The following is a 71,130-nucleotide window of genomic DNA, read 5'->3' as shown; positions in this document are numbered from 1 at the left end:
AGAGAGAGAAGAGAGAGAATTTATTATATGGCATGATTTCAACTCAGTAGAAAAAAAAAAGAAAGAAATAGGAAAAAAAAAAAAACACTGAAAAGAAACCTAGTAAAATCTGGGTTTTATGTTATCTCTTGCTCATTTTCATTGGTAAGTTTTTATTGCTGTCAGAATTAAAAATAGTATTCAAATACAAATATACAGAAGCCTGGATAAAACATCGGTAGTGAAGCCTTCTAGTAAGGGGGGTTGGATGATGTTTATTTCCCTATAGACACAGATAGTGGGATATACATCCTCCCAATTGTATATTATTTATAGAACCAAAGAAAAAATGTACCACCCAGAGGAAGGTCATTGTCACCCTCAGCTGCTCAAGCTTCCCCTCTCCAGGTGGCCCTGAAGAGGGAACGAAGGCTTGCTCCTTAGCCCCAAGATGGCCTGCCAAAGTGGTTGGGGAAGATGTGTCTGTCACTAAGTTTAGACTACAGGTGGCAGGAAGGACACTGGGGGAGGGATTAAAGCTCCAAGGGGGCGGCCTCTCAGGAAGTCTCAAGAACCTAAATCCGGGCCATGCTGTTGAGTGGAAACATCACTTCCAAACACCACTGCCAGCTGTTGCTGCACTGTTGGTTCCTGGGGGTGGGAGGCGAGGCCACTCATCATAACTGCCGGGCCTGTGAAGCCTCAGCAGGACTCAGCTGAGAGGAGAAGCCAAGTATGCAGGTACCCACTTAGGACACTGGGGTGTCCTCTGTTTACTCCCAAGGCTGGCAGACACCAGCTGCTGGGATGTCAGGCCCCAGGGACAACATTGCAGACAACTGGAACAAAACCCAGGAAACACCTGGGCAATCATCTGTCTTCCCAAACATCTGGCATCCAGTTGAGCACAAGCCCTGAAGTGTGAGTCACACAGGCTTTCCAGCTTCTTCCACTTCCTCGTAGGAGATGCTGGACAAACTGATCTGTGTCTTTTCCCCCACTTAACACTTTGGATCTACTGCATCTCTGATGCATGGCAAATAAGGTTGCATGATGGACAAGGAGCGGGCAAGGCGGACCTCATCAAACAGGGCCCTGGGGAAGGCTCACAGGACCACTTTCTAGAAAGAGACAGGGCGGCATTCCCCGCCCCTCACCTGTCACAACCACATCTCTCTGATGTTAAGGAAACCCACTTTTGCACTTCGCTGACTTTCTCCTGGTAGGCAAGTCCTAATCCATGATCCAGTCCGAAGCTTAGCCTTACTCAGTGTGGATGGGGGTCTGGGGCTAGTGGGGGAAGGCAGAGTCCCCACCAGCCCCCAGCTGGTGGGATGGTGGGATCTGTTTTTTCCCTCTGTCTCACAGCCAGGCTTCCTCTGAAGCACTTCTCTCTCAACCTCAACCATGTTATTATATCATCTTTTAAAACATGGAAAAGCCCCCTCTCCCCAATTCCCACTAGCCTTACCCTCCTATACTGCCTCTGGTCACAGGCAGAGAAGTCCGTACTTGGACTCTAACCAACCACAAGAGTCAAGGGAACCCCAGGAGACCTCAACATGAAAAGAAAAATAACAGCACAGTCAAGGCATTCCCAGGGGCCAGCCAGCAGACCGTGGAAGCCCACACAAACTGCCGACTATGGAGAAGAGTGGGAGAACTTCCTGTGTCGGGTGTCCGGAGAGGAAAGATAAACACAAGAGAAAACCAGCTCTCAGAGAAGAATGGAGCCTACCTCCCAGTCTCAGGGTAGGTAGTGACCCACATACACTATTAATTCACAGCCTTTGGTCGAAGTGCATCTCCATGAGCTCCAAATACACACGAGTATTTGGTGCTTTTACTTGTCCAGAGACGAAGCACACCGGGAGCTAAGCCTGGCGATCAGTCCCCGCTGGGAATTCAGGAAAGGGACAGGACACGTAATCAACTGCTGCCTGGGGCTGGTCAGGGGAGATGGAGTTCTCCCAGCGGATTAGTCGTCAGCAACCACCGTTTTGCTGGGCGACCAGCGTGTTTCTTTCCAGGCCAATTTAAGTCATCTGTCTGTCGGGACTAAGTGAAAATGGGGTTTTTGCAGGATTCCTATGTGGGTGCTGTGGTTAAAGAGAGATTCCTTTGAAATGATGCCTGAGCAATAAGTCAAAATAAGGCCAGGAAGTCGAAGGGAGGAGGAGCGGGCGGGTGAGGGCATTTTTGGAGTGCCCCCTCCCCAAAGCTGAAGTCTCCTGCTCCAGCTGTGCCTGCAGGGCCTTCTGCTCACCTTCAGCCCACTGGTGCCCTGCAGAGGATTGTCTCTGCGGAATCCTTGAGCTTGACCAAGTTCTAATGAGCCCAGTCAGTCTCCTTTTTCAAAGCGTATGTTTTGTGAAATTGCTTCTTCTCCGTGACAGTATCAACTGATGGCTTAGAATGGAGAAAATTTAAAAATATAAACATAAAAAAGCGCTTCTTTATATTAAAAAGCGCTGCTGCTCATTCTAGAAAATATATATGAGTGAGAGGAGAAATGTTTAAATACCCACAACCTCACTTACTTTAAACAGTCATGGCCAGTACCATGTTAGGTTATCAGAGTACTCTCTTCAAGTTTTAAATTATATATCTACATGTGCATATACACATGTATGTTTGTGTATGTATAATACAAAATATACACAAATGTACCCTTTTCAAGCAAAAACAGGTTCATCCTGTAATGATGCTTTTGCAGCTTTTCCCTCTTTGGTTGGCCAGCTCCTGTTGCTATGGATGTGATTCTCAGGATCATTCTGACAGCTTTCCAGTGGCCCATCACTTGAAATCCTATGTGTTGGTATAATGAATCTCATCTTTGATAGGTAGGGTGTGGCAACCTCTTCTCTAAATGTTGTAACGGTGGCCGGAGAGATGGTTCCGTCAGCAGAGTGTCTTGTAAGCATGAGGACCTGTGTTCTGTCCGCAGCGCCACATAAAAAGCGAGACACGGCGGCATGTGTTTGTTGCCCCAGCACTGCTGACCTGGTGTTCACTGGGCAGCTGGCCTCTACCGATCATTCTGTCTCAGAACTGCTGAAGCCCTTTCATCTCACATCAGGACATCTCAAACCAAAGATCAGCTTAAAGAAGGACATGAACGTTAGACAGTGGAGGTGGGGGAGGCGGTAGATGGCCCAGACCAATGGAGGACCCTTAAGTAGAGTGCTGCTTGCCCCATCGGGGCAAGGAAAGGAGCCAGAGACCCCGTCAGTGGGACTGGGAGCCGCAGGGATAATCCAGCTCCTTGGGAGTGTGGGCCTCTGGTTAAAAGCCTTGATGGGTATCGTCCATGTGCTGGAGCCCCAGGTCAGAGGCACTTTTGGGATGCGCGCTGTGTCTTCTACCCTCCAGCCCGTACTCACCATCAGATGCACCCAGACCTTCCATCTCATCCAGGGCTTCAGGAGGAGCGGGGTACAAATGGTTCTAAAGGTTTAAGGGACTTTCCAGACCCATTGTTACACAGGACTACTTTTCACCTAAACACCTCTGCTCTGAGGGTATTTGGAGGGAATGATCCAATGGCCTTAGGAGGAAACACAAATTATCGTATTTATTAGGAAGTATGTGGGGATTCCCCCAATGCCACCTTAGCAGCTCAATTTAAACAGGCATCTGGGGGCTGGAAAGATGGCTCATCAGTCTAGAGCACTCGGTGCTCTTGCAGAGGATTGAGTTTGATTCTCTATGTCTTACGGCTCACAAAAGTTTGTAACACCAGCCCCAGGGGATCTGACACCATCCTCTGGCCTCTGTGGGCCCCTGCACACACATGTGCACACACAGAGACTAATGCAATACATGTAATTAAAAATAAAATAAATCATAAAAAAACTAATTTGAGACACTTGGTCACTAAATCTACAAGCTAATAGCCCTTCCTAAGGAGTTCCCAGAGTGGCCAAGAATTGCAGGGGCAGGAAGCAGGTTTACAGGGGAATGTACTGTGGTATGAAAGAAACAAGAAGGAACACAATGAAGCTGAAAAAGATCTGGCCTGGGGGTGTGGGCAGGCTTGCAGTTCTGCCAGCAGAGGCTTGGGGCTTTGAGGAAGTTGCTTTCCCTCTCAGGTCCCAGCTTTTAACACTTGGAGAAGAGCCACCATCATCTTTCCCTGGCTTCTCTCTTGCTTCCTCACTCATTCTGTAAGGTTCTCCTAGTGTGCTTCTGAGAATTCTTTTGTGACTTTTCACTGTGTTTAGAGATTGCAGGATTTTATAGACAGGTTCTGAGCCACTGACCCCACGTTGATGCTCTGGGGAGGTGGCCAGTCAAGCTTTGATCTTCATAGTTGTTAAAACTGGAAACGTAAAGCACAAACTAACAGTAAGAGGGCCAGACAGAAGGGTCAATGGGCTTGCTGGCCTGGAAGCCTAGCCCAGCACTAGCTGGGGTGAGGTACCCTCTTTCAAAAAGGAATGCAGAAAGAGATTCAGGAAGATACCTGATGCTGCCTTCTGCCCTCTGTGGGTAAACACACACACACTCATGCACACACACACACACTTACATACTCATACACACTCATGAACACAAATGCAAAAATAAATAAACACACTAAAGGCCCTGGTCTCCTACTAGCAGCACAAAGCCAAGATGGCCACATCCTGGACCTCTATAGACCACATTCTTTCTTGCTTTGATGGCTCACCCGAGCCATACCAGCCGTTGATGGTGCTTTGAACTTCTCTACACTGTTTCATTTTCTTTGAGTAATGCTGAGCCTCTCTCTTCCAGCACAGAGAACCAGGCTGGATCATTCACAGGGTGGAAGTTGACCTGAGGAGAGAATGCACACTCATCTGGAGAGATGGGCTGAGAAGCCAGTTCCTGAGATATTTGATGTCTCCTCATTCATGTGAACATGAAGGGAAGCAAGCTTAACGGTGGTTGTCAGTGGAACCACAAGGTGGGAGCAGAAAACTCTGGAAGAGCTCCAAGGCAGCCTTTACTAGACTTGTGAGAGCATGCGTGCCTGTGCATGGTGAGTCAAGACCTGAATCGGAAAGCCAGAGCTCCACTTCCAACCTCGGCACCCTGAGGAAGCAAATCCTCATTCTGGGCCTCGGCTTTCCGCTGGAACATCCTGCCCAACCACAGGGCTAGCAGGGCCGTGCGATAAGCACATGAGCACACTCTACCAGAAGGCCCAAGACCAGCATTTGCAGGAGCCATGGCTGTTTATTCTCTCAGTGAGCTGTCTCTTTGTCATCACGCTAGAGAGGCTTTGGGGTCATAAGTATTTGACCTCTGAACGTTTGCTCTGGACTGGAGCAGCTGTGGGTGGCAGGAATGTGGGAAGAAAAGAAATGTAAGAATCAGCAAGCATGGGCCTCCATCTCAGGGTTGGCCAGGCTTCCAGAAAGGGGAGAAAAAAAGCTCAAGTAGCTCTTTGTGGTCATTGAGCATACACTTTTGTGCTTGTTTTAGGGTTTTAGAGTCTGAAAAAAAGCCTGGAAGGACTCTTATCACCAGAGAAGCAATGGGTAAGTTTGCCAAGTTTCAACTGCATGCAGCAGCATGAGTAAGAACCAGGAGAAAGTGTCTAAATAATTCCATAGCCTTTGTAGAGCAGACACATAGACAAAGAGACACAGGCACACCGGGACCATTTCATGTGTTGTCTCCTAGACAGGGGTTTCAATGTGTTTGGGGAGTCCCCCTTCTGCTTTTGCAGGACATGAGAGCCTTTTCAGTTTCCAGGGTTCTCCCCAATTACTTGATTTTCTTGTGCTCACCACCAAGCCAGGGCTGGCTCCCACTAAACCCTCATGTGGGTTTGATCCACCAACTAGCACCCTGAGTGGGGTATATTGTTTCATCATAGCTTCTAATGAGCCACGCCTTTCTGAACCCCTGTTCTTGTGTAATCCTTTAGATGTCCATGCTGGATACTGTCACATGATTCACTTTGGCTAATGGGACCTTTGTAAACATGAAAAAAAAAGAAAAGCAGAGGCTAGAAAAGTACTTATCCACTGGAATAGTCCTATTGAAGAAGCGTAAGGAACCTGGCCTAGTCAACAGATAGCTTTAAAGACCAGTCATGTGAGAGACCATTTGACAGCTTCAGTCTCGATAAAGATGCCAGATGCTGGGGGTCAGGCAGTGTCAGCAGAAGAATCACTCAGCCTGCCAATCCGCTGCCTTCGAATCATGAGCGAACTGGCCAGCCCGGAACTCGGGCTAAGGCAGGAAGACTGTGAGTAGGAGGCTGGCGAACATGACAACCCAACATGACAACTGTGGCTTATAGTCTTAAGCCACAGAAATTCTGTATGTTATACAATAATAAATCATTGAGATGCCATTTCTGTAAAAAAAATTGCTGGTAATTTTTAAGTCAAGAATAAGAAAATATGTCATCTTCCACTTTTGATTGGTAGTGCTTTCTTTTTCTTGAGATCTCTCTCTCTCTCTCTCTCTCTCTCTCTCTCTGTGTGTTTGTGTGTACACACTCAGTACCATAGAAGACAGAAGATGTCATCAGTTCCCAGGAGCTGGAGTTAAAGGCGCTTGTGAGCACGGGTGGTAGTTATCTAAACTTGGGTCTTTTTAAAAAGAACAGCAAATGTTCTTAACCACTGAGCCATCTCTCCAGCCCCTTGGAGTGCTTTCTTAAGAAGAGCTTATGGGCCAAATAATAGAAAAGAAAGCCACACTTCGTTAGCAATGTGCTCAAACAGGACGGCCTGAGGTAGCAGTGTGTAAGCTACATCTTTCTCATCTTTGTTCCATGTTACCAATTAGACAGAAACCAATTAATAAGGAAAGCAAAATCATTAAATGGAAGAGGGCTAATTAGTGAGAGCTGTTCTCAGGAGGGAGGCTAACCTTCCCAGGAGCAGTGATAGTGAGGGCAGATCTCCATCAGAGGACCCTGCCAGACATTACTTATGTCACTGGGGAAGCTGTCAACAGTTTCCTGTTGAAGAGACTCCTCCCCCAGTCTATTATTCTGCTTGGCTTCTCAGGATGCCTAGATACTGCATGAGTTGGTTTCTACGTTGAAAGACGTGGTCCTCAACCTTATAGATCCAGAGAGTCATTATGTTGCTCCATTTTGAATTGCACTTAAGAATAAACTCCCTAAAAAGGAAGCACACTCCTAAAAAGCGAACAGCAAAATCAAAGCGAAGGCTATCCCGGGATATGACAGTTCTTGTCTGCTCATCAGACTAAATGACTCATCAAAGATGCTAGGTCTCAGGGAGCTGGAGAGATGGCTCAGCAAGCAAGAGCACTGGCTGCCCTTCCAAGGGACCCAAGTTCAATTCCCAGCACCCACATGGCAGCTCACAATTGTCTGTAACTCCTGTTTCAGACATACAGGTCAAAACACCAATGTACACAAAATAAAAATAAATATATTATTTAAAAAAAATGCTAGGTGTCTCAAGAGTGTGAAGTGAGAAGGAAATAAAAAGCGTCCATGGGAATGTTCCATCTCTTCAGAAATCCGAATGCAGCATCCCTGCCCTGCCGCAGTGTCCTCTTCAGCAGCGGGGATCTCTGACTCCACCCAGAGCCCCTTCTGAGCATAACTGGGCCACCCTGACCACATGAGGACCTTGACTCTCCTGTGTCTCTACAGCTCCATGCCTTCTGGGAGATATTCTATCTTAGTTAAGGTTACTGTTGCTATGATGAAACACCATGACCAAAGCAACTTGGGAGGAAAGAGTTTATATGGCTTACTCTTCCACATCACAGTTCATCAGCAAAGGAAGTCAGAACAGGAACTCAAGCATGGCAGGAACCTGGAGGCAGCAGCTCATTCAGAGGCCAGAGAAGAATGCTACTTACTGGTTGCATCTCATGGCTTGCTCAGCCTGACCACCAGCTCAAGGATGGTATCACCCACAGAGGGATAGGCCCTCCCTTATCAATCAGTAATTAAGAAATGCTCTACAGCTGAATCTTATAGAGGAATTCCCTCAGTTGGGAGTTCCTTCCTTTCAGATAATTCAAGCTTCTGTCAAGTTGACATAAAACTAGCCAGTACCCATGCTTTCCTGAACACAGTGCCATTTTTCTGTTCAGCAACACTTTGTGGAGAATGTACCATAACCAAAAGTTTCATTTTCCCAAGTCCCAGGTTATCCACTTCCTCCTTGACTCATAAGGTGTTTCACCCTTTTGGGGATTGACACAGTAAGTTTGGTTTGATCTGTCGGAGGGAGGTAGTTTACGAGGTTAATTTACGAACCCAGGGCTCTCACCTGCTTTGAGCTATGTGCAAATACCCCTCGACAAATGAAGCAACAGATCACCTCACCCTAGCAACCCTAGTAACTCCCTAGCACCCCTGTTTCTGTGGCAAACACACCCTGGAACCAGGGAAGTATACCTATGCAACCTCAGGCTAGTTTGGGGCACATGCATAGTAAACTGTGTCCTCTCAGTTAAAGTAGAAGGAAACCCCTACCTACCATCTTACGTATGCCTCTGAATGACTAGAATCATTATGTGCATTAGTATATTGGTACATTATGAGAAAGGACATACAAACAAAGACTTACATAGCCCAAGTCTATCAATCAAAACAGAAAACCACCCAGATCTTACCCCTAGGAACCAACACTGTATGTCTCCTCCTGGACCCATAAAATGGAGTAGTTTAAGCAGAGGCCCTTAAACTACATTTCTGGGAGCACGCTGTTCCCTTGGGTTGTATCTGGTATTGCCTTCACCTTGCCTTTGAACAAAATCACTTGCTACTTTGATATTTGTGTGAGTCTTAGTTGTCTCACACTACTGTGATGAAATACAGAGACAAAAGCAACTTAAAGAAGATAAGATTGTTTGGCTCACAATTCTAGGCTGTAGTTCATCACTGGTGATGTGACAGAAACTTAAAAACAGCTCGTCATAGTGTATCCACAGCCAAGAGCAGAAAGAGAGGAATTAATGCATGGACACTAGTGCTCAGTTAAATGCCACTCTCACACAGTTCAGAAAGCTGTGCTTAGGGAATGGTGCCACTCACAGTAGGCAGATCTTCCCACTTCAATCAGCATGATCAAGATAACGCTCCACAGATGTGCCCACAGGTTAACTGTATCTACACCAGTGGTTTTCATCCTGTGGATTATGACCCCTTTGGAGGTCACAGGGGTCACATATCAGATATCCTGCATACTAGATATTTACCTTGCAATTTTGCAGTCACAAAATTACAGTCATGAAATAGCAATAAAAATAATTATGGTTGGGGGTAACCACAACACGAGGGACTGTATTAAAGGGTGGAAGCATCAGGAAGGTTAAGAACAATGGATATAAACAGTCCCTCACTGAGATTCTTTTTCAGCATGATTCTAGATTCTATGAAGTTGAGAATTAACAGTTCTCCGAATAAGATGGCAAGAACCTGGAAACACCCAGTTCAGTGACTATTGGTATTTTTTTTCCACCCAGTCCTCCATCCATCCATTCATCCATCCAAAAATTACTCATCTAGTGTCATCTGTTTAGTCAGTCTTGACTTGCACTCAGTTGATGCTTTCAAGGAGTCTCAAAGGTGATAAAGGATTCAGGAATCCAGGTGAGATTAGATCCTGGTAGAGTAGAGGTAAAGGAGGAAGAGAGATAGTTTTGATGCGTGCAAGGAGTCTCAAGGATGATAAAGGATTCAGGAATCCAGGTGAGAGACCAGACCTGGACCAGTTGAGGGGAAAAAATGAGGATTGGTAGAGCAGAGGTGAATGGGAAGAAGAGGTTGGTCACAGAGAAGAAGAGATGTTGAAGATAGAAAATAGAATTAGTGGCTACCTTGTTGGTGGACAGTGGAGGAGGAAGAAATCATGATAACATGATTATCAATAACTAAGTATTTATTAGTGTCAGGCTCATTATTACTATCTGCTGGCATTTATTATCCACTTTCATCATACTAGGCATCATTCTAGGTACTTTATGGATAGAACCTCATCACTCCCTCACAACTCAGTGAGGTGGGTTCTGTCAGTGTGTCCACATTACAGATGAGAAACGGAGACACAGAGAGATGAGCAGCTTGTTCTGGGTGGTGCCACCAGTAAGTGGAAGGGGTGGGGTGACTCTTGGGTGTCCAGTTCAATGCCAAGTGGGTGCCTCCCTCAGACACAGGAAGTGAAGGAAGAAGATACAGAAAACAGATGTGCAATTTGAGATGCCTGAACTCACCCTGGGGAGAGCTTGGGAAGGCAGTGTGTGCCTAGGCAGGAGGCCAAGGAGAGCAACTGCACTGGAAATATCAGTTTTGACACCATCAGGTTGACCATGTTGGGGGGGCGGAAACCATGGGCTGAGGACAGAATGTCAAGGACAAAGTCAAGGACAGAATCTGGGAGGAAGCCCAAGAGCAAAAGGGCCTGTGGAGGAAGTGGAGCCAGATCCAGCTTGTGGGAAGATGTGGCTGAAAGACTGGACAGGCAGCAGGAGGAAGCACGCGGTGGCGCAGTCCAGAGAGGAAAGGGGCTCTTACAAGGGTGCAGTGTGGCTGGATGTCTTGCCACGAGCTGGAGAGAAGCCACTTGGGTATCCGTGGGGTCGAATGCTTGGCACACCTCCAAGCCGGCGAAGCCCCTGGGTCAGGGTGTCACACTGGGGCAACCGAATCACGTGGCTCGTGAACGTGCACATTCCTGGGGGCCTATTCCTAAGACTTGCATTCACAGGTTGTGGGGCTCAGGCCCCGGAATCTGAATGTTTAACAAGGCAAGGCCCTTAAGATGGTATTTCTTTCCCCCACCTGCCCTAGATTCTGGCTTCTTGTTAAATGAGCCGTGTTCTCTGCTTTGGGAGATCAGCATGTGAGCGGCCAACCTTTTCAGTTCATGCCTTCCCCCAGGGCATGCCTCACAGGCTGGAGAGGACAACCATATTCAAAGATTACAATGAGCAAAATCTCTGTCCCTCTGTCTCTGCCTGTCTGACTCTCTCTCTCTCTCTCTCTCTCTCTCACACACACACACACAGAATCAAACAGAAAACCACTAGCTTCCAAAATAAGCAAACACATATCTACAGCCATAGCACCCTGAATGTACCCATTTTCTTCTGACCCCAGAAGCTAAGCCAGACTCGTCCTGGTTGCGCTTGGATGGGAGAAATAAACATAGCGAGTGCCCATAAGCACAACTAACCCAACAAAAGAGAGGGAGAAACAGAACTATGAAGTGGTTCTGAGCCACTAGAGTAAATGTATTTATTCTTAGTGTGTAGGCAACATAGAGGGAAACGATGAGGATTGTGGGGGAAGAGGTGGGAAAGCTGGGCAGATGGGCTAGCCACGAGACCACTGGCAGAGTTACACTGGGGCAGCCTTTGAAGCATCCTTCACACACACTAAGGAACTTTGACTTGATCTTGGAGAAATGCAGAGCCTTCTTGGTTTTGAAGGAAGGACCCTGCATTGTGTTTTGGAGAGCTCAGGTGATCAGCTGCGGGAAGCTGGGAGAGCTTGGTCTCCTAAGGCCATCAGAGAGAATGCTGGTGTGTACTGGGGACTGGCAAACTCAGGGCTTGGAGTTTGTCTCTTCTAAGCTGTGTAAGCTAAAGACTATGGTGTGGGAAATAAAACATGGGGAATGAGGAGTGGGGGGAGAGGGAGGGAAAGACACCACTCGATGCAATTTCTCAAATGGAAAAAAGGGAGGGGAAGAACATTCCTTTCCTTATCTAAATATGCATTTAAAATAATCACAGAAAATAATGTTGAGTTTCTGCAGGCTGGGTTAAGGGAGGAGAACAAGAACTGTACAAAGCCTTAGCAGAGTAGGAAAAATAAGCAGAGGAGAAAAGAATATAAAAACAGGAAGTCTGCAGGCAGCAGTTCCCCATGAGGTCATCAGCAGAGGCCCCAGAGGTTGATTCTCTGCAAGCCTCGGGGTGTGGAAAGGAAAGCAGGAGTAGGAGCCTCCTCTCAGAGCCTTGGGCACTTGAACAGGGCCGAACAATGCCGGAGGCAGTTGAGAAATGTGAAATATAGGGATGGGTGTGGGGTGGTCTGCAGGCGACCCAGCCTGGAGTGGGAGGAGTGGAATAGGAAATGGTCAACTGAGGGCCTAAGTTCCAGGCCTGGATCTACCTCCACGGTGTGGGGCCCACGTATCTACCTAGGGCTGGGCATGGTTGGGAAGGCCTCTTCCCATGAGTGTCCTAGCGACATGACACCCAGGTGTGACATCAGTAGGACCTGAGACCAGGAAGACAGAGTAGTGTATTTTAAATTTAGAGCAAACCATTGTCCTGACAGCCAAGTTTAGAGCCTGCAAGGCTGTGTCCACTCTGAGAGGTACTTTTGCTCCCTCATACACGGGGCTTCAGTGGTGGCTTTGAAAGGAGTGGCCATAGAGGCACAGGGGGCGAGAAGGGAAGAAAAGCTGAGAGTCTTCATGGGGATAAGGAGCTAGGACTTCCTGTGTGAGAGTGTGCCAACAGCCAAGCTGGTGTCCTTCCTCCCCTCATCTGCTTTTGAGATGGGGCCTCTCACTGGCCAGGTGCTCAGCAAGCAGAACAGCCAGCAGGACTCTGCTTCTGTTTATCCTTCCCCAGCTATAGGATTACAAGCATGAGCCACCAAGCCTGGCTCTTTTCACTTCAGTGCTGGGTGAGGTAGCTCCCTCTCCTTGTAGCATGTGTGTGTGTGTGTGTGTGTGTGTGTGTGTGTGTGTGTGTGTGTTGCATGCCTGAGTGTGAGCACAGGTGTGTGCTCTTGTGCAGATCCTAGAAGCCAGGTGTGTCTTACCTAGCACTTTCTGCATCATGGAGCCAGAGACTCAGTTTCCATTAGGCTCCGCTTCTCATGATGCCAGGGCTATGGCTGTGTGCAGCCAGGCCCAGCTTTTCGCCTGAGTGCTATGAATTCAGAGTCAGGTCCTTGAGCTTACTTGGCACCCTCTGTTTCTTATCCACCACTAGGTAAACTGCCTCCTGCACACACTTCTGCTGCCATGATGCGCAGGGCATGGGGCCAAGCTCCACCACAGAGGAGCCTTCTGAAGCCAAGAGCAAAAGAAAGGGCTCATGAATTGATAAACCCCCAAACCTGTGTTTCCACAAGTCAGTCTCCCAGAGTGCCCACTTGGAGGGGAGGTCTGCGAGAACTAGATGGAGATGTAAATATTCTGGGCAGGGATTCGTTTGCATAGCAACCAAATGGAACCTCCTACTCTCTTTATGGAAGTCCTAGCTCTTCTCAGAGCAGGCCTAACTTTCCAAGAGTCAGTGAGCACACAGATGTCAATCAAGAGGCTTTGCCGCTCTAATCTTTTCTTTTTCAACAACTTTGCATGTTGACGATCCATCTATGTGATAAGATGAAGGGCAAAAATAAAACAACAAAATTCAGCTGTGCTTCCTCTCCAGGTTGAGCTACTGATTCTTCTTTCTGTTTGGAAAGAAGCCTGAGCATTGCTCTACAGTGACCTTTGATGTTTCTCCATCAGGTGGTCTGGGTGGGAGCTGCATGTTTACCACTCTGCGGAGTGTCCCCTGTGTCTCAGGGCCAGCGGTGACCTCTGCAGTTAAAAGCTCACCCTGGAAGATGGTGGTTGCACTGCAGACGCGGCATCGCTGCTGTACCACAGAAACCACAAGCGTCATGGCCAAAGGTCGCCTGGGGAAGAAAGGGTTTAGTGAACTTACATTTTCCCATCACAGTCTGTCACTGGGGAAAGTCAGGGAGTGAGGAGCGGAAACGGAAACACGGAGGAGCGCTGCTCACTGACTTGCTCCCGCTGGCTTGTGCACAGCCTGCTTTCCTGTACAACTCAGGACCACCTGCCCGGGACAGCTCACAGAGGGTGGGCGCCACTGAATCAGTCATCAATCACAGGACAATCTGATGGAGGCAGTTCTTCAGAGAGGCCCTCTTTCCAGGTGTGTCAAGTTGACAACCAAGATGAGCTGTCACAGCAAGCCTGAGTCAGACATCATCCTGTTTGCTACCATCACAACTGGAAGGATTCTTATCTTTCCCTGCACAGATGCAAGCAAACACAGATCTCCGCACATTTGCCACATGGAGACAGAAACTTAGAAACAGCTGGCCCCATCTTTTGAGAATTTTAATAGTTCTCACATTTCCAGAGAGTTTCTGAGGGGTGCTAGAAGCTACCTACCATTGAAGGAAGGTTGGGCTGGGGAAGATGGCTCAGTGAGTAAGGACCCACGTTCAAGCCCCAGCACCCACATAAAAGGCCAGGAGTGGTGGTATATGCCTATAACCTCAGCACTAGGAGTAGGGGATACTGACAGCAGGTCCCGGATGTTAGATGGTTGGCCAGTTTAGCTGGACCAGTGAGCTCCAGTGTCTCCAAGACACCCTGTCTCAGAAAATAAAGTGGAAAAGCAGTTGAGGAGAACACCTGAAATTAACCATTGATCACTTGCTGTGAGTGTGTGTTCATGTATGCAGGTATGTGTATACAACATGCATGTGTATACATGTACAGGTGTGAGGGCAATATCAGATGTCATTTCTCAGTAGTCATATACTTTATTTATTTATATATATATTTAGAGACAGGATCTCTCCATAGCCTGAGGTTTGCTAATTAGGCTAGACTATCTGGCCAGCAAGCCCAAGAGATTTTTCTGTCTACCGCTCCAGTGACAGCATGCCATGCCTATGTGTGTGTGTGTGAGAGAGAGAGAGAGAGAGACAGAGAGAGGGAGGGAGAGAGAGGGGAGGGAGAGGGAAAGAGAGGAAGAGAAAGGGAGAAGGTGAGAGGGAGGGAGAGAGACAAAGAGAAAGGGAAAGAGAGGGAGGGAGGGAGAGAAAGGGAGGAATAAAGGGATAGAGAAGGGAGAGAGGGAAAGAGAGAGAGAGAGGGGAAAGAGAGGAAGAAAGAGGAAAAAAGGAGGGATGGAGGAAGGGAGAGAGGGGGAATAGGAGAGAGAAAGGGAGAATGATAGGGAGTAGGAGACAGGGAGAGAGGGAAAGGGGAGAGAGTGAGATGGAAAGAGAGAAAAAGAGGGAGGAAGAGGGAAGGAGAGAGAGAGGGAGAAAGAGCATGTTCGAGAGAAAGCATGGAGGCAGGAGGAGGACATTAGATGTCATGCTTCCTCACTCTCCACCTTACTCCCTGAAGACAAGGAGCTCATTATTTCAGGCTAAGTTGCTTGGCCAGAAAGCTCCTGGTTTAGACATGCCCCTGGCGGATAGCACCTGAGTGACAGGCACCTGTGGCCATGCCCAGGTTTCCACATGGCTCCTGGGGATTTGAACTCTGGTCCAGCAAATCCTCTCACTCACTGCACCATTTCCTCAGTACCTTGACCCAGCTCTTGATGTGGGCTCTGTGGAACTGACCCAGGTCCTCATGCTTGCCAAGCAAGGCCACCTTCAGGACAGAGCCACCTCCCCCAACACACAGTTTGTGAGCAAAGCAGTCCAATCACAGCGCTCTGAAGAGAATGTTTATTAAATACTCTCCGCCTCTCTGGGCAGAAGGCAGACAAGAGGTCAAGGGCAGATCAGGTGTGCCCTGTAACAAACCACTGTCTGCAGTTTTCCTTGTGAGCACCAGAAGCTTGGCCTTGGCTGTTCATGAAAGCCCTCTGCTCAGTTTGGTTTGGGTAGCAGTGCCACATTCAAGCAGAGCCTTCTATAGACATAAGGTCATACCTAGTAAAGATACAAACAGAGCCATAGAGATGGCTCGGTATTTAAGAGTGCCTCTTCCAGAGGACGCAAGTTAATTCCCAACACTTAAATATCAGCCAGCTGTAACTCCAGCTCCAAGGGATCTGATGCCCTCTTCTGGCCTCTGGAGGCACTACACCCATGTACCGGCACAAACACGTAATTAAAAACAAAAACTTAACTCTTACAATGAATAAAGGAGAAGATGGGGAAATAACTTTTTTTCTAAGGTTAGAGATGGGTCCCAAGGCCTTGTGCATGCCAGGTAGGTGCTGTGCCGCTGAGCTACACCCCAGGCCAGAAGGCAGAGAGCGAACAAGGTGCCTACACACTGGAGAAGAAGGCAGTCTGATAACAATATCCTGGTTTTGACTATGCTGAGGAAACTAAGACCCAGAGATGGATGAGGGCCACTGACCAGCCAACGAGGTGGCCATGGCTGGAACCTGCTTCCCCTCATTTCCCTCTCAGGGCTTGTTTGTGCTTTCAGTTTTCCCAGGTGTCTCCCTGAGCCTGGGAATTTGAACATTGGCTGTGGTAAATACACGGAAGCCAACTCGTGGGAAACCCCGAGGAACTCACAGCCTTTTATGGAGTTTTCTGGGGCCAGTTAAAGATAAGTTTTATTATCTCTCTGTCTCTCCCTCCCTCTCTTTTTGTAGAAGGGCAATTACCAATGTTAGTGTAGACAGGGGGTGGGGTCTCTGAGTTAGAATTCCCCGCTTTGTTTGTGCCGATCCAGCCTGCAGGGCTGTGTGGGCTGAGTGTATCAAATGATTCCCCTTGAAAGGAGAACTTGAAATGGGAGCCCCTGGCTTGGCTCTGGTGCTCCTACTGCCGCTGCCAGTGGGCCACACCCCAGGCCTGTCACTCACAAGACGTTGCCCGAAGTCCAGGTGGCACCTTTAAAGAGAGAGAGAGCAGGAAAGAGACGTGGGAACTTCCCAGAAATTAGACCCAAGGACCCTCTGGAGCAGAAACTAGCAACCCAACCTGGACCTTCAAAGAGGGGCCAGTACAGACTGCTATGCCCTCAAGCTGGAAGATCTCCTTTTACCAACAAGAGGGATGGCTGTGTGGCCATTTTATCCAGCTCCAGCTGGGGATTTTGGGTGGCTGTGAGTGTGTGGACACATGTCTACAAGCATGTGTTCTTGTGTGCAGCACACAAGTATGTGTGTGAAGGCCGTAGGTCAGCCTCAAGTGTCTGTCCTCAGGTGATGTCCCTCTCTTTTGACAGTGTCTCTCTGTAGCCTGAAGCTCTCCAGGTAAGATAAGCAGGCTGGCCAGCAGTCCCAGCGATCCAGCTATCGCCACGCTTGGCTTTTAGAAAGGTTCTCTTTCTTTTTTAATTTTTATGTTTATGTATATGAGTGTTTTTCCTTCGTGTGTATCGGTGCACCATCACATGTGTGCTGTGCCTGTGGAGGTTAGGAGAGCAAGCTGGGCCACAAATGGCTGTGCGCCTTCTTGTGGGTGCTGGGAATCCAACCCAGGGCCTGTGAAAGACTATCTGGTGCTCTTAACCATAGAGCCATCTTTCCAGGCACTTGTATTATTATTATTATTATTATTATTATTATTATTATTATTATTATTATTATTAATTGATCTCAGAAACTTGTGCATCTTATTTTTGCCTCTGGAGCTGAGCCACAGCTCCAGCCCCTTGGCTTTTTCTTCTCTATTTACCTCTGACCTGTAGGTGCAGCAGAACCTTGCTGGCTGCCCTGCCTTTCCCACAGTAGCGGCCACCACATAGCGCCCCCCTGCTGGAAGCTGACACAGGGCTGCTCACAGTCTTGACCTGGCTCACTGGGCAGTGTTCCTAAGGTCAGAGTTACTACCCTGCCGAGGAAGTGCCATTATTCCCGTTGCCCCGCGACTTTGAAATTAGCCAAGCAAGGAAATTCTAATCACCGGGCAAAACCAGACTGGCAAAGCAAGGCAGCTTTCTTCTCCCTCCCGGGCCTCGGTCCTGCTTCAATTTTCCTATTAACTGGACCTCTTTTTTGGAGGCATGACTGTGTTAGCTTTTCTGCTTAACCATGCTTTTTAAATGCAGAAGTATTTTTCTTTTCCTCACATAGTAGCCAGAATGACCTTTGAGAAGCAGGTCTTTGCCCAGCGCCTGCAGGTGCTCCATGGGCTGGACCTACCTGCCTCTCCCTGCCTACCTGCCCTTGCTGGATGACCACCTGCCCCAAGCTCACCCACACTGCCATTTGCTTTGGTCACCAAGTTTTTAAAGAATGTGTGCAGATGGCTCAGGTTTCACACACACCTGAAACCCTGCTTGTTCGTTTTTATTATTATTATTTTTTAAAGTTTTAGGTTTTGTTGTTACTGCTGCCGGATCAGCCTGAAACATTCATACCCTTCTGGTTTCTCAATGCCACCAGCCCACAAAACCATTCTACTGCCCTCAGCTCTGTTAACAGCCCTTCCTACCCTCCTCTGGCACTGCTGATCTGTCCTCTGGCTTTTATTTTGCTCTTTCCAGGTTGCCATATGGATGGGATCATGCAGCGGATGAAAAGAATCTCTCTATGTGCGTGTGTGTGCACGAGAAGCGGGGAGCTCGCACATAGAACAGCATACGTGATGGAGTCAGAGGAGGGTCTCAGGTGGAGCCCGACTTCGAGGGTCGCTCTGCTACACACACAGCCTTCTGACCTTTGAGCTGCAGGGGAGCATCCTGGCTCCGACCCTGTCTTTCTTTGGGGATAGTCAGATTATAGGCACAATGCTCGGCCCAGCTTTTACAGTTCTGGGAATTCAAAGGTAGGTCCTCATGCTTTTACAGCGAGGGGCTGGCCCGCTGAGCCACCTCTGTTGCCCGGGCTCGTTCTGCTGCTTTCACTAAGCCTCAAGCAACTGAGATTTAACTGCACTGGTATGCAGCTCATTCCTTTTTCCTGCTGCATGATATTCCACTGTATGGTCCTGGCACCGTGTGTCAACCGTCGGCTAGTTATAAAATGTCTGAAGGGCTCTTAGCTTGGGTTGATTATGGTTGACGCTTCTGTGAACATGTTTGCTCAGGCTTTCGTGTGAGTGTGATTTGTCATTTCTCACTAGTAAACACATTTGGGTCAAATGGTAAGAATATATTTAAGCCAGGCATGGTGGCATACACCTTTAATCCCAGTACTTGGGAGGCAAAAACAGGAAGATCTCTGTGAGTTCAAGGTCAGCCTGGTCTATAGTGTGAGTTCCAGGACAGCCAGGGCTACACAGAGAAACCTTGTCTTGAACCACCCCACCTTTGAAGAAAGAAAGAAAGAGAGAGAGAAAGAAAGAAAGAAAATGTAACTTTATAAGCAAAGCAAAGGAAAAATTCACACATTTAGGAGTTTCTGTCTTGTACCATGTATAATATAGTTCATCTTAATGTGAGGCAAGATAAATACAGACAGCTATGAAGTATTTTTAAAGAAAACTAGATCTGAGAATTATCAAACTTCTAGCCAAGGCCAAGACTTGGTGATGCCAAAGTCATCCATCAAGGTAAATAACATTTATCTTAAAAGATACAGTTTTTATTTTAAATTGTTATGTGTGTATGTACAAATGAGTGCAGTGCCTGGAGAGGCCAGAAGAGGGCACTGACTCCCTTGGAGATGGAGTAGACAGACCACTGTGAGCCACCCAATGTGGGTGCTGAGAGCCAAACTTGGGTCCTCCGGTAGAGCAGCAAACCCTCTTAACCTCTGAGCTGCCTGAAATAACACTCTGCTGCCACCCTGAAAGACAGGCTTAGCGTTACTCATCCCCCTCTGTTTCTGGCTCCAATGCCTCTAGTACAGCCAGACTGCTGATCCCAGCTAGATCTAATGACCAGCTCTGATGACCACCTCATACCAGAGTGAGGGACAGAAGAATGAATCTAGTGTGAGGGGAGATGGAGGACCACCAGCTTCCTCAACAAATAAATCACACGATGAGAAACAAGCAAACACACGTGGGACACCAGAGTAATCGTTCTGCTACTGTGTTCCTTTATGATGCTCTTCAACAGTAAAATAAAGCCGTAAAAGTCCCAGCAAAGATGAAACAAAAGGTACTTACAATCAGTTACTTAGTTCAGATGATTAGGCAACAAGCTGTTTGTGAAATTTTCAAGATCACTTTACGATGCTCAAGCAATTGTTTTATAATGTTGTTATGCTTATATGATATTATAACTAAAGATATACGATTACTTTGGGGCTTTAAGTCATGGTCAACATAAGTTTAAGCAGAAGTATACGGAATTGACCTAAAGAGAATTTCAAGATGCTGTCTAGTCTTAAGTTATCAGTGATAGCCACTAAAGCGTGTAGGGTGAATGTTCCAGTGTGGCGTATGCTGTAAGGCGTTTTAACAAAGACTGAAGAAGGGCCAGGGAGGTGGCTCAGCAGGCAAAGGCACCGCCACCAAGCTTGGCAGCGCGAGTTCAGCTGTGCTGTAGGGCCCACATGTATACACTCACACACACACAAATTAATACATGTTTTTAAAATGAAGAAGAAGGAAAAAGAAGTGGAGAACGATGAGGAAGAGGAGGAGAAAAGAGAAAGATCGTGTCACATAAACAAAATTCATCGCTGTCAATCTGGGAACACTTGTTAGAGTTATTGTATTCTTTGCTTTTCTGTTGGTTAAGATGTGTCCTAAGGATTTTACTAACTCTCTGCTTCACCCGCTGTGGTCCTCTATACAATGACCCGATGAAGTTTATTCATTCCTCTCAGAAAATAAGTGCCATCAAAGCAGGATGTCAAGTCTCGCTCTTCTCTCTCTTCCAGGCTTTGAATCCACTCCAGTATGGCTCAAGCACTCAGTCAGAGGGCCAGGCCTTGCCTTTAGCCTGATCTCTCAAACAAGTCTTACTATACTTGATGGATTATTTTATTTCTGACATTATTCTTAAAATAAGATCTCAGGGAAGTCTCCCTTCTTGTCTCAAAAGAATCCCAACCCTTTCCCCAGGTGACCCAGTTCTTCTCCTCCCCCCCCCCCCCCCGTTGGATGCATAGGAAAACCAAATCCCCAGTGTGGGGTCTTTTCAGTCACTTTGTGACCCCCATCTGGGGATTTGTCCATCTGCAGAAGTGGCAAACCCCAGCAGCCATTGTCGCCTGCTGACAGGCTCAGCGTGAAGCTGTTAATTTTGAAGAATTTCATGCTTTTATTGACCCCACAGTCTTATTGTTTTACCACCATCCTAAACAAAGGACGGACAATACCACCCACCAGCCTGAAGCTGCCAGCTGTTCTTCAGTTCTCAATGTCAAAGTTGGCTTCCCTGTTTTATGGCTGAATAAAATAAGTCCCCATCTTAAAACTTGTCTCCTTCTATTTCCTAATAGATATTTTTATATGTTTAAAAGTGAAAATTTACTTCTCTGTCCCACTTATATTCTTTTCATGATTGTGAATTTGTGGGCCTGTGATATTAGAAGAATAATTTAGTGGTAGCAGCAAGATGGCTCAGTGGACAAAGGCACCTGTGCTGAGCTAATCCTCAAGAAACTAAATGGTAGAAAGAAGAGAACCAACTTTCCTAAGCTGCCCTCTAAGCCCCGCTTCTATTCTCATGTGCACCCACAACACACATGTTACAAAAGAAATTAATCTAATAAAAACTTTAGAAAGAAAGAATAATAGTTTTTGGATGAAGAAAATGTTGCTATTCATAACAGACTCTATCTGTTCTTTTCTATAGCTGACCTCAGGGCAGACTTGGGATGGCACGTTAGGGATGTAAGAACATTAGATTCAAATGTGCTCTTGCTAACTGAGTCACCCAAGCAATGTGTGTTCCAGGCACTAGAGGCTCAGGGCACCACCTTGTTTAATTCAGAAGAATGGAGGAGTAGGGGACCTTGTATCCTGATTTCTGAAGAACCTGGTTGGCCCACGGCTTCTACCATTACTAAATAAGCCCGTCACAATCTACTCTGGGTGCCTCCTCCTTTTCAGGTTGCCGACGGACCTAGAGCTCAAGAGTCCCCGTCCCAGACTTTACTGTGAGACCCACGGACATTTAGAGGAGTGCTTGAGAGCCAGGGGCAAGTTGCCAAATGATGCTAAGCCGGAAAGCCCAAAGCAGACAGTCGGTCTGGACGCTTGGAGACATGAAGCTCGTATGTGCCAGGAGATATCTGTGGGTGTGTATGTATGTAGTGCTTGGGGGAGGGGTGCATATAGGCATGCTCGGGAAGGCTGGAGGTTGGTGTCCAGTGTCTTCCTCAATAGATTTCCACCTACTAGGGAGGCAGCATCTCTCTTTTGACCCCAGAGCTTACCACTTCGGCTAGCCAGTTACCACCTCGCTCCTGAGGTCACTCGCCTGTCTCTGACTCTCACACTGGATTATGGACAGGCTGTCATAGCTGCCTACTTATACATGGGTTGGGGTCTTGAACTCCAGTGCTCATATTTGCATTGCAAATATTTAACCAGTGCGACCATCTTCCCAACCCACAAGGTATTGTTAATGATAGGGGGAATGTTTTTTTAATTAATTAATTTTAAATTAATTACAATTTATTCATTTTGTATCCCAGCTGTAGGCCCCCCCATCCTCTCCCAACCCTACCCTTCCTCCCTCTTCTCCTCCCTTGCACCTCCCCCAGTCCACTGATAGGGGAGGTCCTCCTCCCTTTCCCTCTGACCCTAGCCTATCAGGTTTCATCAGGACTGGCTGCATTGTCTTCCTCTGTGGCCTGGTAAGGCTGTTCCCCCATCAGGAAGAGGTATTCAAAGAGCCAACCACTAAGTTCATGCCAGAGACTGCCCCTGTTCCCCTTACTAGGGAACCCAATTGGATACTGAGCTGCCATGGGCCACATATGTGGGTTCTAGGGGTTCTAGGTTATCTCCATGCACAGTCCTTGGTTGGAGTATCAGTCTCAGAAAAGACCCCTGTGCTCAGATTTTTGGTTCTGTTGCTCTCCTTGTAGAGCTCCTGTCCTCTCCAGGTCTTTTATCTCCCTCTTCTTTCATAAGATTCCCTGCACTCTGCCTAAAGTTTGGTTATAAGTCTCAGCATCTGCTTTAATACACTGCTGGGTGGAGTCTTTCAGAGACCCTCTGTGGTAGGCTCCTGTCCTGTTTCCTGTTTTCTCTCTCTTCCAATGTCTATCCATCTGCCTTTCTGAATGAGGATTGAGCATCTAATCCAAGCTCCTCCTTCTTGCTTAGCTTCTTTAGGTGTACAGATTTTAGTATGTTTATCCTATATTATATGTCTAATATCCACTTTTAAGTGAGTATATACCATGTGTGTCTTTCTGCTTCTGGGATACCTCACTCAGGATGATCTTTTCTAGTTCCCACCATTTGCCTGCAAATCTCATGATTTCTTTGTTTTTAATTGCTGAGTAATATTCCATTGTGTAAATGTGCCACAATTTCTGTATCCATTCCTCCACTGAGGGACATCTGGGTTGTTTCCAGATTCTGGCTGTTACGAATAAAGCTGCTACAAACATGGTTGAACAAATGGGTGTTTATTCAATGTTTTCTCAACAAATATTTCCTGAGCTCCGTCACAGGCCAGACGGTATAGGATGAGACCTGGCCTCCTTTCCTTGCGCCTCACATTCCAGCAAGGAAACGGAGCATAAACAGTTGACAGAAGTACGAGGTGACAGGTGCTCTGGAGAAAGTCTCCCCATCCTTATGCTTTAGAATGAGCTTACAGTCGAGAATCTTGGTGGTGATCTATTTTGGGGCTTTTTTTTTTTTTTCATGTTAGTTCGGTGCAATAATTTTTAAGTTATTCCCTTTAATTCTTACAAGAACACGGATGGTGCAGGCCGCCGGTTCACAGCTGAGGGAGCAGAGGGGCCAGCCTCACAGTGTGGCAGGTGGCACGGCGGGGATTTAAACAGGATCTCTTTTATTCCCCAGCAAAGGGAGTTCAAGCTTGGTGCTTCCGTGCCAGGCTGTGGTCCAGTTAGCACGGCTATACTCCAGTGTGGACACTAGAGGGCGATGAGAGCAAACCAGTGACGTTTCTCTCCCTCCGGGGCTACAACCGCGGGGCAGTCACAACAGACAGACCCTCCCTCGTGTGTCTTTGAAGGTGGATCGATGAGGACTGTAGTGTCTACTATTTTCTGTGGGGACACATGAGGACAAAGGCCACAGGACTCATCTTCCACCAGAGCACCTAATCTACGGCGCTGCAATGTTACGTTTTCTGCAGAGCCCAGCTGCTTCGATGTCTGCAAACAGCTGTAGGTACACGGTTACACAACTGGACGCTGTTCTCGAAAACTGCTCAGGGGTAAAGGATTTCTTAATGTGCAGCAACCAAAAATTAATTGCAAATCCAATGGGGAATAAATCAGAAGTTTTTCTGGCAGTGCCCAGCAGCCTGGCATTTCTGAACGTCATTGCAGCCTTTGTTCTGAACATAAATGCACACTTTGCCTGCCACTATCACCGACAAACTCCCCAGGCCCAATCTGACCCTGCTGTATACTGTGGGTTGCAATGCTTCCGAAGTATGCCAAGTTTTCTGCTCTGATGAAACAGGGCGGGTTAATTATCAGGAGCAAAAGCTTCAAGTATATTCTACCATCATTCCCCATCACCTACCTACAAGACTTTGGTATCTTTGAATTGTGTTGTATTAGAATGTTTAAGATTTTAAAACTTATTGTCTTGATTTGACTTAATTTTCATCTAAAAATCATGAACTACATTAGCTTGGGATTAGGGCAGAGTTTCCAACATGTATTAAAATGGCCCTAAACACATACTTCTGTATTATGTTTTTAGGATAAAAAGTGTTCTTGGTCTTAACAATAATAACATCACAATATTGATGAGCTCTGAAAAACACTGCAGATGCTCTCTTGTGATGCAGTACCAAATATTCAGTCAAGATTCAATTCTTAGCTAGGTGTGGTGGTACACGCCTTTAATCCCAGCACTTGGGAGGCTGAGTTTGAGGCCAGCCTGGTCTACAGCAAGAGTTCCAAGACAGCCAGGGCTACACAGAGAAACCTTTTCTCAAAAAATAAAATTAAAATGATTTAATTCTTTGCATAAAAATATAAGCTTGTCCATCTCATTAGCATGCCAATTTGAAGTTCAGCTTCAAAAAATGGAAAATTACATATCCACCAAATTATTGTTTTAAAATAAACTCCTTGATGATTTGCTATCATCAAGTGTGTGATTGTAAACCTGTTTTAGATACCTATATCAAACTGTAACAGAAATTTCTCAGGTGAAAGGGGTCACGAGAAGAAAGGTTTAGAGAGCCCTGGTGGACGACTCTTCTGTCTCGGGGAGGTGAGTTGGAGGCCCATGTTCTGGTGCCCTCTCACCACTTGGTGTTTTATGATATTAGTGAAAAGCACGTTTCTGGGAAGACAAACCTCAACTAGAAAGTGGCTCCATCAGGTTGGCCTGCGGGCGAGTCTATCAGGCATTTCTTGATTTAGGATTGCTGTGGGAGGGTCACTGCGGAGGCTGCCAGTCCTGGGCTGTGAGAAAGCAGGCTTCCTGAGAAGCAGGCCAGGAAGCAGCGTTCCTCTGTGGTTCTGCTCTCCTCCTCCTTCCAGGTTTCTGCCTTGATTTCCCTTTCTGATGGACTGTGATCATGACATAGCCAATAAAACCCAAACAAACCCTTTCCTCCTCAAGTTGCTTCTGGCTGTGGTGACTTTGTGACAGCTACAGAAAGGCAACTAAGACAAGACACACCCGACGTAGCCTACTGCTGCTTGACTGACAGCGGGCTCCACGTCAGGGCTGGTGTGCAAACAGCTGATTAACTAGATGCCGGTCTAGGTGACAGTAGCTAGCTCACACGGGGCTTTTTCTTACACCCTCTGGATGTCCCAACTGTAACACTCATTCCAGGTCTCCGAGCAAGGAGTGTCCGTCATGACCCCCACCATCTCCTCCCTCACAAAGTCAGGGAGGGCTGTTGGGAGCGCACAGCCTGAGGAAGAATGATGAAGCCTTCAGGTTATTTTGTCTGAGAGAGCATGCAGGATTTATGCCCTTGTTGAGAATGCCTTGTTGCGTCCCTGTGGACTCCATCCTTCTGCCTCAGAGTTTTGCTGTTTGTTTCTGGGTAGCATTTTACAAGGCATATAGGGATCAAAATTACTGGGGAAAGCTACTTTATGATTTATGGGGAAGAGATAAAAATAATGGATGAACCATTCATTTCCTAAGCGGACTTGCTGGCATGTTCCGTTTCCTGTGGTAGAGTCCAGGCAGAGCTGTTTTCAAGCCAGCCACACCCTGGGGCGCTGCCGCAGCAAAGGAGACACAGACAGGACACATTTGGGGACACAAAGCCTGTTTGCCAGCTCAGGACGTCACTCTGGGCTCTGACAGGATGTGGATTCACCAAATTACGCTAAGAGTCCTCCTCACAAGACAGCAGCCTGGCGGGCATTGGCGGCGGCTTGGCAGCTCGGCCCTAAAGACGTGCAGAAAACACAGGCAACTTTGGTGTTTGTTTTTGTTTTTGTTGTTTCTGTTTTTTTTTGTTTTTTTAAATAGAGATGTTAAACAACAGAATTGTATTTTAGTAAGATGAATTTGGTGATAGGATGGATGTGAGGCAAAGAGTCCTGAAGACACAGAGCTGGGAAGACAGCCCAGCCAGCAAAGTGCTTGCCTGGTAGTCCTGAGGACCTGAGTTCAAGCCCCAGTATTAACATAAAAATAAAGAAGTAAAAATCCAGGCATGATGGCACATGTCTGTAATACCAGCCCCGGGATGCAGTGGCAGGTGGACCCTGGCTCTCGTCCAGCCAGCCTCACCTACTCGGTAAGTGCCAAAGAAGGTGGATGGTGCCTGAGAAACAATACCTGAGGTTTCCTCTATGCCACACAGATTCAGACAAGTCACAAGAGTTGGTCACCCCTCTTCTCTACCTGAGGGAACTTCTCTATCTGAGGGAATCCAAACTACATTATTTGGATTTGAACCCAGAACTAACTTTCTGCACTTTGGCTTCATGGCCTCGTTTCCAGTCTTGGTGCCTGGAAAAGAATGACCACATTTGTTGGGGTGGGTGGTCAGGAGAAGGAGCAGGCAGGCATGTGAGTGAAGGCAGGATGGGCAGCTGAGGTGGTTACTTGGACATGTGTAGAGAGCTGGTGTCCTGCCAGCATCTTGAGGGGACATGTCCAGCAGACTCTGTGTTCTGGCATGGGGAGGGAGCCGGTTTTCATTAAAAAGAATGAAGCATCTGTAAAAGTATGATTGGCTGAATTTCCTGGTCAAGCTGTTCAAGAAAAGCCAGCTGTGGTAACAAACAGGAAGGCCACGACCCGGCTGTAGACAGAGAGGTAAACAGAGCAGGTCCACTGAAGTGCTCAGGCCTCTGGTTCATTGGGACTGTGCCGACACTACACAGGAGACCAGGACCAGGCCTTGAAGGAGGGGAGGAACATATGTCCCTCAAGCTCCCCTTCTCGGGGCTGCCTGGCCACCACAGTCATGCAGGGATCCTCACTCCAGAACCGTGCAAACCAGACCATCATAGGGATGAGCTCTGCAAGTGGTGTCAGCATGAGCCAAGGTCAAGACCCTTGGGGGGAAGGGTAGGCTGGCTTTGGAGACAACCGGAAGGAGGGCATGCCATAATGCCTAACGCACTTATGCTACCTCAGGAACATCTACCTGATTCTTCTCCACTGGCTACCTGGGGAGACAGGAGCTGAATACAGAAATAACTGTCCATCTCAGTTATGTACTGGGAAATCCATGACTAGAACTCAGGCCTGCTGATCCCACATTAAGGACTCCAGCAGAACATCCCACAAGGCAGTTCCGGAGAGGCGAGGTCCACTCCGCCCGGATTCATGTACAAAGATGGAGGTCTAAGAAGTAGCTGTGGTACACTGGAGTTCATCTGAAAATAAAGTCCGGTGACTGTATGGGGGCCTAGTGGGGTGGAAGGGCACACAGGGGAACCTGAAGGGAAGATGGAGATGGAGAGATGGCCTGGCAGCCTGGGAGCTGAGGGGTGGCTGCAGGGAAGGGCCAGCCATCGATGAAGGGGGTAGAGTTGGGGAGTGGGACCTAGGGAGTGGCTGGAGGGGGCTGTGGTGCTGCACAGGGTCAAAAGGCCTCACCTCTGGGGTCAAGACAACACGAGGGGAGGCTCGGTCCTGCCCGCATTGCCCATATGGATTCTGGGCCTTAAAGGGAACACCACCTCCCCAAGCAGGTAGTCATCTACTAATTCGGACATCCCGTATAATTTAAAACACAGTCCCAGGGTTGGGAGTGAAGCTCAGGTGGCAGAGTGCTTGCCTAGGATGTGCCAGGTGGGTTTGACCCATCACCACATAGAACTACACCTGGTGGTAGCGTGTGTCTCTAACCCCAGCATCCCAGCATTCTAGAAATGGAGGCAAAGGGATCAGAAGTTCACGGTCATGCAGGCTCTCCTACCTCTGCAGCTTCCTGTGTAAACTAACCAGTAGAACCGCCTGTGGGGGCTGAGGACAAGGGAAATAACTCATCTAACAGAAAGCCCGGCACACTGGGAACTGCCGAATCACGTGCATCTGAACGGCAAGCAAGGCTCAGCAGTGTCCAAACCAGTTAGTGGGCCGGCAAGATGGCCCGGAGAGCAAAAAGGGTTGCTATGCAAGCCTGGCTACCTGAGTTTGGTCCCTGCAGCTCACCAGTGGGAGGAGACAACTGACTCCTGCAGCTCACACCTGTAACTCTTCCGACCTCCACACACATGTTCCATGGTGTGATCTGACTGCATACTGTTTGTGTATGTAAGCTCACGTGCGCACACACACAAACACAACAACAACAATAACAATATGTAATGCTAGCTTGGGATAATAGTGCACCTTTAGCCTCCCTAGACTGAGGCTGGGTATTGGGAGTTTGAGGTCAGCCAACGCTATAGGGCAAGACGGTCTCAGAAAAAGGCACCACCCCTGTTACCAGGAGCAGCGGCAGTGGGAGTGAGCCTCAGAGCCTCAATCCGGCCACTAAGCCTCGCAGGCTAGTTACCCACACGGGGTCTTCTTCTTTTTTAAATCTAGCATAACAGCTCCAATGCGTGCTCTTTTTTTTCACATTGATGTTGGGACGATTTCATTGAGAAGTCATGGAAAGCTTTTTATCAAAGCGTCTGGAAAAAAAAATCACTACTCAATTTATTATTATTATTTTTGAGACAGGGTTTCTCTCTAGAGCTCTGGCTGTCCTGGAACTCACTCTGTAGACCAGGCTGGCCTCAAACTCAGAGATTAGCCTCTCTCTGCCTTCCAAGAGCTGGGATTACCTCCCAGCTCACCATTCTGTGAAGCTCACACCCGTAACTCCAGCTTCCTCAGATCTGAGGCCCCATTCTGGCTCCCATGGGCACACACGTGGCATACACTCACACGGGCACATATGTGTAAATAAAAATAAGAATAAATCTTTAAAAACACACCTAGAATCCCTTCTCTGGGGACTGGAAAGGTGCGTTTCTGGCAAGTCCTCGGGTGCTGTCAGTGCTGTTGGTCTGGGATGCTGTGGAGAAAGCAGAAGCTAAGCTGCCTGTTCAGGGAGACGCAGATAAACAGACCTCCGGGCTGCCAGGAGCGTCCAGGACTGCCCAGCGGTTACACTGAGGGGTAGAGAGAGGAGATAGAGCCTTATTGGATTCCTTGTCAAATGGGTAGGGTCCGTGACCTCAGATACAGGACTCCAAGTGCGTGTTTTATCATTTATTCATTTGACAGGGAACAGACACTCAGTCCTGTGAGACATCATGTTGTTGACTGGAGGATTCACCATTGAGCAACACTCCTTTGAAGCCTTACGAGGGGCCCTTGCACGGCCTGCCAAGGACAGCCCAAGCATTGCAGGAAAGAGCCAGTCCTGTCCCCTCTAGGTCTTCTCAGAGAGCCTGTGTCCCACAGCCCTTCAGAGCCGTCACACTCGCTCCTGCCAGACACTGTCAAAACTGCTCGCAGACAGAAGACGACCCCCCAGCCGAGGCCACGCTGCACATTTTGTCTACCTTACAAATGTATAAATTAAGAGGTCTACGTGGATACAAAAGCTTTCTAAGGGGACTGGACTCCGTTCTCTGTCAGGCTGTTGGCGAGGACCTCGGAGCACAGACGGTTTTCAGTGCAGCTGGTGTTAGAGCGCGTTATGAGCAGGCTCGGCCTCTCTCGTGTCCGCCGTGGAAGCCCCTGGTGTTGTCAGGGCCTCTGGGCAGCCGCAGCACCCCCACGGGCAACCCGTCTGCCGTCTGCATCTTCCGAGACAGCAGCGGGCTCGCCCCCGGGCTTTTCTCCTGAGTCCCCATCTCGGCCTGGCGGCGTCTGCGAACCCAGGGGCTGCCCGAGGGCGTGGCGCTGCTGTCGGAGGAGTAATCCACGCAGCGCCGGAAGGCCTCGGGGCTGCTGCTCCAGCTCAGCCTGCCTTCTTCCGCCAGCGGGGACTTCCTGGGCACGCCCTTGCGCTGCGCCGACGGGCTGCTCCAGGGGCTGGAGCAGGGGGAGGCGTTCGGGCTCAGGAACAGGCCCTGGTGGCCCGCGGGGCTGAGCCTGCCGGCGGCCGCGTGGCGCCGGCCCGCCATTGGAGAGGCGGGATTGCTCTCGGGGTCGGAGGAGCTGTTGGCGGACGACTCGTCCGCCGCGTACTGCAGCTCCTCCACTCTCCTGTTCAGGGACCTGCCGAGGTGCGGGCTGGGGGCGGGCTCGTCGTCGTGGTTCTTATCCCTGGGGGGCTTCTTCTTGGGCGGCTTCATGCCGATCAGCACGGCCTTCATGTTCGCCCGGCCCTGAGACTCGGCGACCATGAACTCGTGGGCCCTGATGGCCGCGTCCACCTCCTCGAACTCCACGATGGCGCACTCTTGCGTCCCCAGCTGGCTGTAGCGGCTGCTGATCCTCCGGATGTCGGGGGGCAGCTCCCGCCCGGGTTTGAGCATCCGCACGGAGGAGATGACTCCGAAAGCCCCGAAGAGCTTGAGCAGGTGCTCCATCACCTTCTCCTGCACCCGTCCGTTCTTCTGGGGCGTGGCCGGCGCCCAGAGCTCGGGGGACAGGTGCAGGTCGTGCACCAGCAGCATCTTGCTGGGGAGGCTCTCGTTGGGGAACAGTGGCACAGGGGTGGTCCTCCTGACCTTCCGGTGGTCCTCATTCAGCTCCAGGGTGACGGAGTACTTCAAGGCGTGCGCGGTGGTCCTCCAGTCCCGCGTGAGGTGTTTGACCTGGGCAACACAAAGGCAGGGCTGAACGTGCGGCACCCCCTCTTCTCGCCCACGCGTCCCTCCCCTCCGCGCCTCCACGACACCAACGACTGGGGTGGGAGACACTCAGACACCAGTCAGGGAGTGAGTAAACGAAAAATTTCTCCAGCCACCTCCTCAATGGCTTCTTTCCTTAAAAAGCTTTTAGTAAGATTTATTATAAAAATTGTAAAACAAAAAAGGGAGGAGGCTGGAGAGATGGCTCAGAGGTTAAGAGCACTGGCTGCTCGTCCAGAGGTCCTGAGTTCAATTCCCAGCACCCACATGGTGGCTCTCAACCATCTATATGAGTTCTGGTGCCCTCTGCTGGCCTGCAGCATACATGCAGGCAGAACACTGTATAAATAATAAATAATTATGTCTTTTTAAAAAACTGTAAAATAAATCACACACTGAAATAAGTCAGATCCAAAGCCTGTGTATCTCAATGAACAGTTAGAATCACCGTTCTGAAGCTGTCAAGCTTCACACTGGATTTTTTTTTTAAATTCACTTTATTTACTTTATATCCCAAGGGTTCCCCCTCCCTCCTCTCCTCCCAGCCCCCCTTTCCATTCCTGTACCTCCCCTTTCCTCCCAGAAAAGGGGAGCACCCTTCCCCAGAACATCAAGTCACATCAGGACTGAACATATTCTCATCCCCTGAGGCCAGGCAAGAAAGTCCTGCCAGGGAGAAGTGATCCAAGAGCAGGCAATGGCGCCCATGTTAGAAATACACCCCCTCCGCTCGCTGCGCACTCCATATTCACAGTGGTCTTCACCCTAGACCGTACAACTTCACTCTCAAATGTTTCCTCTGCAGCCATCACCACGAGACCCACGACAAAGTTGCAAGTAGAACAAACAGCCAGCTGTGGCTCCTCTCCTGTCCATCACCTGCACTCAGTCTTTCCTCAGCTAAAACTCCGCCTTTCTTGCTCGCCTTTCTACACAGTAAACTGCACATTTGTTTGCAAGCATAGCATGCCACTGGCTAGATTCTGCATGTGCAAGAAAACACACTTTTGCTTTCTGAGGTTCTGTGACTTCACTCAATATTATACTATTTGTGATTACATTTCCCATAGAGCTGAGTAGTGTTCATACATATATTTATTCACACGTATGAATATATAAATAATGTCTATAATATGCATTCACTGGTGTTGGGCAGCCCAGGCTGACTCCAAGTCTTTGCTGGAGTGAAGCTCTGGTTTCTCTTCTGATGGTAAACATCTTTGCCTCTTTGTGTGTGTTTGTTTTGACAGTGATGGGGATTGAACCTAGTGCCCACAGGGCAAGTGCTCTACCAAGGGGTGCCAGTCCCAGCCTTCCTTTCTTCAGCTTCAGATTTGGGCAGTAGGTCTGGAGTGGTGCTGGGAAGCAGAGAGCTATGTGACAGTAGAAACTCTGCCCAAGCTCACAGGTCAGATTCTGAAGTCCCCAAAGCGGTGGCTCTCACCCTTCTTAGTGCGGGAGACTTTACTACAGCTCCGCATGCTGTGGCAACCCCCAACTGTGATGATGTTTCATTGCCACTTCATGACTGTCATTTTGCCACTGTTATGGATACTAATGTAAATGTCTAATACACAGGATATCTGATATGTGACCTACAAGTTGAGAACCGCAGCTCTGAAACAAGGCTGTTCTATACATAAATGCAAGCTTACTTCCATCCACTAGTAAGACCTGGAAAATGATTTAACCTCCTCACCTGATGAATGTTCAATCTCCTCATTTGAGTGCTAGAAATATAAAAAATGTCTCCTTCATAGTGCTGTCACAAAGGTGAGTTGAGGGGTGATGGCTGTTGGTCAAGTGCTTGTCACATCAGCATGAGGAGCTGAGTTTGACCTCCAGAACTTGTGGGAGAAAGCCAGGCGGGATGGTGTGTGCTTGGAATCCCATCACTGCGCAAGCGGAGACAGCCGCCAGCCAGCCAGCCGCCAGCCAGCCGCCAGCCAGCTTATCCTACCTGGCTAGTTCCAGGCCAGAGAGGGACTCTGTCTCAAAACCAAGGCGGTTGGCTTCTGAGAAGCAACACTTAACACCGATCTTCAGCTGCTACATGTCTGCACATACACATGTTCGTCTGCGTGTGTGTGCGCGCGCGTGCGCACAGAAAATACAGAGAGACACAGAATTTGTACACAGAATTTAAAATGGCACTTCATTCTCCAAGAATGCTCCACAACACTGTGCTACCACCGTCTCAAACACACGTGTCCCAGTGAGTTTGGGGAAGCACTGAGGATTGGATGCAGAGTGCCGGGTGAGCAGTTTCCCATGAGCTATAGCCCCAGGCTTTCACGCTATCGTCCGGGCTAGACTCAAACTCATGACCCTGCCAGTCTAGGCCTCCAAATGCTGGAACTGTAGACAATCACCACCAAATGTTACCACTTCGGAAGGATTTGGAGAGCCTGACAGTCTCTGATGTTGTGATTTACAGCTGGTAAGGAGGAGCCTCCCAATGATCCTCCTTCTTTCTCTGGAATCTCCCCGGAGACTGACAGGCATGGACACCGCGTGGAATCACACGGACCTGGGCCCCTTGAGAACTGATGAAACAAGTCTCCCCTCCCTTCCCCTCCCATGATGGAAACTGCATATTGATGCTGGGTATATGAAAAGCTATATTTATTTCATAAAACGGCAGTTTTGCGGAGGCCCACTTCCAGTGAAGGGCATGCCAGGGAGATGAGTCACCCGCAAGAACTGGCGGGGTGGGTAACCTGAGCCCGCAACGGGAAATCACCCAGAGTCCTCTGGGGTGAGGCCCCTGAGGCTGGTCTGTAGAAGAGCCACCCAACAGAAGAGGTGCAGAAAGCCACACAGCTGGATACCGGGGCAGTGTGAGGAAACCTCCAAAGAGCCCGGAGTCCTGACACTGCTGGAGCCTGTACACTGGCCGCTCTGGCTGTGGCCTCTCTCTTAGCACGAAGAAACCCCAAGCTCCCTGCACAGGGTGACTGGGCTGATCATTATGCCACAGAGAAGCAGGTCTGGGCCTATGGTTAGATTTCTAGTGGACAAGTCAGCCAATCGGGAATCCAAAAGGAATGGCCATCGCAAGGTTGTAGGGAAGCCCAGGCCTGGCACGATGAAGTCGTCTGTGAAAATGGCTGGGAAAGGAGCATGCAGGAGAGGCAGGGAAGTCCCTCCTAAGATTAAAGTCAGAGCAGGAAGCATGTGCTGCCTCACCAGGAAGGGTGAGGACTAGGGCCCAGAGGAGAGCTCTGAAGGACTTGATCACACAGAACAAGAGCCAGGTCCCTTGAGAAACCTTAGCTACTCCCTGGGCACCTCAGGTCTGTGTGTGGGATTCTTTATGATGGTTCCCAGGTGTTACATCAGAGAAGGAAGCAGGGCACTAGAGACAGGGCTCAGTGGTTAAGAGCACTGGCTGCTCTTGTGGAGGACTTGAATTCAATTCCCAGCACCAGGGATGGCGCCCAACACTCTCTAACTCCAGCTGCAGAGGACCCAACGTCCTCTTCAGGACTCTGAGGGTATGCACATGGCACATATACGTACGCTAACACACATCAAATAAAAGAAGTTGTTTTCTTTTAGGAAAATAAACAAGGAGGCATGTCCTCACGCAACCTCTAGAGCTCTGTAAGACCATCAGGAACTCTGTGGGATGACTGAGCATCACTGACAAGCTGACTGGACTGGAAATCCCTACAGCAACACACATCTGGATGCGTTCCTGAGGATGGTCCCGTGAGGGTGCGACCGTGGAGGGCGATGGACTCCAGGCGTGGGCAGCAGCATCTCCTGGCTGGGCCTGACTGAATGAGAACAGAAAGCAAGCCAGGCAGCTCACCCCTCCCTCTGCCTCCTGACTGTGGGGACCCCGTGACCGTGACCGGCTGCCTCCAGCTCACCTTCACCGCCATGACGGGGTGCATGCACCTCAGCTGTGACCCAGGTGCTTTGTCACAGTGGTGAGGAAAGGAACTACCACTTCGCAATCTCCCTGTGTTGGCTGCCTTCCTGGTACGATTTTCATTGTGATTAGCAGGAAACCTTCAAGATAGGAAAGAGTCTCTGCTCTGAATTTGGGGGTGTGGATCTGGGGGTTTCCACCTTGCGGCTGGCTGTGAAGAGAGAATGTTCCTGAGTGAATCTGTGTGTGGCAGCTGGGAAAGGAGAGAAAATCAGAGTTGCTCTTGGAAGCTGTTGGGGATCACAAGTGGGGGGAGGGGGCTGTGTAGGGGGCTGTTAGTTCTCTAGAAAGGGTGATTGCTGTGATCGGGTAGAGCCCGCACATCTCTATGTCTTACATAAATGTGTCCGTGGTTCCCCTGTAGCCTTTCATGGCTCCTTTAGCCTTCGTTGCACTGTAAATGTTTCAAGGAAAGACAGGTGCTGTGTTCATTTTCTAGCTCGTGTACTTAACACAACACTCATCAAATGCAGAGAATAATATGTTTGGTGAATGAATAAAGAAAACCAGTCCAAGAAGAAGGCAGAGTATACCAGGAAGCCAGGCAGAGAAGAGCTCCAAAGCGCGGAGCTTTCTCCGGTGCTTTCTGATAAAGGGCTGATAAAGGGCTCAGACACCTTGGCCAGGACGTACCCTTACATGGACCCACTCCTTACGTAAACTGTTACGCAACAAGCTACAGGATGCTCTTTCATTCTAGTAACACACCCTCCAAGGGAGATACAGAGCTACTATTCCGACTGGTTAGCCAGTCCTCCGAGAGCCGGGAGCTTAGCGCCGATGCTCTAAGCCTGTCCGCAGCAGGGACACGCAGTCTCTGGCCCGGCCGCCCTGAGCATCTCTCCCTCTCCTACACTGTGTTCTCACTGCTACCACGCAGAGCAGATCCTGCTGGAGTCTGTGTTCTCCCCCATCCCGTACCGAGTCAGCTCAGCAAGTGGAAAGCCTGAGCGGGCGGCACGCGATTCCTGACCAAAAGGCATCTCTCAAGGCCTAGAGCAGCCCTGGTGGTGTAGCACCCTCTGGGCATCCATGTACTTGCCAAGAGGGCCCAAACATTACTAAGAACAAGTCACAGTGTTTCTTGATAACCACCAGCTGACATTTGTCCTAAAACTCAAGACCCTTTAGATAGCAAGTAAGTACATTGTCTAGAATGCGCTTGTCTCTCTCACTGTGTGTGCATGTATGTGTGTGTGTGTTCACACACACGCGTACATGGGGACCGGATGTCACCCTTGGGTGCTGTTCCTCTCAGGTTCTGCCCACAGAGCTATTAATTTGTTTATATTCAAGATAGGGTTTCTCACTGGCATGAAGCTCACCCAGTCGATTAAGCTGTCCACCCATTTAGTCCCGATGATCTATTTTTCCCTCCCCAGCTCTGAAATTACAGGCGTGGAACCAAGGTTGGCTTTTTCACACAAGTTCCGGGGCTTGGACCGCTTGCATGGTTAACACTTTGTTGGCTAAGCCGGCTCCCTAGCTCCACTAAATCCCTTCTCGATACTTTTTCTGCTTTTTTGGGCCTCATATTTAATTGAAAAGTCACTAGTCAGGGGGCCTGTGGTAGGGGGTGGGGCGCAAAACAAGACACCCCAAATATTGAACAGCACAAGGTCCGAAGCCCCGGAGATGTCCTGAGTGGCCTTTGAGGGCCTGGCCTCACCTTCTTGAAGGAGGTGAGCAGCTTGACGCTCACGTAGCCCAGCTTGTTCCTCCGCACGTGCTTGAGCAGGAAGGCGTCCTTCTCCAGGTTCTCATCAGAAAAGTAGAACTCAATCTGGTCCACCAGCTTCCTGATGAGCTCCTCGTCTGGCGGCTTCCACTCCGGCTCCAGTTCTTCATGCTCGTTCTCACCTCCACTTGCCGTAGCACTACCGTGGCCAGAGGGAGACAATGAGTCAGTCAGTGGAGGGTTGAACGACCACCTTCCAGATTCGCATATTGAAGCCTTGGGCCCTCAGAGCCAGTCACTGTGGATGCTAACATAAGGATGCGCCCATCGTAGAGAAGGATGGCCCCTGACCCCATGCAGATGAGGTCCTCATAAGAGCCAGGAGCTTGGACATAGACTCAGACAGGGAAATGGCTGCTTGGGATGAAGAATTAAGGTGACAGAAGGAAACCAAGGAGGCTAGGAGAAGCCTGACCGATCATTCCCCAGTACCACGATAGGAAGCAGGCCCCGCCCTAGCTCTTTTTTCTTCTCCCATTTTTAAGTGTACATATCCTCCAAGCTTCTGTCCTTGTATGTACATTGGACTTCACCTGACCTGGACTCCTCGCTTCACACTTGCCACAGGATGCACCTTTGTTGTTATATACATCAGGTGTGCACCTGGTTGCCATAGCAACCCTTGGAAATTAAACTGCTCATCTCTGAATTGACTTTCTCAAACATGGTTGGCCACATGACCATAAGAGGCTCAGAAGGTTCTGTCCTCGGAGAACACCTGAGAAGTCAAGCTTTTATCTTAACAAGTATAGAGGATCTTGAAAATAATAACACAGGGCTGAGAAGATGGCTCATTCGGTTAAAGTGTTTGCCACACGAGTATGAAGCCTGAGTTCAGATGCCCAGCACAAGGTAAAAAGCCAACAGATGGTAGTTCCTGTCTGTGGTCTAGGGGAGCAGAGACAGACAGATCCCTGGGCTTGTTGGGCAGCAAGGTTAGCCAAATTGCTGAGGCCCAGGTTCAAAGTGAGGTTCTGCCTTCAGAGTTAAGGGAGAGGGCGATGGAGGAAGCTGCCAGTGTTGACCTGGCCTCCACGTGTATGCACGTGTACATACAAACACACCTGCACGAAAATAAACTTTTTAAAAAGGATGTAAAAAATACTTATATCAGCAGAGTGTGGTGGCACACGCCTTTAATCCCAGCACTTAGGGAGGCGGAGGCAGGCAGATCTCTGTGAGTTGGAAGCCAGCCTGGTCTACAAAGCAAATCCAGTTCAGCCAAGGCTACACAGAGGAAAAAAAATAGTCACACCACCTGCTGAGATTTCTGTGTCACTCAGATGCTAGCAAAACACATTCACTCTGAAATGACATGCATGGCTCCTGTCTTCCCTCTCCATCTTCCCAACTCCAGGTGTGATTTTTTAGAAGACAGTAGAGCAGACTGTCTGGATCTCAGGGCCTGTCCTAGAGCCCTGGGCTTTCCAAGGCCAGCTGTGCCAGAGATATTCCACACCAGTTATAAACAAAAACTTGATGTGTTATCTGGCTGGGGCAAGTGTCTTCCTTCATGACTGTAGCCACAGCCACCGAGGAGCCCAGCTCAAAGGAGATGCAGCACACGCTCAAGGACAGAAGCTTGGAGGGAGTGAACATTCACACCTGGGGGGAGAAAGGAGAGAGAGCAGGCAGGTAAGGGGGACAAATCTGGATGGTAAATGGCGTTAAATCCTGTAGTGAGGTGCAAGAGGACCAGAGCAGCGTGAGTCCACACAGACACGCTCTGTGTGGAGGGGGATTGTGCAGGCAAGGCCTTCCTGGACCCCTCTCCCAGGCCATGTGAGGTAGCAGACGGAGTGCCATGCAGGGAGGAAGGAGACACAGCTTCTCCAGGAAGCCTGGCTCCAGGCCAGGTCCTCGGGGGGGGGGGGCAGCGGCTCCACTCATTGCCTCCTTTCCACCTTGCTTTGTTTATGAGTTTACCTTTGACTGGGAATCAGCCACTCCAGTTTGGAGGAGAATACCCTGGTCTGCCCCTCTGTGTAAGCCTCTGTGTAATGCACCACAGTCCAGCCAAAGCTCTCCACCGGCCATCACCATACACCTCATCCTACCCTCTGACATCTCTACCGGTCTGGCTCAGAACCCCAGGCTTGTGTTACCATTTCCACTGGTGTAGTGTCTGAAGGCACTCCATTACAAAATGAGAGATCTAGGGTCCCTTCTACCCATGGCCTCTTCTTCCAATGTTAAGACCTTTACTTTACTGTTGGTTTTTTACTAGTCATCTGTCTGACTGTCTGTCTGTCTGGGGATTTGCAGACAGGGTTTCATGTAGTGCAGGCTAGCCTTGACATCACTATGCAGCCATGGATGATCTTGAGCTCCTGATCCTCTTGCCCCCACCTCGCGTGTGTGCTGGGAAGACAACTGTATGCCACCAAGCCTCGATTGCACAGTGCTGGGGATCTAGCCCGGGGCGTCACAGGTGCCAGGCTACACTCTGGCAGCAGAAACCCATCGCCCATCCATTTGCCTTTGAGAGTACATCTAAGATGGTTTCTTACTTCACTGATATTGTTTTAGTTGCTGCTTGTTATGTGGACAGGCGCTGTAGCATCCCAGCTTGCTGTCTCTCTTTCCACGTCCAACCCTCCAAATTTGACCGGAAGAACTTCCACTCCATTTTTGCCACAATTCGTTACCTCACTCTGCTGCACAGGCATATTCCAAGACGATCTGTTTTCTTACTGTGGCCGTGTGAACACAATCCCTGCGCAGCACAGTTATTTGCCAAGCTAACATCTGTCTAAGAGCTGGGTGGGGTTACATCCAGGGTCCTGGGCATACTAGGCACGCACTCTACCACAGAGCTACACACCATCTCTTTTGAGATAGTTTCCATTTGATTTTGAAGCAGGCCATACAGTTTAGCTCAGGCTAGCCTTGACGTCACTGTGTATTCCAGGCTAGCCTTGGGCATCCTAGTGCCCCTACCTTACTCGTGGTGGGATTACAGACAAGCACTGCCATGGCCAGCTAAAACTGTATGCATTTTCTAACATGCTCTGAGAGTCAGGTGACCATCTGAGCTGATCGTCTCTGCTTGTCCTTTAGCGCACCATCTGTCTTGCCTTTGGCTTTGATTTAGGAGCTGGGGGTGTCACTAAGATCATTAAGCATGTGGTGGCTATTCTCTCAATACTTAAAAATGGTTCTTGCTTTTCCAAGCCTTCCTTTCATGTGCCTGTGTGTGTGGGGTATGTTCATATGCATCCATGTATCTGCGTACGTACTGGACCACATGCCTGCCAGCGTCCAGGTGCCAAGGGCGCAAACGCTGTCTCTCACGCTTCTGCAGCAGGTGCAGGACCCCCGAGCCACCTCCCAGCCCAGACAGTGCCCTTTTAAGAGCATCCTGTTCTTATTTGGTGAAAAGAAAACAGCAACTTAAATTCCCTCTCAGGGCACCAACTGGAGCACTGCCAACTTTTTTCTTTTCCCCAAGACAGGGTTTCTCTGTGTAGCCCTGGCTATCCTGGACTCTCCTTGTAGACCAGGCTGGCCTCAAACTCACAGACATCCACCCGTGTGTGCCACCACGCCTGTCTTGGACACTGGCTTTGAAAACACCCCCACCTCCGTGCCTGGACTAATTAATTTTCATGCCAGTGCTTTGCTTCAAGTGACTAATAAACGATCCAATTTTTTTTTGTTGTTGTTTAAAATTTCAATTAGCTTATTTTAGAGTTATGGCAAAGTTATTAAAATAGATAGCACAGTGAGTTCCATATGCCTCTCACCAGGCTTATTTATTATTAATATATCCTATTGCTCTAGCATGCTTCTCAACGAGATGACAATTATACAGTGTCATTAGCTGAGGTGCGCAGTTGTGTGGACTCTTTCATCTCCCCCTAAGGTGCGCCCCCCCCCCCCAGGATGCCACACCGCGTGCCGTATCACGAATCTCCCGAGGCTCCTCTTGGCTGGGGCTTTCTCCAAAAGTCAGTGTTGAAGTGTCCTGGTTAGGTATGTCGTGGAATGTCTTGCCATTGAAGTTCCTCTGATGCCGTGATGATTTTAAAGTGTGGGATCTGGGGACCAGGCCCGCAGAGCTAAAGGAGCATCTGTTATACATTGTATCAGTATACGGTTAACAATCCAACTTTGCACTGTGCTGGTGAGGTTTCTCCACTGCAAAACCATTCCTTTAACTTGGAAGAAATCAGGAGTCCTCTCCCACTTCCGGAGGGAAGTTAGATGCCATACTCATCAGCTGGAAGAAGCAGGACCTGGCACTTTGGCTTGGTGGGTTGGTGGCTCCCCCTGCAGCTCTGATATTTGATGGAGGTAGGCTTCAATTCAGGGCAAACAGGCAGGCAGAGAGCCATCAGGCTAAGCCTTCCCACCAAGGCAGACAGGCTTTCTCCTGCAGCTCCCAGCTTCCCCTTAGCCTCCCCAGGATTCTGTGGCACATTCAATTACTTCAGAAAACAACCTCACTTCCTTTCTCCTGCTTGGCAGTATCTGCCTTGCTGCCTGCGTCTCCTTGATGGTAGACAGAGGCTGGAAAATAGGTCTAAAGGGAAAATAGAACTTCAGTTACAGTTCAGATATCGCATCTCTTTTTGTTCTCGCATTTTCTTCCATTTCCCAAGCAGAGCCCTTCTGGGGCTCTATCTTCCCACCTCCTCCCACCTCCTGTACTGTATTTTGGGCTCCAGCCTCCTCCACACAATGCCACATTACATATTGTGGAGAAGCCTATAACACGCAGTGGTTCTACTTGAACAATATTACTACTGATTGCAACTGGGTTTTCCTTGCCCGTGGAACAAAACCTGAAGCGCTTAGCTCCATCTTCAAGTGCACTTAGAAGCTGGCTGTCTCCGTCTTGCAAGCTTGTTTCCATTTACTTCCTTCAATCCTTTGCAGCAAGCAAATACAAAGACCCGTGTCGCAAGCCTTCTCGCTTCATACCTTTGCGCAGGCTACCCTCGACTCCTTGAGCAGCTTGTCCCCTCTTAGCCAGCATCGCAAAAGGGACTCTCCAGGAAGGAAATGGCCCCTCCTCCTCTATGCTTGTCTTTGTTTGTGCCACAGTTCCTCATGTGCACACGTCATCAGCACCCTGAATCTTAAGTTGAAGGCAGGTTTCATAGTGGCTTCTCTTATTCTAGTACTATTTAAGAGGTTTGCATGTAGTAGGATTTAAAAAAAAAAAGTATGTATCATATAAAACAAATAGGTTTTGTTGTGGTAAATCCTATCTACAGAGATCCTTTGTTGCTGTTGTTGTTTGGGTTTTGTTTTATTTTGAGACAGGCTCACTGGATAGCCTTGGCTAACCTAGAACTCCATTTATAGAACTCATAGAGTCTAACCTGCTGTTGCTTCCAGAGTGCTGAAATGAAAGGCATGCACCACCATACCCAGCTCTCAGAGACTCTTCTGGAAAGGAAGGGACGCTGCTGGTAAATACATTTGAATTCCTCTTGAAGAAGACTTGAGGGCGCCGATGAAGCTCAGGTGGTAGGGTGCTCCCCTGGCATGGAGGAAACCCCAAGTTTGATCCCAGCACCTCATAAAGTAGGTGTGGGAATGCAGGCCTATAGCTCCACTCTTGAACAGACAAGGCAGAAGAACCAGGAGCTCAGTTACCCTCAGCTACCCAGAAATCTCAGGACAGCCTGGGCTATGCCCGTTTAAAAAAAAAAAAGACGTAAGAAAGTTTTGAGGTTTCTATTTAAATGTTGCTGTTCACATGAAACAATGTAACTTGAGAATGTCTTTGGCTGTGGCTGAAATTTGGTAATTTCTCTGAACTTGACACAAAGGGTAGAAATAGGATAAAAACATATGACTGGCCCCAGGAGCAGTCCCGTAATATTTATCACTTTTGTAAGGAATTTGAAAGAAAAAAACATGAGTGAAATCTCCAAAGCTGTTTTTCTCATAAAAAAAAATCTCAAGCTAATCTGGGTGTGTTGACTCAGTAGTTAATGAAAAGACATTCTGAAAAAGGAAAACACCCAAATGCCTGCAAGATCCTCAGGCGGACTTCCAGCCCAGGAGAGAGCTTGTGTATTCGCAGTGTATGGGCGAAAAAGATCCACTAGAGTATCTGGGCCACAAAGACAGGAAATTGACAACAGCAAAGAGGGCAGTGAACATAAGAAACATCGGGTATAAAAACACTTCAGAACCTCTCTGTAGTAGCGGTTTTTTTAAAAAAAATTCACTTCTACAATAAGAGAACAAATCGGAGTTAGTTCAAAAGAGGCAGGCAACATGATTAAAAACAACAACACCAGGAGCATGTAGGCTGAGGACGTAGCTTGGGGCAGAGCACTTGCCCAGCAGGCACAGGGGGCAGGTGGTTGGCCGGCCAGTTCCCATGTATTCTTACGGAAATCAGAGGGAGTCAAAATTCTCCACATGAAGAAGGAGAAGAAGAAGAAAAAGAAGCAAACAGCCAAATCTTATAATGTTCAAATTGAATTATTATACAGATTTATTTTTTTTTAAAGCCCCAGCAGAAACAAGAACTTTTTATTTTAGGTCTTGGTTTCTAGATGCTTTCTCACTAGTTAAAACAAAGCAAAAACAAAAACCATGGATTCCTGTAGAAATGGCCAAATTCCAGGACTGGAGTAGGAAAAGTACAAATTATGGAGTTCCCAAAAGTGAGGTTGTGCTTAAAGCCAAGAAGACATGTGCCCAAAGAGTGTGCTAATGGCAACATGAAGGGGCACCCCCAGCTATGTAATAGTCACCCCAAGTGTCAAAAATAGTTACCATAACTAATTATAACAAAGAAAACAGGTAAAAATCCACGAGGGAAAGTTCAGGTTTGAGGAAGAGCTCTATTTCAAAGGTAGGATAATTAAATATCTCTTTTTGCTTAATTGGGAGGCAGCCTCAGTCAATCCAGATGAGAAGGCAAAGCTCTTTTCCAAGGGAGAGGGCCTGGAGAGGTGGCTCAGTGGTTAAGAGCAACAGCTCACAAGGTGTATCCAGATCTATGTATCTGATGCCCTCTTCTGGCACCCACGGGCACTGCAGCTACGTGATGCACAGACATACATGGAAGCAAAACATAAGATAATGAAACAAATTTTTAAGTTAAAAACAAATATCTCCCATTTTTAAATAAGCCTGTGATTTGATGGTTTCACTACTGACTTTCACCAACATTTAGGGAAGAATTAATACCAATCATTTTCAAACCCATCTCAAAAAGCTGGATAGAATGAAATATTCCCAAATATGTTTTACAAGTATTACTCTGTTATTCAAACCAGACAAGAGCACTACAAGAAAGCAAGTTACAGCCCAATGCCCCTGAAGAGCACAAATGCAAACAGATCTCAACAGCATATTAAAAGGATTTTTATTCAGTGATCAGAGAGTCGAACTGCAGTCCCAGCCACTTGGGAGGCTCCCCAGATACTGTGAGCAAGGGGACAGACCACTTACACCTGAGAGTTCATCAGCCTGAGCAACATGCTGGGAGCCCATCGCTTAAAACCAAAACAATAGGCCAGGTGTTGTGGCACACACCCGTATCCCAGCACTCAGGGAGGCAGAAGCAGGCGATCTCTGTGAGTTTGAGGCCAGCCTGGTTTACAAAGTAAGTCCAGGACAGCCAAGGCTACACAGAGAAACCCTGTCTTGAAAAACCAAACCAAACCAAAAACCAAACCAATAAGCAAAACCAAAGGATTGGGTCTGGAGAGGCATGTACTTCTCTTGCAGAGTGTTCGGTTCCCAGCACTCACGTCAGACAGCTCACAACCACCTGTAACAGCTCACAACCACCTCCAGCTCCAGGGGGATATGATGCCTTCCTTTGGCATCCAAGGGAACCTGCATGTGTGTGTGTGTGTGTGTGTGTGCGCGCGCGCTTGTGTGTATGAGAATCCATCAATGTGATCCACCATATAAACAAACTGAAAGCAAAAAAGCCCACATGATCGTCTCCTTAGATGCTGAAAAAGCATTTGATAAAATCCAACACCCATTCATGTTTAAAGTCTTAGAGAGATCAGGGATACAAGGCACATACCTAAACACAGTAAAGGGAATATAAAGCAAGCCTATAGCCAACATCAAACTAAACAGAGAGAAACTTAAATCAATCCCACTGAACTCAGGGACAAGGCAAGGCTGCCCACTCTCTCTGTATCTCCTCAATATAGTACTTGAAGTTCTTGCTAGAGCAATAAGGCAACTAAAGGAGATCAAGGAGATACAAATTGGAAAAGGAGAAGTCAAAGTATCATTATTTGCAGATGATATGATAGTACACATGACTGACCCCAAAAATTCTACCAGGGAACTCCTAGAGCTGACAAATACCCTCAGCAAAGTGGCTAGATACAAAATTAACTCAAAAAATTACCAGCAGCCCTCCTGTATACAAAAGACAAATGGGCTGAAAAGGAAATTAAGGAAACAACACCCTTCACAATAGCCACAAAAAAAACATAAAGTATCTTGGTGTAACTCTATCCAAGCAAGTAAAAGACTTGTATGAAAAAAAAAAAAAACTTAAAGTCTCTGAAGAAAGAAATTGAAGAAGATATCAAAAGATGGAGAGATCTTTCATGCTCACGGATTGGTAGGATTAACATAGTGAAAATGGCCAACCTGTCAAAAGCATTCCACACATTCAATGCAATTCCCATCAAAATACCAACACAATTCTTCACAGACCTGGAAAGAATTCTTTACAGACCTTGTTTTTTCTTCATATGGAAAAACAAACAAACAAAAAACCCAGAATAGCTAAAACAATTCTCTACAATAAAAGATCAGAGCTTCTTGAAGTTTTCCCCAACAACTCATTTTTGCCTCAGAATTGTTATATGACCTCAGATATACAGGCATATAAACTAATATTTATTGATGATGAATCATAAAGAGATTTACTTTAAAATACATTCCCTGGTAATAATTTTTAATTTTACTCTGTGGACATGGGTGTTCTGCCTGCATGTATGTCTGGGCGCCACCTGCATGCAGTACTTTTGAAATCAGGGGATCCCCGGAACAAGACTTACAGACAGTTGTGAGCTGCCATGTGGGTGCTGGGAATCAAACCCAAGACTTTTGAAAGAGCAGCCAGCACTCTTAACTGCTGAGCAGTTTCTCCAACTCCCTAATTTTATCGCATATTAAAGACAAAACAAATTGGCACAACACTGAGATCCACATGATGGCTCTTCCGTGAGGAGCAAAGCCTTGGCTAAGGCTCGGTACTGCAGGGTGAAGGACATCCTCCACGGTGTTTTGGAGATGACTAATATTTTGATTAACAGTTCTCTATTACCAATGCTGACAACACTGCTTTGCATAAACATATAATGCAAAGTGGCAGGAAAATGTCTAGAGCCATTTCATAATTGACTGGAAGTTCTGTGTCAATGCCAAGAGAAAACTCATTTAAGATGATCCTTGTCAAGGTCAAGCCAGTAACCCAGAGAGCAATTTTTAAACCTCAACCAGTCAATGAGGAGCTGGAAAGATGGCTTACAGGTTAGGAGTGTTTGCTGCTCTCCCAGAGGACCTGAGTTTGACTCCCTCACCCATTTTGGCCAGCTCACAATCAGCTATAACTCTAGCATCAGGGGTGGGCACTTTTCTCTGGACTCTTACTTTTATTAAAAGTAAAAAGAAGTAAGATCTTACAACTAACCAGTTAAAATATAAATTGATTCTATATACATACACACGAAGGAATGACTAGAAAATATAGAAAGTCCATGTTTTTCATAAGGAATCCACTATGTTTCTATGAGAACAGAAAACAGAGCAACCCCTGCCGTCCCATAGCCTGGTACCTGAGCTGAAGTGCTCCGGCAGCCTTTGCGGGCACGGCATGTTTATGTCGGCACACGTGACGGCACGTGTGCACTGTGCTCAGAACTGAGGCTGCGGTGAAGCCGCAGCCTCTCTCATTCACCACACGCTTAATTTTGGGTTAAGTTTTGGTCATCGTTTGTTCAGAAGCCTTTCATTGTTGCTAAATTGTTCAGGACATGCCACATGTCCTGAGGCCCCCTTATGGTCTCCATGGGCACCTGCGTGCCGGCCTCCCACACACACCGGGGTCTGGCTCAGCAGCTGTCTTTACAGCTTCATCGGTTTAGAGAAGCTGAACTCTCCATTTAAAGATTTTTCTGAAGCAGCCCTCTCGGCAGACCCTGCCTGAACTGCCTGCCCGCTGGTGTGAGGATGAAAGGCAGCTGCAGACCACCGTGGGACGTTAAACGTGGAACTTGACTGTTCCGATCATCTGGGAGGTTAGATTAGCCACTTTGTGCTCGTTTTCCAAGCTGGCAACGGTAGTGCCAATAGCTTCCTAGGGAACATCCTTGTTAAGAGTTACGAGAAGTATTTCAGGTGTGACTACATACCACACACTTTCACATGGTATGGGGGAAACCACACATCATATTCATTTCATAAGTACAATCAAATAACAACAGCAAAACTTCACTTATTTGTCCCCAGGTTACAAGCCAGGTATTGGCCTAGGAACCATGGATGTGGAAAAGGCTAAGACAGAGCCCCTGCCTCCAAGGGTCTCACTGTCTCACAGAGGAGCGAGTGTGCACAGCCCACACACATTTACAAGATGCCTGGTACGCCTTGGTGCTGCACAAGGGAGCTGCGGCTCAGGGCTCAGAGACTTTCAAGGGAGGTGGACTGCGGATTTAGGACTGAGAAAAGTGTCAGAGCTAAGATGCACAGAGGAGAGGGACCAACCTGGCTCACTACGGGAAGGGCAGGGGGAAGGTGGGGAAGACAGGAAGTTTGCCAGGCTGACTAGAGAGCCAATAGAGAATGTAACTGTGGGAGGGCAGAGGCACGCGCACGCGCGCGTGCACACACACACACACATGCCACACACCCATGCACACACACTCATGCACACACACACACACACACACACACGCACGCACACGCACTCACGCGCACACACGCGCGCACCACCATGCTCAGTGGGACAGTGCTCCAGGAGCATGAGCTAAGACAGAAGGCATCCGTGGGCTGAGAGGATGAAGCAGGCGGCGTTACATCGCAAGCAGATTTAGGAACTGGAGAGCCTTTAAGCACCGGGAGCTGAGAACATTCGTAAGAGATAGCTGCTGCCTTACCAGGCTGGGCCCAAACAGGGTCAGCAGGATCCTGTCCCTGGCCGATCGTCCTCAGCCCCCCACCCCACCACCGGTGTCTACCCAGCAGGCTCTGCCAACTCTACTAGTCTGAGGAGTCACAGAGATTTTCAGGGGTCAACTCTATGCCACTAGGCAACAAAGTGTTTCAGGCTGAAAGCTCCGTGATCCTTGAGCCTTTAGAGCAGCGCGTGACAAGGGTGGCCCTGGAGCGACCAGGGAGAGGCAAGGCAAAAGGCCCTGAGGATCAGCTTCTCCTACGACTCCACAGAGAGCCTTTCTCGGACCAAGAACTGTGTGGGCCTTCACCTTGGCTACTCAGGGCGGAGCGGGTTTGTGTTGTAGTCGCAGGCCGACAGAGCCACAAGGTAAGCAGCTTGCAAGCCTGTCGCATGACCTCTGGCTCCGGGGCTGTTTTCATACGCTCACCATGTTGATGCTGGGCATAGAGAGAGCTTTTTGCACATACGATGCCAGGACACTGCCGTTCCTGTCCTAGTCTGTGAGACTGGTCTTTTCTCCTACAATGGCTGCCTCTGCTGCTCTGGCCTGAAATTCGGGGGTCCAGACCTCTCTGAGCGGGATCCAGTCTCTTTCACTGGGGTGAGGCAGCCCCTGGCTGCGGCCCCTGTGTGCCCCCCTGCTGGACCGGGTCTCAGCAACAGAGAGGGTAAGTCTTGAGAGCTGAGAGCCGGCGTTCAGCACCTCAAAGGGCAGCTCTTACCAAAGACAGGCCTAGAATTTGCTAGTGTCATCGCCGTTTTCTCTTCAGCTCCACATGGGATATCTCTCTAATCTCAATAAGGAAATCACGGCTTGAAGGGCGCGCACATTAGTGATGGGCGTCTGGCTCAGAAGGAAGCTCAGGGCCCAGGGGCAAGGTCAGACGGGCGCTACACCAGCTCCAAGGCACCCATCACTGAGCAGTGAGGGAGCCATCCCCAGACACAGAGGCAGGAGAAACAGAAAGCCCCTGCCTGAGGGAGGTAAAGCAGCAAAGCCCTCAGCCACCTCAGCTGAGGGGAAGAGAGAGCTCTCTCTACGGGGCATCCCTTCCTGGATGTCCTCATCAGCATGTGCCAGCTGTGCCCGGCCTGCGCCCACCCAGAGGCCAAGTGAAGCCTCTGGACTGGTGAGCAGAGCGATTGATGATGGTGGGGAAGATTCTTAGGACCACCGCCATCCGGAGGAGGAGGCCGGGTCTCAGGGGACTCCTGGCTGGGGCAAGCGTCTGGTGGGGTGCATCTATGAAAGGGGGCGTCTCCTTCAGAAGCAGGATGGCGAGGATGGCCCGTGAAGACCTCCCTTCACCCCAAAGACTAGGTCCTTCAGATCCCCGCCCCCAGCCTTGGATGCCTTTTCCATCGGGAATCAAGCCCTGCTGAGGGCTGGGGGAAGACTGCCCCCAGAAGCGGGTTCTGACTCAGTCTGCAGCCTCCGCGCCGGGGCTAAGTCAAACCCTCTGCCCTGTCGAGTTGTTGCGCACCAGAGTCCCGGGAACCCCGGCCAGGCCCACGCCACCGCGCCTACCTGTGCCCGCGGCTCGGCTCCTCCTCACTGGCGCTGCCCCAGCCGGGACTGAGGTACCGGGCCGGGTCCCCCGCTGGCCGCGCCGAGGTCCCCTCGTCGTCCTCCTCCAGATCCTCCACGTCCTCGGCCTCCTGGATGGCGACACGGATCTGCACTCTGGTCTCGGGCCCGGGCAGAGCCTGGTCGCCAGGCTGGGCCATGGCTGGCAGGGTCCCCGCGCCGTGAGGCCGGGCCAGCCAGCAGCCCGCGAGAGCGACGGTCGCGCGTGGGCGGCGCGCGCGGCGGCGACTCGGCCCGGGGAGGGACGGGGGTCGTGGTCCGCCCCACCCCGCACCGCGGGCACCGCCCTGAGTGCTCCCGGGGACGGCTCCCCGCGCTCACAGGCCTGTCCCGGGGTAAATCCCAGCCCGGGTCCCTCCCCGCATCCCTGTCTGGTAGCTCCCTCCTCCCCGCCGACGCAGAGACGCTGCTCAGCTGGCTTCTGGCATTAGGCTGCTCTAGCAGAGCCAGGCACAAGTCAACAACTCCCAGGTTTGTCTCCCTGACAGACCCGCCGCCGAGGTGAGAGAAAGCACTATCTGGACGGTTAGTTCCTCTGGCATAGCCAACTTCAGGTTAGGGTGAGCCCTAGAGGCTCGGGAGCTTGGCTCTTCCCTGTGCGGTAGCTGTTCTAACACCACATTGTCAGGCCAGGCGCTAACGCTTGAATCAGGTTCTGCATCTCTCAATGACTCTGGAGCAACCTAAGTTTCAAAACCACTGTTGTATTGGGGTAGTGCTGAGACATTCAGGTGAATAAATATTGGGGGAATAAAGAGACTATTTAAATGCTACTATGCTCTAAAGCCTGGACACACTTTCACAGTTAGCTTTAAGATGAATCCCGTCTCAGCTGCCGTAATGTCCAGAAACCAGGGAGATGATAAGACTTGAGTTCATGTCCACGAAGCTCCTCGTTGAAGATCTCAGGCATCATTTACCACATTAGCCCCATCAGGGTACCAAAGAACAGACCCACTGACCCAGGTGGATGTCCGCTCTGCTGTAGGACTCCAAGGCAAGAGACACTCGGGAATCCTGGTTTCTGCGATGGCAGCATCCTGGTAAAAGGACACCATTAATTGTGGCCCGGTGCTTAGGCCAAGAGAGACCTAATGGCCCAGAATGGAAGCCCCTCTCCCTTCTAAGCAAGTAATAGATTCCAGAGTCTCGAGCACACTGGACATTTGCTCCTGTCTTTGAGCTATATCCACTATCTCATGACCCCTCTTTTGGAGGCTTGACTAAGTCTGGGTTCCAATTTCTATCTATTGTATTTTATCTTATTTTATTAAGATAGAGTCTCATTGTGGAGGCCTGTTTGGCCTGGAACTTGCTATGTAATCCAGCCTGGCTTCAGACTGAGCTCACAGAGATCTGGCTGCCTCTGCCTCTCAAGAGCAGGGATTAAGGGCTTGAGCACATCCCCCTCCCCACCATCATTACTCTCTTGTTAGATCTCTTGATAAAAGCTCTGGAGTGAGGGAAAAAAGAGGAGGTCCTGGAGATGTCTGCTGTTTCTCTACAGCCGACGAGTGGCTCACAGTTTCTGGGAAGTGAGCGACTAGGACAAAGAGGCAAGTAGTCAAAGTATTTTCTCAGAGCTGGAGAGACGGCCCAGCAGTTAAGAGCACTGCTTGCTTTTCCAGAGGGCCTAGGTTCGAGTCCCAACATCCATAGGGTGGCTCACAACCACCTATAAATATAGTTACGGGGAATCTGACCTCTGTGAGTACCAGGCATGTTCATAGTGTACAGACACACATTCAGGCAAAACACGAAACTATGAAATAATGCTTACAAGTATTTTTCAAAATCCAGGTGCACCTCTTTCAGGACAGTGAGGATTAAAGAACCCACACGCACCTGGAGTGAGGTCAGGAGAGCAATTTGCAGTGGCCTCCCTGACACCTGACCAGCCTGGACTTCACAAGACAGAGACACCAAGGCTTGCCATCTGTACACAAACCAATGGTGCGATTAGCGGCTCCTACATCCAGGAGAAATGTGTAGCTATTTTTATGAGCAGGTTTGCAAATGCTTTGCTGTAAGAGTGGCCTGGCGTTGGGGATGACGCCCGGAGGTAGAGAGGCGCTAGGTTCAGTTCCCAGAAGCAAAACTGAAACCAAACATCTCCTGGGACCTTTATAAAAGCAAGGCTACTGCACGTAGAGTATGTCCGAGGTAGCAGGTAAATATGGTCCACGAAGCGATTTCACTTGGTTAAAAATTTTAAAGCAGCTCACAACTGTCTGTAACGCCAATTCCAAGGGATAGAACACCTTCATATTAATGCATATAAAATAAAAATTAAACAAATTATTTAAAAAAATTTTAAAGCCAAATTGAATTTGGGGGATCGAAAGATGCCTCATAGGAGCAGTTGCGGCTTTTGCAAAGGACCTGAGTTCAGTTGCTAGCAACCCCATCCGGTGAGCCCCCAGCTGTAACTCCATCACCAGGGAGTCTGACATCCTCTCTGGCCTCTGCAAGCCCAGCACTCATATGCACACAGCCCCAAGCAGATACACATAAGTCAAATCAAATCAATCTTTTTTAAACAATGAATTTAGTATGTCCTGCAAATAGGTCTCCGATGTACTTTCTGTTATTATTTATTACTCTCTCTGAGTAGAGTTTTGGATCTAGACATGTTGTCAGACATGGCTCCACCCTGAGCTCTTGTATTTGTTACTTTCCTTGTTGCTATGACGACACAGATGCACTAAGCCAGGGTTGTTTTGGCTCTCAGTTTCAGGGTATAGTAGGCTCATCCTGATGGGGAGACACAGTGGCCGGCGGCACTCGCTCCAGGCGGCTGGTCACATGGCGTCCACAGTCAGGAAGCAGAGCGAGGTGAGTGCTGGCACTCAGCCTGCTTCCTCCCGTCTTATCCAGCCAGATGAGGTGGTGCTCTCTGTGTTTGGGGAGGGTCTAGCATCCTCAGTTAAATCTCTGGAATACTCCTGCGGGCAGACACAAGGGGACTGTCCACCATGGTGACTACTGAGCACACAGTTCCCCTTGGCAGGAAGCAGGAACACTTCAGGGTGCAAACCTCTGGGGCCGAGGACATGGCTCAACACGCAAGCACGATGACCTGAGTTGGACTTCCCGTTACCTAGGTGAAAATCCAGGTGCGACTGCCTACCTGTAACCCCAGAGCGGCTGTCCTTAACCTGTGGGCGGCGCCAAACAACCCTTTCCTGGGGTTGGTATCAGATGCCCTGCATGTCAGATGTTTACATTATGATTGCTAACACTGGCAAAACCGCAGTCATGAGGTAGCAGTGAAAATAATGTTCTGGGGGGGGGCACCACAACATGAGGAACTGTATGAAAGGGCCGCAGCATTAAGAAGGCTGAGAACCGCTGCCTTAGAATATAGTGGGAGAGAAGGAATAGCTGGGTCTTGCTGACTGCCACCCAAGCTCCAGGTTAATGAAAGACTCTGTGTCAAGGAGATAAGGTAGGGAGTGAGAGAGCAGACCACGCAGGCACACACTAGCACACACAGGTACATAGCACGTGCACGCACACACACACAGTGTGACCTTTTAACCAGGTCCCTGCCAAGGTAGCTTAAATATAGGGCATCTCTCTCCGTTACCAATTTTGCTCAAATGTTTATAAGAAGAGTCATACACAAGCATTAAAACAACCTCAAATATTTTTGGAGTTGTATGCAAACCTTAAGGCAACTTCATATAACATTCTCATGTTTAATATCTGGCTCGGCATGAGGGCTCAGGGAGGGGGAAGACAAAAAAGCTCATCTGCATTTAGGGTGTCTCAGAGAGGGGTCAGTTCAGTCACTTGTCAAATGAGGCTTTCAGAGAGCATCCCCTTTCCTCCTTGCTGCGCCTCTGTACCCTGTGTTTGCTCCCGTGGAGCCTTGCTTCTGGAGCATGTGCTCTGTGAGGCTGCTCAGACCCCGATCCTCCATCATTGGTGGAGGAACCAGGGGCCTTCAGACTCCTTCAGGTGTCCAGCTCCTTCCTCTCCAGAGCAGGGGTGGTGGCCAGTCTCCCTCTCCCCAGGCTTGTCTTCAGCCCTCCTGCGGAGCTGAGCAAAGTCTGTGAAAACAAAACCAGGACTTCACCAGCAACTGCTGGCTTTCCCTTGCCTGGACTCTTAGGGACTTGGGTGTTTTCTCTTGTTTTTTATTCCTTTATTTTATTCTTTTCTCGTACATCCTGACTGAAGTTTCCACTTCCCCCCACTCTTCCCACATCCTTCCCCTACCTTCCTCACTCCTCCTCCACATTCCTTAAAAAAAAAAAAAAAAGCAGGTCTCCCAGGGATATTAACCAAACATGGCATACCAGATTATAATAAGATTAGGCACAAACCCTCATATCAAGGCTGGACAAGTCAACCCAGTAGGAAGAAAAGGACACCAAGTGCAGGTGAAAGAGTCCAAGAAAATTGTGATCCCACTGTTAGGAGTCCCACAAGAACACCGAGCCACATAGCCATAACATATCCTCAGACCCATGCAGGCTCTACATTTGCCCCTTCAGTCTCTCTGAGGCCCTGTGGACCCTGCTTGGTTGATTCTATGAGCTGTATGTGTTCTTGAGGTGTCCCTGACCTCTCTGGGTCCTTCAATCCTTCCCTCCCTTCTTCAGGATTCCCCTGGCTCCATCTACTGTTTGGAAGCCTCTGTGTCTGTTCCCATCAGTTGCTGGATATGCCTCCCTGATGACCATTAGACTAGGCTCTAATTTAAGAGTATAACAGAAAGAATATCATTAGGAACCATTTCATTGACTTTTTTCCCTTTGTGTTTGGTTCTAGCCTTGGTCTCTGGACTGCCCTGCCTCTGGTTTCTGGCCATCAAGGTAGTGTTGGTAGTGGACTCCTCCTCTTGGCCTCAAGTTGGACCAGCCATTGGTTGGCCACTCCTATAAGGCAATTACCCCAACACATCTTGCAGGCAGGACAGACTGTAAATTGAAGGCTTGTGGTTGGGTTGATGTCCCCGTTTCACTGATGGAAGCCTTGCCTGGTTATAGACGATGGCCAGTTTGGGCTCCATATCCCCAGCTACTAGGAGGCTTTACCAGGGTCACACTCAGAGATTCCAGAGAGTTTTCACTGCACTTGGTCTCTACATAGCATCCCAAGTGCCCCTCAGCTCCAGCTGTCCCTCTCACCTCTCAGCAGAGCCCTCCCACCACCTCCAGGCTATCTGCAAAATCTATTCTAGTTCCCCTTCCCAGGGAGAGCCATTCCTCCCCCACCCCTTCCGAGCCCTCCTTGTTGCTTTGTCTTTCTGGGTCTGTGGATTGTAGCATAATTATCATTTACTCTACATTCTGGGTCTGCGGATTGTAGCATAATTATCATTTACTCTACAGCTATAGCCACTTTTAAGTGAGCACATGCCATGTTTGTCTTTCTGGGTCTGGGTCACCTCACTCATGTTGATCTCTTCTAGTTCCATCACTTGCCTACAAATTTCATATCATTGTTTTTAATAGCCGAGTAATACTTCATTGTGTAAAGGTACCATATTTTCTTTATCCAGATTTTTGGTTGGGGAACATCTAGGTTGTTTCCAGTTTCTGGCTAGTATGAATAAAGCTGTTATGAACATTGTTGAACAAGTGTCCTTGGTAGAATGGAGCATTCTTTGAGTATATGCCCAAGAGTGGGATAGCTTGGTCTTGAAGTAGATCGCTTCCCAATTTTCTGAGGAATGACCGTATTGATTTTCATAGTGGCTGTACAAGCTTTCACTCCCACCAGCAATGAAGGAGTCTTCATCTTGGGGGCTTGTTTCAATAGCAGACTTGGAGGGGGCAATAGCCTTCTCATGAGCTCCTGAGGATGACTCAGAATAGGCAATGCTAGATTGAGGTTCGGTTGAAGCCAAAACTCAGCCCTGCAGAAACCTTCCCAGTGCATGAAAGCCCATTGTTTTTCAATAGGTTAGAAATACTTCATGATATCTGGTAGGAAAGTTGTAAGCCAGGACCAAGGAATATGATGTGACTACAGCACCGTTGGGATGGCCAGGTGTAAAAGAGAGCTCAGTCGGAGATCTGAGGGTGTTTTTGTATAATCAATTTATCATTGGTTTAGGCCTGTGTTGGATACCACTCCCTGGACCACACACAGTTTTTCGAAATGACAGGCATAACGAACGAGTACCTGAGTTACAGATTGCATTGGTAAGAATACATGACTCACTAAGTCCCTAACAGATGGCCAGTAAAGGTGCCCTCAAGAAGGCCTTGAACTGTGGCTTTATTATTGTGACCATGTACACGGTGCGTGCGTGTGTGTAGAGGCCCCGGGTTACCTTGGTGTTGCTCCTCAGGAGCTGTCTGTCTTGTTTTATACTTGTTTGAGGCAGGTCTCTCATTGGCCTAGGGCTTACCAATAGATGGAGCCTGCCTGGCCAGAAGCCCCAGGGATCCTACCTGTCTCTGCCTCCACAGCACAGGGCACCAACTCCAGGCCTTCTCACAGGCATACTGGGGAACTGAGCACAGGTCCTTATGCCCGTGCAGCGAGCACTTTATCAACAGAGCCCCCGAAGCTTGCTTTGTGAGCGAGCTCATGAGCAGCAGGGTAAGCACCCACCGTGGTCTCGAACAGGCCTAAACTCAGACGCCAGCCTACTTAGCTCAGCTCCGTCGTCTCTCTGGTAATCATTTCTCTTGCCTGTAAAATGGCCTGAACGATCCTTATCAAATGGAGTTGGGCACACAGATTAAAATCAGATCATTCGTGGAAATGTCTAGCCCACAGCCCAGGCCCGGTAGATGCTGAGTATGTGGTAGGAGATGTGGCTTTCTTCTTATAGCTATGCCAAGAAAATCAGCTGGAATTGAGTGCCCAAACATTCACTGCTCTATCTTCATCTCCCTCCATTATAAATTAGGAAATGATGGTTCTGGCTGAGTAGTGGTGGTACATGCCTTTAATCCCAGCACTTGGGAGGTAGAGGCAGGCAGGTCTATATGAGTTCAAGGCCAGCCTGTTCTGTAGGATAGCCAGGTTGTTATATAGAGAAACCCTGTCTGAAAAAACAAAACAAAAGAAACAAATAGACAATAAACAAACAGACAATAGGTAAATAAATAAATAAATAAATAAATAAATAAGCAAGAGCCCTCCCACATTTATGCCCCCCACTCCAACAAGAACCCTCCCACCTTCATGCCCTCCCCCTCTTCGTGACCCAGTGCGCCCAGTTGGCGCGCCTGCTGGAATGCTGACTGACTCGGTTGGCTTGCCTTTTGTGTGGGTGTTCTGAAGGGAACCATAGCTGCAGGGAGTTCATGGATGGGATGGAATGTCATGTCCAGGAGGCAGCATTTCACAGCACTCTTCCTCAATCTCTGGCTCAGATCCTTTGCACTCCCTCCTCTGAGATGTCCCCCTAGCTATGAGGGGTTTGGTAGAGATGTCCCGTAGAACTGGGCACCCAGCCACTTCTCAGCAGATCTAGGGTGAGCTGTCAATCCGTATCCAGTCTCTTTTGTTAATTATGCCCATCTCCAGTTTCAGACAGATACATGACCAACTAACTAGCAGTGATATTCCCCCAACTGTTTTGCATGTTGGTGTAACCATCTGACTAACTTCTGGTCAATAAAATGTATTTTTTTTTCCATGCCTGGAAATGCAGCTCTGCTTCTCCAAACATTCCCCTCCACCCATTGTCTAGAGAAGCCATGTCAAGCCCAGAGATGGATAAAACTCTAAACTTGTTCATGGATCACAATCAGAATCATGATTTTTGAAAGAATAGATGAAATTCATACCCTATTTAATCCACTGTATTTTGAGGTATCTTTTTACAACAGTTTAGATTATATCTTAACCAACATCTATTATTAATTCTAAGAGATAATATTAATACTAAAGTTGAATGATATAGCAGGGAAGCATCTGGCTTGGGCTCCAGGATATAATAGCTACTCAATAAATCAGATATTGGTTCTCCAATTTCTGGAATCCGAATTTAAGAAATTTAACAATCTAACAATTTATTATATGCCCAAAACATGGAACTTCTCCTAATGATGCGGGATTCCAAACGGAGCAATATGGCTCTCCTGCTAGGCAGGCAGTTGTGTTCTCAGGGGAGGAGAGTCCACGCTTTCCCCTTCTAACTGCTTTGTAAGAACTGTTTTATCGATGCAGTCAGTGGAACTCCAGTCCCTGTGGCATGTGGCAGAGATGGCTGTGGATTTTGGAAGGCCCCTGGTCACTGTCACTCATTTTTTTTTAAGTTTGAGGAATCCTCCAAAGAAGTGACATGTGCCCAGTTTGGGTCCCATCATTTAAAAAAGAGCACATGGGGCCAGTGAGATGGCTCAGCAGGTAGGGTGTTGGCTGCCTGGCCTGATGATGACCTGAGATTGATTTCCCCAGACCTACAAAGTGGGAGGCGACAACTGACCCTGCAAACTGACCTCAGACCCCAGTGCAGGTCCCGTCACATGTCTGAACTCCTGCGGTAGATAAATGTAAAAACAAAGGCACCGCACCTCTACCAAGGCGAGCGCTTCCTGGGGATGTGTTAGTGTTTGCATATAAGATGTCCCCATACGAGCAAGTGTTTGAACTCTTTATCCCCGGCTGTTTGCACTGTTTGGGGAGGCAGGGCTTAACTGGAGGAAGTGAGTTTCAGGGTGTGAAGAACACCAGGGGTCATAGTAAGCCCTGTGTCTCTCAGCTGTCCTAGCATTGGCCCATGAGTGCCACTGTGCCTTATCACCACAACAGACCTTATCCCTTCCCACCATGAACCAAAACGAGTTCCTTCCCGTCAAGCTGTGCTGTTGGGTGTTTGTCCCAGCACTGAGAAGAGCAAGCGGTACAGCATATAGCTAATTGCGCTGTCTGAGCATGTGTACAGACTTTGCCTGCAGGTTTTGCCTTGTCAAGGACTGGTTGACCACGACAGTGGGGAGTGCGATATATGAGGAGTAAGTGGACCCTATTCGCTGAGGGAAAGCCTGAAGAGCACGTACAAACCTGGACTACATAGATCAAGAGGAACAACTGCCCGTTTTAGTCAGAAAGGAGATCCCATCTCTGGCCCGCCAATCCCTAGGAAAAACACACACCAGCCAGTGTTCCGCCTTCATCAGGATGAGGGTTTTGTTAGGTCAAGGATTCATGGCTTTGACTTGATCCTGGATATTAGAATCACTTGGGAAGTTTAAAATATTTTGCGTACTCTGTTCAGATAGACTTTGGGGTGAGCTTCAGACTTCTGGAGTGGTCAGGCTTTCAAAGTTCCCCAAGTGAGTCTACATACAGGCAAGCTAAGAGCATCTGTGCCAGGGCTGTCACGCTTAAGTTTTCTGTGCATCTGGGCTTTAGCTACTGGTTCTCCATACTGCAAGATGAAACTAAACAGAATTAACTCAAGCCCAGGGTCTTAGAGTTTACTGAGGCATTGGGAAATACCAGAATGAATTTCTCAAGTGTATTATATCAGATTTGAAAAATTACGGGAGCAAATAAAATCCCATCCCTAGGCTGATAGGAGGGCTCAGTAGACAAAGGCCCTTGCCTTTAAGCCTGAAGACCTGAGCTAGATCCCTGAGACCCATGTGGTAGACAGAGAGAACTGACTCCCCCGAGTTATCCTCTGCCTTTACACACCTGCTGAGGCCTGTTCACACACACAGACACACACACACACACGCATGCCCATGGAAATGGGAGGGATTTTTTTAGACTGTAATTCAATTTAAAAACTCCCACCCCTTCTTTAAGCATTCTAGTGTGGTAGAGACAAGCCCACACTGCACGTGCTGGGAGGAGTGCAAACCATGATCTTGGCTAAGGGCTGCATGATCTGGCATCTGCAGGGAACTGATAAGCAGACTCTGAAAGCTCCACAGGAGGCACTGACTCCTCATCCCGGGGCTGTGAGAGCCAGGCACAACAAGCCTGACCCTCTAACAAAGCCTCCACTGTCAGAAAAGATAGATGATTTGGGGCTCAGATCAGTGTCTGAGGGACCCTGTTGTCGGTGGTGGTTGTAGATCTGAGCCCTTTGGAAACTGAAAAGACTACATCAAAATGGAAAGTGCTGGTTCTCCATAACCGTTACAAAGTGACTTAATAAAAAGAATATGGCTTTGGAACTCCAGCAGCTGAGCTTACACATGGAGGAGCATTCTCAGCCGGTGCACAGAACAATGCCACACAGCTTTGGCACCTCCTGGGCTCCTTATTAGCTGTGGTGCCTGTGGACACAACTGCGCCCAATGAAATATCAAAAAGGCTCAGAGGACAGGATATTTTCCAGCAGAAAGGGTGGGGCCAAGTAATCAAGCAGCAATTAATTAAACTTAAGCACTAGTAAAGGAAGAAGCCTGATCCCTGAGCAAGGATCCCTGATCCCTCGGAGCCTGGATGGTATGCTAGACTCATATCTGATGCTGTGACAAATACCTGGACCAAAAGCAATTCAGGGGGTCAAAGAGTTTATTTGAGTTTACAATATCAGCATACGGTCTGTCATCAAGGGAAGTCAAGGCAGGAACTCAAGGCAAGACAGTGAAAGTAAGTATGCTTGCTATTCCATGGAGCATTGTCTGACCAAGGAGTTAACTTCACTGCCAAGAAGAGCGGCAGGCCCTGTGGAGGATATACTTGCTGGCTGTAACAGGCAGTTCAAATAGCTTTCACATACATCCCAGGACCTAGGGGATGGTGCCTCCCACAGTGAGCTGGATTGTCCTACACACACATAACCAAGAAAATATCCCCCCAGGCTTGTCCACATGACAATCTGATCTAGATATTTCCTCAGTTCTCTTCGTAGACATTTCTAGGTTGTGTCAAGTTGATGGTCAAAGCTAATAGGAATAGATTATAACATTACCAGGTGAGAAGGGTAGGTGGAAAAGGTCGAAAGCCCAAAAGTGACAGCCTCAAAAGAGTGTGTCCTCATTTTCCCCAAGGCTCATCGAATGGTTGATCTCTGAGAGGAGAAGTTTAGGTTGAGGAGGATGGTGGGGTTGGTCTGAACAGCCAGCTCACTATCAAGTCTGCCCCGCAGGATACCTGGGCTTGGGCTTTGGCAATAGGCTTAAGGCAGTGTTAGTAGTTGGTTGGAAATAACTCAGCTGGTGACTGCAGCTGGAATTTTGAAGAACCAAGAACAGGCTACTCCATCTCAGAGTCTGCTCTCTGCTTTCTTTCTCCTGTCTCCAGAGGAAGGTCTAGCTAGGACGTGGACCCAGTCACAAAGGCCTGACTTTGTGAAAGGAATCCTTATTTCAGCTCTCCAGCAGTGAGGCTGTGAGCAGTACAATGGGGTATGAAAGTAAAACAAGAACATTTAGACAAGTGCTTCCTCACTGTGGGGGAATGTCCCAAAGCAGGATGGGATTTATTTGATCTTTCTGAATATCAGCTCAGTGGAATTGTGCCCCACCCCTTTAGGTAGGGCACTGAGGTACTGAAAGGACACTGAAGTGCTCACTGCAAGGAATGACCATTAAATGTGGCCTACTTACGTCTCTGCACATGTCCCACGAGGTCTTGTTAGGAAACTGACACTCAGCAAATCTGAGTGCCACATGGTGTTAGTTTTTTTCTGTGACAAAGCATCTAAACAACACAACGTAAGAGAGGAAAGGTTTGCTTGGCTTGTGGTTAAGGCTCTAGTCCTTTACAGCAGGAGGGTGAGGCAGGGCTGAGCGGCCCACCTCAGCAGCCAGGGATGGGAGTGAGAGTGGGCACTCCAGAGACAGAGAGAATGAGAATGTCTGCCAGAGTGGGTCTACTTTCCCTCCTTTCCCCCTCCTCCTCCTCTCCTCCCCTTGTTCTCCCCCTTCTGTTTGGCCCTCCTGACTACTGGATGGTGCCACCATCATTCAGCACACATCTTCCTTCATTGAATTCTCTCTGGAATTGTCCTCACAGACACACTCTGATGTGTGCTTTAGTAATACAGGTCAGTGGTTCTCAGCCTTCCTAATGCTGTGACCCTTTAATACAGTTCCTCGTCTTGTGGTGACCCCCAGCCACAAACATTTTCTCATTGCTACTTCATGACTGTAATTTTGCTACTGTTACAGATAATAATGTAAATATCTATATGCAGGATATCTGGTATGTGACTCCTGCGGATGGCTCGTTTGACCCCAAAAGGGTCATGGCTCATAGGTTGAGAACCTCTGAGCTAGGCACTTCTTGATCCAATCAGGATGACCACCGAACTTGCTAAAGACTGTGTGGCTGGAACTGATACAAGGTAGATTTATAACTATGTTAGCCAGCATCTAATCATCACCTTTCCAACGACAGCGTGTGACATTCTTCTGAAGAAGCCTGAGACGAAGGTGTGAAAGATCTCTGAAGTGGGGACATTATTAAATCCAGGTAAAGCAAGGAGACCAACAAAGCTAAAAAATCTGAGCCTAGGGGGTCCTGCAGAGACTGATGCACCAACCAAGGACCATGCATGGAAAGGACCTAGACCCCCTGCTCAGATGTAGCCAATAGGCAGCTCAGTGTCCATGTGGGCTCCTGAATAAGGGGAACAGGGGCTGCCTCTGTCATGAATTCAATTGCCAGCTCTTTGATCACTTCCTCCTGGTGATGTGGCATTGCCAGGCCACAGAGGAAGAAGATCCAGGCAGTCCAGATGAGACTTGATAAGCTAGGGGCAGATGGCAGGGGAGGAGAACTCCCCCTTTCAGTGGACTAAGGGAGGGGATAAAGGGAAAGAGGGAGAGAGGGTGAGGCAGGGAGGAGTTGAAGGAGAGAGCTACAATCAGGATATAAAATGAATAAATTGTAAAAAAATAAAATAATAATTAAAAAAAACAGGTAAAGGAGACAATTGTGTCTGTTATGCTCTTTGAAGAGAACTGGAAATAATTTTCTTTCTTTTTCCTCACTAAGTTTCTCCACTGTAGCTACCATCTGCATTATTTTGAGACTAGCACCGGGGCATGTCTTTTGGAGCTGTTCTGGACAGGCTGAAGCAGAAGCGGCAGCATGTGCTCACAGACTTGACAATGCCATCTCAGTTGATACAGCCCAGATGCTGCAGCCCTGCCCGCTCCAGCTGTGGACCTGAGAGCATCGTGTTCTTCCCTCTCTTTGGCTTGATTGTCCTTTCCCCTTGGGGAGGGGGAGGGCTGGTAGCAGCCTGAAGGGCGGTCAGACTGCTCGATTTTGTAAGCTCTAGCCACTGCGCTAAAGAAAACTTACAGCGTGTTTTTAGCCAGTACGGAAAACATGTTGTGTTCTGCATTCTTGCATAACCATGAAACATCTGGTGCAACTTAGCTGAAAATTTCCTTCCAGTGTCACACTTGGGCTAAATGATGCAGAGACGTTTTCACCCAGAGCATAAGACACAGCAGTGTTCCGAGTCATTCTCACATGTGCTTGGTCACATACCCAGCAGGGACTCACCCAAGGCAGCAGTCTCCCTCTGTCACCTCACACCACCCTTAAAAACGGACAGGGCCCAGGAAATGGAATTTAGGTATTTAAAGGCAAGTGGCAAACACCTCTGCGGGCTTGGCAAGGACTCTTCAGTGCTTTCAACCAGTTCTTCCCAAACTTGAACTTGATCCAGACGGCTTTTTAAAACTCAAATCCTGTGCCTGGAAATATGGCTTAGTCAGCAAATTGTTTGCTCTGAAAATATAAGGACCTGAGTTTGATCCCCAGCACCGAAATGAAATCAGGATGCGGTGGCGATACTCTGAAACAACAGCACCAGGGAGGCTGAGCCTGGCAAGGTTCCTGCTCCATCAGCCTAACTGAATCAGCAAGCTCCAGGCAAAGCAGAGACTCTGTCTCACAAAACAGGAACGGTAGCTAAGGTCAGCTTCTGGACACACAAACACATTCATCCCCGCATCCCCGTATCCCCGCCTCCCTCTCCTCGCCCTCCCCCAACACCTCTCAGACCCTGCCTCTCATTCTGAGTTTCAGATTCAGTAAGTCTAAAAAGAGCTTAATGAATCTGATTTTCTAATGAGATCCAAGGTAATGCTGATGTTACTGGTCTGGGGACCATGCTTTCAGAATCACCTTAAACTTTGCTCAACCAAATCGAGGAACCACACTGGTAAAACCTTCCCTTGTGGGGTTCAAATGGGAATTACAGTGACCTCACTTCATCACTGCAGATGGGAGTACACTTTGGCACAAACTTTGTAGGAAAACAAAGTATCAGCACCATCTAATAAACCTCAAGGTTAGGTATCTCTAAAGAAACTGTCAGAAATGAAAGACACAGCAATAAGCCATTATAATATGTCAGTGTGCAAAACTGGAACGGGGTAGTCCGGTCTTACAGCTCAGACCTGCTAAAGCAGGGGTTCTCAAACCAGGGGTCGTGATCCCTTGGGGGGTTTCCTAAGATCATCAGGAAACACAGATATTTTCATTATGATTCATAACAGTAACAAACATAACAGTTGTGAAGTAGCAACGAAAACAATTTTATGGCTGGAGGTCACCACAACATGAGGAACTGTATTATAGGGTGGAAGCTTCAGGAAGGCTGAGAACCACTTCTCAAAAGGCAAGCTCATCGTTTTTACTTTGCGTCACACTGCTCCTTGAAGGACAAAGGTGGCTGCGTATAGAGAGGTAGACATATGGAAATTATATACATATGCAACAGCTCATTAATCACAGAAATCCCCATAGTGGAACATGATGCCACCATCAAAGCACCTAGGGAAAGATTTCAATGACAAGATAAAAATGCTTGTGTTGTTTTACTCAGTGAAGAGCCCAAGACAGGCTGGGTAGATGCTACCAAAGCACCAGACTGTCAAACAGGAAAATCTGAGGTCAATCCCCAGAACCCAGGAAAACAAGCCAGGCATGGGGCTGGAGAGATGGCTCCCACCGCTCTCCCAGGGCACTGAGTCTATTTCCCAGCACAGAAGTGGACACAGGGTGGCTGGCAGAGTCCTGCACCTCCAACTCTGGGAGGTCTGATGTCCTGTCCTGGTGTCCTCAGGCACTGCAGGCTTGTGCACAGTTCACCTTCAACACATACACGCACACACATGCATGCATGCACGCACACAATTGAAAGTCAACCTAAATCTTAAAAGAGAACTCAGGTGTGGTGGCGTGAGCCTGCAATCCCAGCGCGGCAGAAGCGGAAACAGGTGGCTGGGCAACTTCCAGGCCAGTGGGCGGCCAGCCTCAAACAGAAGAGGGTGGACGGCACCCAAAACACAACATGGGGGGTTGTTCTCCAGCCTCTATGCCATGTACATACATGTGCAACTGTGCGCACACAGACACGCAATTCACACACACGACAGGAAAGCCAAGGCTACAGAGTTGCCTGTATGGCACATCAACGATACAGTATATCAACCTTTCTACCCCTCTCTGTTGCCACCTCACAGCACACACTGCAATGTCAGTTTGATGGTTGAATGGTAGCATTTTCATGCATTAAATGCTGTTTCTTTCATACCTAATCTCCTGAAATAATATCCCCACCCATAATGCCTCCTCCTGTAGTGCCCTCCCCAAAGAGGCTGCGTTAAAGAGACCTCATCCTTCTAGTTGGTAGGTGATTGGATACTGTACAGACATCTGAGCCAAGGTGAATCCATCAGTGGCCTTGTAAACCTGGAGTGGCAGACTCCCGGCTGTGGTTAGGCGGCTACTGTGCTGTGGACAAATGCAGACGCAGGGCTGTGAGGGCCGTAGCCAGCCACTAGAGGAGACTGCTGCAGGCTGCAATTTCACCAGCTCCCGCAGTCAGTACAGTGCGAGCTCAGAAACCACGCAGCAAACACTCGCCGCACCCAGGAAGATGCTCTCAGTCTTCCCTATATTCTTCTGGCCTTAAGCTAATTAGAGTGGGTTCCTCTTCCTTGTAATTATGTCCCAAAGTAACAGGTTACTATTCATTTATATAACTTTCTTTGTTCTTACTCCCCGGGGTGTTTTAGTTCTTTTGTTAACAAGAAAATATGACTAAAATTACAGTAATGAGCTGTAGCAAAACAAACAAAAAAACAAACAAACCCATCAAAACAAACATATTCAGTGGAGAATTTTTTCTGGATTCCCTGTCCCTCCTCAGACACTTCTATTTCTTACACCCAGCTTCACAAACTGGAAGGTTTTGTTTGGTTACCTCAGCGTGGTACAGAAACCGGGAGACAGCTTATTTTAAATTTGGAAAACGTCAAAGCAAAATTCTTTTCCTGTACTGGGCTAAGATGATCCCAACAGCAAAGACCAATGCAGAATGAGAGTCGCCGAGCTTGGCTCTCTGCATTTACAGACCCGAAGCCTGGGACGGATGAGTCATGGCAAATGGGATCGGGAGGGGCTGCTGCGGGCCAGCCCACACTCTGTCATCAGAGCGCCACACAGAACACCACACAGCTCGGCTGTGGTTTATCACGCGTAGAAAGCGCACAAACGTTGCGCAGTTGCTTAGCAGTTCTCTGGGAGCCTCCCGGGTCACGTGAGGCCGCTCTGATGTGGTTCCTGGCAGGACTGCTAGGAATAAACCTGAAGGGTCCTTCCTAACCCAGTCTCCCAGGGTCCTCGTGTTGGTTTTTCAGTCTTTCTTCCTCCTGGGAATCAAGTCTTAACTACAAAATGGTGGAAATTCATTTTTAGACTTTCAATATGCTGGAAGATCTTTGAGGACAAGGACGGATTTTTTTTTTTTTTAATTTGGTTTCTGTGGTTTCTGTTTTAGCCTCAGTTTATTGAATGAATGAAAAGTGTTAAAAATGACTGTGAAGACGCGAGCCTAAGGAATGAGTATCTGGACCTTGAGCTTATTTGGAGGTTCTAGCAGGGAAGCGCAGCTACTCACATACCTCGGGGAAGGTTGTCCTGTTCCACTGAGCGAGCACGCAGCTTCGCGAGGGACTCACACGCAGTGGTGAGGGAGGACAGGGACACCCGCCTGGCAGGCCAGATCAGCTGAATCAACCATGGCCATCAAGGGGGTGACAGATGTCGCATGCAGATCGCCCTCGCATCCAGGAATGGGTATTTGGAAATAACATCCCAAGATATCCAGTTTGGGGGATCTGAAATCATGTCCTGGAAGCCTGGAATAGTGTTGGAGATAAATCTGTGATGTAATTTAGACTTTCCAAAAGTTTACATGTCCTAAAAGGAAGTTTGTCAAGAAGGAGAAAATTGCTGGCATTTTTAATTAAAAGAGGCAATTTACGCCAGAAAGGCTCATCAAGCAGATCCAAGACAGCTGTTGTCCACTGTGGAAAGTTATTTAGTTCTAAAACTGTAGAACACAGAGAGAATCGGGAACATGTTTTTCTTCAAGAGTTTCCAAAACCCATGAGAGAAAACACGTGGGAGCCAAGTTGGATTTAAGTTTACATCTGCAATCGACCCAATTAAAAATATACTTACTTATTTGTATTGGGGTGTGTGTGAATGCGCCTGCTTATCGGCATGTTCAGATGCTGGTGGGGCCGGAGGTTTCAGGCACTGTGAGCTGCTGGATGGGGTCTGGGGAGCTGAACCTGGGGCCTCTGCAAGAGCAGCAAGTGCTTTGATCTGTCGAGGCATCTCTCCAGCCCCCAACTGACCCGATTGTAATTTATAATTATAGGCTATTGTTGTATCATTGAAGTAAAACACCATGTACACTCAAAACTACTAACCAAATATATCAGTGTAGAAGAATAGGAAGATGAGGGCTATGGTGAGGAGAGAAGAGAGTAATAATTGATATTTTTTTTCTTTTTTTAAGAAAGTCTGATGGCCAGGCAGTTGTGGTGCATGTCTTTAATCCCAGCACTTGGAGGAAGAGCCAGGCAGACCTCTGTGAGTTCGAGGCCATCCTGGTCTATAGAAAGAATTCTAGGACAATCAGAGCCACACAGAGAAACTCTGTCTCAAAAAAACAAAAACAAAAACCAAAGTCTGATAAACCACCGGTATATCAGGTAGTCTTTGCTGCATAACAAATGACACCACAACTCGATGGATTAAAACACAGTGCTGACTCATCTCACAGTTCCCGGGGTTGACTGGGAGGTCTGTGCTGGCAGGCTCAGTGCTCTATGGCTTCCTCATGTGTAAGGAGAGCCTCAGTGGCCCAGTGTCATCATCCACACAGGGACAGTTGGAGAACTCTTTGAAGGAGCCAGCTGCTTCTCTAGAAGTCTTGTGCATTCTCAGCACGAAGTAGTTTTCCGTGTAGTCCTGGGGTCAGAAACACACCAAGGGGAACCCCATTGCCCAGGTTCTTTTCAAATCTCAGCTTGAGTTACCTTTCCTGGTAACTCAATTGGCCAGAGTAAGCCACGTTGTCAACACAAAGTCAAGAAGTGAAAAAACAGATTTTATGTTTTGATGGGAATGCTGAAAGTTTTTGGTCTTTAACGCAATCTATCAACTAGGCAGTACTGTTAGTGAAGAAATAAAGCATCAGCAGAGAAAATATAGAAATAACAAAGGCACAATCCTTGGCTGTAGAGATTCATTATTCCCTGGTGGCAGTAGCTAAAACAATACCTGAATTAAAATTTAGTCCAACTAGAAACTTGTCTAAGGATTATGTGGTTTTAGCTATCTCAGTGTGCAGCATAATGTTGAGAATATGAAGTTACAAATACCATCCTAGAATAATAGCAGACATGTCCCAGGTGTCTGGGATCCTTCTGGCCTAAACGGGCAGCGGTAATTTCCTCGGGATACTTCCCAGCCCCCCCCCCCCCCCCCGGTAGCATGGGGAGAAGATCTACCTTTTCTTTTCCAGGGGCAGGAAGTCCTGGTGGTGGAAAGCAGATGAGTGTGACAACACCTGGTAGCTGAGTTATTTACAGCAACATCAGGAATTAGACGCATGTGAATGTCAAGCCTTGCCTCAGAGGGAATCACCTAAATTAAAAATAAACTTAAGAATAGGATCTAGAGAGAGATTGCGGAACATTCAAAGGGCAGGTACATGACAGTCACGTAAAGCAGTTAAACAGTCTGGGTTTTTATGCGTTATTACTTTTTTGGTATGTGTACGTACACATATATGCCATGGTGCACGTGGAGAGGACAGCTTGAGGGAGTCAGTTCTCCCCATCCCCATCTATCTGTGGATCCTGGGGATTGAACTAGGTCACCAGGCTTGGTGGCAAGTGCTTTTAATGGCTGAGCCATCTAACTGGACATAAATAATTTTTTAAGTTGATGAGCTAGGGAAGAGTCTTATGTCATCTATCACTAAACAGTTGTGCAAGTGTTGGGAACCACTTCACTGCATTTTCTCCTTGACAAATTGAAGCATTCTGATTGGTGGATTTTCCAAGTTCTTTAAAGCTCTAACCTTTTCAGGGGAGCTGGACAATGAAAAGAATGGACACATACACAAAATGAATGAGTCTGTGATTGACAGGGTCTTCTTCACAGAGCACGGGGAAGATCTGAACTGTCTAGAGCTTTAAACACGTGGAACACCTCTATCCCTACTATAACAGCTATTAGCTGAGCATCTGAGAAAACACATTCAAGGAAATACAGTAGTCAGTGACCAGGTGCATCTTACCAGAGAGCTGACAGGACCGATTGGGTTTGATCAGAGCACTCTAGAGAAATCCACTAAGCAGGACTCACTAGAGCATCCAGATTCATTACTGAACAGTTTCTGAAGAAGGGTGGGTTTGGGTTTGTCGGAAACTGGGAGGCTGGTGTATTAGTTAGTTTCTATAAGGAAGAGACTGATATACTCAGCATGTAGTAAGAGGTGATTTAGTAGATTGCCTTATAGGATGTGATTGTACCAGAGATACTAGGAATCTGCTAGTTGCTCAGTCCACAGGGCTGGGTGTCTCTCAGGCTGGCAGGTAAAGCCAGCAGGACTCCTGGAGAGCTGCTCATCTTCAGACACTGTTGGAAGCCCTAAGAAGCTTTCTCTGATATTGGATAAGAAATGCAACAACAAGAGAGATGAAAAAAACTTGCCAGGAGAAAAGCAAGCAGGCAGAAGGCAAAGTTTCCGGTTTTCATCTCCTTTCACCTGAGCTGCCAGCAGAAGGCGCCGCTCACACTGAGAGTGGGTTCTGACTGCTTCAAATGATCGGGTCAAGGGATTTCTCAAAGGAGTTCCTAGGGCCTGGCATTTTAGTTGATGATAGACCTAGTCAAAGCAACAAACATGCTCAACCATCACAGTTGGAGTGCTGAGAGCACTGCAGTTAAAGCTCACAACAAACAGGTAATTCCCCTGAGCTGCGGCTGCAACAAGCGTGGCCTAACTCCCACAGTTTCATGCAGCTCCACAGTGCTACCTCAGGTGCCCAGTCTTCTCTCATCACCACATCTACTGTCTCCATGAGATTCAGGGTATTTAGCATTCAAAACATTGCCGGAAAATGAGCCAGTGAAGAGAGGACAGGCTGAACACGGGCTTCAGAAGCACGACACATGGGCCAATCGTCAACTGTGATTACAATCATTTTGTAACACGAAGGAACATAGAGGAACCAAAATCTGAGAAGGTCAATATTACATTTATGAACGTTTTGAGACAGTGGTATTAAACTGAACAGGTGTGGAAGGGCAAGGGTCAATCCAAAACAAAGAACAACAACAAAACGCACACACATTCGAGGATGTGTAAATTGAGTACATAATTTTTCTCCAAAAATTGTGTGTTTGCATTCCAAACAGTAATAGAATACGACTTTTTAGTATTCTAAAGAGAAAGAGTCCAGGCACCCCCAGATGTGGGATCATTATTGCAGAAAGAATACTGGTCTGGGAATTGCAGCTATAATGATTCCAGCCCCCCGAGGACGTTAATTTCTGGATGAGTTTGGGTATGGAAAGGGATTACTATCAGCAAGCCTGTCTTCAGCAGTAGCCTCACAGCTTCGTTCCTCAGCCACTTTTGACGGGTCGGCTGTCTTGGGGACAGGCAGTAGGGGCTCCCAGGTCCGGCACACTAGGTCCCTCAGCCAGCAGTGGCCTCGGGGAAGCTGACTTCTTCCTCACTGTTGGTCTCCGAGTCGGGCTTCCCGGCCTCGGCTCGGCGGAAGAGCGCAACTGGGGTTCCAAAAGAGAAGGTTCTGGGTATCTTTCTCCAGCTCTTCCCGGCGACTCTTCCAGGAAAACAGGAAGGCGCAGGGAAAGGGAATCAAACTTCCCGCGGGCAGAGCTGAGGCGGGTGGTAAAAGGACAAGGACCGGAAGTCAGGGTTGCCATAGCCACCGATGTGCCCGGCCTCCTCCCCCTCTTAGGCTCCTCCGGATCTCCCGCTGTTTTCACGCGGCCCGAAAAAGAGCAGAACGAGGAAGTGCTGACGCACCGGGCCCCACAGATGCACCCGGAGGCTAGCCACTCGGCCGCCCGGCAGATCTGGGGCGAGGACCAGACCGGAAATGGTGGTTTCTATGGCAACCACTGAGCGGGTTGCCTGGGAGATGACCCCTTTTGGTCTCTTTGAATCTTAGCTGTAGCATTACCTCGAAGGAGGATCGAACATCCTGGACAGTCTCCTGCCATGATTCCCGGGAAATACCGCTCCGTTTCTGGCCGGGCAGCAAACAACGTGAGCTGGGCCTTCCTGCTTTTTCTTCCTTTCCATTAGTCTTGTCCTCTCTGCCTGGAGCCTTTGTCGTAGGTGATGGGCTGCAGTACTGGGACCAAGGCTGCTCAAGCTATTGTCTGACTGAGGCTAGGGGTTCCTGCGCTAGTCCAAACCACTCCGAGAGTATTTGAATATTGTCTGATAGATGCTTAAAATCCTGTCCAGGATCTGAGCTCCCCAGGAGGTGGAGCTGGTCTGCTGGGCAAACACTGGGATTCCTTTAGTTACCCCCTACCTTCTTTCTTTCATTTTTCAATTGAGAAAGGAACCTGTTCTTAGACACTCCCAACCTCCTTCATTC

General features: G+C 48.4%; 2 protein-coding genes across 4 annotated transcripts in view; one reads left to right on the top strand and one right to left on the bottom strand.

Moving 5' to 3' along the window:
• Positions 1-29,341: 29,341 nt before the first annotated feature.
• Larp6 (La ribonucleoprotein 6, translational regulator) lies at positions 29,342-49,473 on the bottom strand. The gene is made up of 3 exons (XM_055622026.1): positions 49,223-49,473; positions 36,495-36,702; positions 29,342-30,849 (listed from the first exon to the last, which is right to left on the bottom strand). The coding sequence occupies exons 1-3, from the start codon at positions 49,420-49,422 to the stop codon at positions 29,782-29,784; spliced, it is 1,476 nt and encodes a 491-aa protein (XP_055478001.1). The 5' UTR covers positions 49,423-49,473; the 3' UTR covers positions 29,342-29,781.
• A 21,077-nt stretch (positions 49,474-70,550) lies between these two features.
• The window catches only part of Lrrc49 (leucine rich repeat containing 49), a 95,424-nt gene continuing 94,844 nt past the window's right edge, over positions 70,551-71,130 (top strand). For all 3 annotated transcript variants that reach the window (XM_055622283.1, XM_055622281.1, XM_055622282.1), the window contains exon 1: positions 70,551-70,790. In XM_055622283.1, the coding sequence (XP_055478258.1) occupies positions 70,743-70,790 (48 nt within the window). In that variant the 5' untranslated portion in view covers positions 70,551-70,742. The remainder of the gene's footprint in view (positions 70,791-71,130) is intronic.

Source organism: Psammomys obesus, unplaced genomic scaffold, assembly GCF_907164565.1.
Source record: "Psammomys obesus unplaced genomic scaffold, mPsaObe1.curated_primary_1811, whole genome shotgun sequence".
NCBI classification, from domain to species: Eukaryota; Metazoa; Chordata; class Mammalia; order Rodentia; family Muridae; genus Psammomys; species Psammomys obesus.
The sequence above is the reverse complement of the archived record's forward strand: the minus strand, read 5'-3'. Positions and strand labels throughout refer to the sequence as shown.

What these genes read in the sequence shown, in the direction of transcription:
- Larp6 (XM_055622026.1), bottom strand. Translation starts at nt 49,422, where the DNA reads ATGGCCCAGCCTGGCGACCAGGCTCTGCCCGGGCCCGAGACCAGAGTG. An exon ending in GAGCCGAGCCGCGGGCACAG is followed by an intron (nt 36,703 to 49,222) that starts GTAGGCGCGGTG and finishes TGGCCACGGTAG; the next exon opens with TGCTACGGCAAGTGGAGGTG. An exon ending in TGCTCACCTCCTTCAAGAAG is followed by an intron (nt 30,850 to 36,494) that starts GTGAGGCCAGGC and finishes TGTGTTGCCCAG; the next exon opens with GTCAAACACCTCACGCGGGA.